Source organism: Drosophila melanogaster, chromosome 2L (assembly GCF_000001215.4).
Source record: "Drosophila melanogaster chromosome 2L".
Classification (NCBI taxonomy): domain Eukaryota; kingdom Metazoa; phylum Arthropoda; class Insecta; order Diptera; family Drosophilidae; genus Drosophila; species Drosophila melanogaster.
The window spans coordinates 11,574,275-11,639,926 of NT_033779.5; the positions used below are offsets into that span (position 1 = coordinate 11,574,275).

The 65,652-nt window shown below is 41.4% G+C and overlaps 4 protein-coding genes and 1 long non-coding RNA gene across 7 annotated transcripts, besides 1 other annotated feature; 2 read left to right on the forward strand and 3 right to left on the reverse strand.

Moving 5' to 3' along the window:
* Positions 1-7,662: 7,662 nt before the first annotated feature.
* Positions 7,663-52,609, forward strand: kek2 (kekkon 2). Its single transcript, NM_078827.3, has 4 exons — positions 7,663-8,828; positions 16,474-16,519; positions 32,240-32,270; positions 46,914-52,609. Exon 4 carries the CDS (start codon positions 47,545-47,547, stop codon positions 50,227-50,229), a length of 2,685 nt encoding a protein of 894 aa, NP_523551.1. The 5' UTR covers positions 7,663-8,828; positions 16,474-16,519; positions 32,240-32,270; positions 46,914-47,544; the 3' UTR covers positions 50,230-52,609.
* Positions 11,159-12,559, reverse strand: Mst33A. Of its 3 annotated transcripts, NM_001259062.1 has the most exons (3): positions 12,414-12,559; positions 12,078-12,354; positions 11,159-11,996 (listed from the first exon to the last, which is right to left on the reverse strand). In NM_001259062.1, the coding sequence occupies exons 2-3, from the start codon at positions 12,327-12,329 to the stop codon at positions 11,250-11,252; spliced, it is 999 nt and encodes a 332-aa protein (NP_001245991.1). In that variant the 5' UTR covers positions 12,330-12,354; positions 12,414-12,559; the 3' UTR covers positions 11,159-11,249. The 3 variants fall into 3 exon arrangements, with proteins under 3 accessions (NP_001245991.1, NP_602306.1, NP_477465.1); NM_134430.2 differs by having other exon boundaries at positions 11,159-12,340; NM_058117.3 differs by having other exon boundaries at positions 11,159-12,354.
* Positions 14,302-14,907, forward strand: lncRNA:CR44496 (long non-coding RNA:CR44496). The gene has a single exon (NR_124201.1). It is a non-coding gene; the product is annotated as a long non-coding RNA:CR44496 (long non-coding RNA).
* Acp33A (Accessory gland-specific peptide 33A) lies at positions 17,065-17,404 on the reverse strand. The gene has a single exon (NM_078826.4). The coding sequence runs from the start codon at positions 17,392-17,394 to the stop codon at positions 17,251-17,253; it is 144 nt and encodes a 47-aa protein (NP_523550.3). The 5' UTR covers positions 17,395-17,404; the 3' UTR covers positions 17,065-17,250.
* spag4 (sperm-associated antigen 4) lies at positions 36,236-37,498 on the reverse strand. Its single transcript, NM_135666.3, has 4 exons — positions 37,325-37,498; positions 36,697-37,266; positions 36,475-36,641; positions 36,236-36,415 (listed from the first exon to the last, which is right to left on the reverse strand). Exons 1-4 carry the CDS (start codon positions 37,388-37,390, stop codon positions 36,391-36,393), a joined length of 828 nt encoding a protein of 275 aa, NP_609510.2. The 5' UTR covers positions 37,391-37,498; the 3' UTR covers positions 36,236-36,390.
* Positions 39,834-41,270: a mobile genetic element.
* Positions 52,610-65,652: the final 13,043 nt, after the last annotated feature.

Below are 65,652 nucleotides of genomic sequence, written 5' to 3' on the forward strand. Positions count from 1 at the left end.
AACAGAAAATAAAAGAAAGGGAAAGGAAAGGAAAAGTCCGGGAATGAAAGGAAATTGTGGGCAGCCGATTTTATGGAATGTTTTCTAATTGAATTTCACTCGATCGTAATTTAATATAAATTGCGCAAGTTTTGACAGCCAACACAGTTGGCAAACAACGCGTTCTTCTTGTTTTCCAATATTAATTAGCCTGGCCGAAAGGAAAACTGATGTTGCTGATTCTCTGACATCTGAAGTGCCAGTAAAAATGAAATTTACTAATGGATATGAAAATGGGAATGGGAATGGAAATTGTAATGGAAATGGAATGGTATTGTGGTATTGCTAATGAACGACTTCTGGAGACCTGAGCCAAGGATCGTGCCATTAACCTCGAAATGACATGCAATTGTGACAATTTCTGAAAATTATAAACACGGCATGAGGTCGCTGCTAATTAAGTGAAATGGGGTTCTAAAGTATGAAAATTACAGGCGTGTAAGTCTTGTGAAAAGTTAAACAGGTGTCAGTCATATACAAATAATTTATAAATAAAGTTGTGTTAGTTCGTTAGATTTTTCCTTGCAGTCATATAGAGAATTATTAAGGAAGAGCATTGAATATTTTGTATATAACCCAATATATAGGTTTCTGTAGCATCATTTCCTGTATTGGTATGAATTTTCAATCAATCATTATTCTCAAGCTGTGGCCGTGCTCTGCTTCAAGGGAACTTAATGTCAAATTAAACCGATATGTGTGGACATTGGAAAAGTTGGGTTTCCATCCACTTCCACAGCGGAAAAATGCGAAATTATCGATTTCACTGGATTATTATACAAAGCTGGCTGGCCCAGCGAATTGCCAACTTAATGAAATTTCTGCTTATGCAAATTCGCTTGTTGTTGACACATAAACAAGGCGAAGACATCAATAATAAAGGCTATTTGGCCGCAAATAAAGGCCAGAGATGAAGTCATTGAACCGATGACGACGCAACTTCCTAGTCAAACAAAGGCGAAAGGAGCCCGCGCATGCGGATTAATAATAATAATAATAATAAATATTAAATGCCATTACAGCTGCTTGGGATTTATCTCAATGAAATTATCTAAACGACGTAATCTGGTATTCAATTGCGTGTCCGCAGACCGAATAAAGATGCTCCACCCGGACGAACTAATCCGAGTCCGAGAAAAGAATCCCGGAAAGTATTCTGGAGTTCACGTGGAGCGTTGAGCAGAGCACAAACTGTTTAGAAAAGCTTTATTTATGCGCAGACATAAATTTAATGCTAACAAGCAGCCAGAACAGACGCGCCACGCCCGCCAAAGGTGCAAGTGAAATTTATTTGGCTGATTTTCCCTCCGTCGCACTTGACGAAACAGCGCAAAATAGTTGCACTTGCTGCGAAAGCTGCTGATGCTGCTGCATCTGCAAGATGCGTCGGGGGTATAAAATTAAATTTCAACTTTTAACGAATATTTACGTGTTGCCAGATAAAAGTGGCATAAAAACTTTTCCGCAAAGTGCGAAATAGTTGCCCCAAAGAATGGCCCCGGCCCTTAACAACTCAACCCTCGACCCGGCGAAAAAAATGCAAGTGTTAAGTGTGAATTATGGTGCAGCATGTGGAATGCATGGAAGGTGCTTAAAGAACAATGCAATCCATTTCGATGGTGCACACGTAGCCCAACGAAACAATTCCGGGGATCCTTAAGAATCGATTAAGAGCCTCGAGATGCGGAGTAGTGCAAAAAGGCATAAAGTAGCTGCCCACTTAAGTACACCTATCAACTATATCACATTCGCTGTGGATGGCCATTTTCTGCAATAAATTGTGAATAGAAAACATTTAATTTCCGTGCTCTAAAAAATTTAATTCGCCTATAGTGTAAACTACCTAAAAAAATAAGTATCAAACAAAATAACTTGCACTCTAATAATATACATTTGACATTGCATTGTACATATTATTATTTTATGTATATTATTTATTATTATCATCAGTTATTTTACATACCCGAAATGCGAAATTGTCGGAGCATAAAGTATAATTTTTATGCATGCTTAGTTCAACTTAATAAACACACATTAGTTCAGCTTACTCAAAGCTGTAAAGTGCAGTTCGCAATAACACTACAAAATGTAATTTAAATTCTCTTTATATTTCCCCCAGATGCGAGCAGTAGTTTTGTTTTAATTGTTTGTAAGCGAAATATTTCGAATATTATATTTTCTGTCAAAGGGTTTTGAGTCGCACCCAGTCTCATAGACGATGCAAATAAATTTCGAATTAGTGACAAATTGTTTCCCAAGACAACTGAAATTACGCAACTAAAGGGGGGAATGTACAGGAGTGGGATTCCCCCAATCACATATGTATGCACTTACGTGAGTCCTTAGAAATGAGGTCCTTGTATGTATGTATTGGTTGGGAATGGCCAGGACTACAAAATATCACTGTTGAATTTTTCAATTTTCTTGGCAACCAGCAAAAATGCAATTCGTTTTGCATACACACACACAGACTGAAGTGCCGATGCAGATGCAAGATACAAAATACATGAAACCATTGTAGAGTGCAAGGCAATTAACCTTGCTGTCTTTTTGGCAGTTGTGGCACACTTGTGAACATCTTCAGATTATATCTCCGCACGAGTGTGTGTGTGTGTGTGTGTGCCTAATACTTGGATCCGCATCAGTGAGTCGTTGAGGTTGCTCGGCCACTTCAGGTGCTGTAAGTTTTTAACCAACTCAAAGTCTCAATGGGCCGCAATTAGCTCGAGCTCCCTGCATTTAACTTAGCTATTTAGCCCGACATTTATTCTTTTCGGCTGGAGGACTGCTAATTGCGCTCTTCAGCTTCCGTTTCGAGTTGCTGCACTAGCTCAAGTCTGGCTGGCTGAAGTCCCAAATGCATGCTCATCTCGAGTCTTCTTCTAAATGATTCACTTTATGACCTGCACGGTGCTCAAAAGTGGGCAAATTGCAATTGCCTTTGCAATGCGACTGCCTCTTTAATTGCCCGAATTTCCACATTAAATTGAGTTATAGCACCACCACCTTGCCCCCGCCATCAAAAACTTGGCCCAAAAACAGGGGGCTGCATTGACATTTCCATTACCATCCAGAACCCGTGCATTTGTTATGCAATCCGTGCCAAAACAGAACCGGCGGAGCGAACATTTTTCCCATTTGGCAGGCAGAGCAGCCAGACAAATCCCAGCCTGACAACGCAGCGCATTTTAAGTATTAATTTGAGCAAATCTTCGATAAGCCAAAGCGAACGACTAAGGAATGCTCTAAACGAAAAGGGATGCCATTGAAATTCATGTTAATGTTGTTGAAAAACCGATAAATTCAGATATATACCTATATTCGCAATATCAGATTAATAGACATTTTTTGAAAAACCATCAAATATTAATAGTTATTCTTTACCATCTAACAAATGTTCAAAATAAAAATCAAATTTGAAATACTTTAAAGAATGTATTGTTATTGTTTTACTTTTCCCATAAGACTGTCATATCTAGTTACCTTTTATAGAAATAAGTCATGGAGATTACTAAGGAATGAGGGATGCTTAGAGATATGGAAACCCTATGTTGCAATATCCCAAGTAACCCTTAACACCTGCCCATCGGAGGTGCTAACCCTTCAACTGGGAAATTGTTATGGCCACCGATTGATAGCATTTTTATATCCCTGTAGGGTACATACAAAGTTTCGGTAATAGAAATTGGCCCACTGGTGCCGGGGAATCGAAACAAAAGCTGAAAATACCGACTGGGAAAGGCACAAAACGAGCCAACTGCATCACTAGGCTTTGGGCCATGGCTCCATGCCAATAGCCATTCTCATAAATGTGTGTCTGTCTCAGTACTCAGCCTGTTTCAGCTGTATATGTGTTCGAGTACTGCCCCCTTTCGAAATGCAAAAAAAAAGTAGTGAGCAAAAATGTAGATTTCCAGGAAATTGTGGGGCGTAAAATATTTTGCACAAAAGTTGTACAACAATAGCATTAACAAGGCGAACAGAAGTGAAACAGAAAAGCTGGAGCGTGTTGGCAAATATTTGAACAAATATTTGGAGTGCATCGAACGCTCGAATGCGTCGAAAACAATCGCCAACTATTTCCCATATCCGTTTCCCTGTCTGTTTATTTTTTATTTTATAATTTTTTCAATTTACTCCGCTCTATTTTAGAGGTATGCCAACACTTTTCATTAGCTTTAAGGTCAACTATTTGGAGTCTTAACTAGAGGAGGTCATAATTACAGACCGCCGTCCAACTTGATGGCCCACAACGCCCACAAAGGTCGGCGGTACTTGGCTGAAACTCAAAGGAGCTGTCGGCTTTGTCAACTTCCTTGACAGTGCGGCCACGTGCGACACGCTCTAGGCGGAAATTAAAATTCTGGCTACGTTTCAAAGGCAACGGCAACAAAAGCAAAGACAAAGGCAGAGAGCAAAGGGCATCTAATAAACTTTCGCGCTCAGGCTATGAATTTTCGTAAGCCAAGTTGCCTTCTCGATTCCTCGAGTCCTCCATTTTCCACCAACATTGAGGCACGCGCTCATCGGTCTAGACACAAATCAAAGAACTACGTCTCGCACACCAATCAATGTTCGTCCTTCGCCGAGTGAGTACTGTAGAAAGCTCGTAGGACTGCCTCAAAATTGCATGGCCAAACTTTGAGGCTTGTATTAACGGGTTGTTATGTCATCTAATATAGTGTTATCATTTTTAGATTTAAGTCTATAATCATATATTCAATATGTCGCTAAAACTTTGAGTACCTGGATCTAGATTTGTGGGAATACAATAATACTACCGTCGCTAGTTGGACCCACTTCTGTGTAGTTTGGGAATCAGTCGCTTCTTCTTAATCTTCTAAAACTATACGAAACGTTTATCAATGGACTTGTTTAGCTGATGAAAAGTATCAGGTTACTGTAGTGCTTACAAAATAAGTAAAGCTAATCGGAAATGACTTCTCAAACGGCTATATCCATTTGTTGAAGTGCAAACTCTAGAAGGGATTGCTTTGCATGCAGCTGCTGCCACTTCTACAATTAAGCCAATGAAAGTTCGTTTATTGACCGAACCTGAGCTGGGGACAATTGTAACAGTTTATCCAAGTAAATAAACGGCTAAGAGCGGGTTAATGAACGGCCAACAGCGAGGGGTAAATGCAATTCAGTTCGCAGTTGGATTATTTATTTGCTCTTTGCCGGGTATTTAATGGAATAATATTGTTAAAAAGCTGCCGGCAAAAGAGCTTTGAAATATTTAATTAATTTTTAAAGCTGTACATTTAAGTTAGATGGTTTACGAAAAAAGAGAAAAAAAATAACTTTTTTGAACTTTTGATGATGATCTTTTTACTTATCAGGGAACAACTTGTTTTTAAATTTAATGATACTTAAAAACCCCGATAGCCCCGACTTTATAAATGAATTTAAAGAAATATCGTTCGATTTATTAAGGTGATTCACATAAGGATAACTTACTTCCACTTTCGGCGTTGACAGTGCAAGTAACGCATTTCACTACCCCTATCCTTTCGTCCTTCGTTCTATCTGTAAAACAAAGGAGCTTTTAACATGTCGGCCTGCCAAAGAGCAAATGTGTGGGTAAGTATGTGCGGGTGATTCGAAGTAACCTTTGGCCGATTAAACATAAATCCCTATAAAGCAACAAAGTAAAAATTGCCAACGAGCCAAGTAAAAACTTTGGCAAAGTGCTCAACATCTTGGAGCTTCGCTGCTTCCGCGCTTTCCACGCTCGATGGCAAGGACGTTCAGCTGGCTGTTGGGTGGCGATGATGGGTGACGATGGTGGGTGTCGGCAGGGCGGAGGCCTTTGAAGCCCTGTTAATGCAAAGACGGCGGGGCCAAAGGGGCGCCTGAGTAATTTATATGCCAGGCACAAGATCATCGCTGTTAGGGCATTAAAAACTTAAATAGTTTTAATGCGACACAAACTATGCGCGAGTGGAGCCGAGAACACGGCGAACAAGCCGCACCACTCCGCGCCCAAGGTGCGTATACTTAACGCAGCCTTAATTATTGTACTTCCCGACAAAGGAGAATTTTCGCGGAGGAGGACAAAGATTGTAAGCCAACATTCATAATGTGCAATGGCTCGTTTACTCGGCAAGACGACAATCTTGTCTCCTTGATGCCGGGCCAATGTAAATTTAAATAAAAATGCAGATGAAATCGGAGATACAAACTTAGCTACAAGCTGCCTACGGAATTGATTTGAATGACCAAGGAGGAGCACGCAAAGCAGAGAAAGCCCCGAAGAATAACAATAAACATTTCTATCTGCTTCATTGGTTATTTACTCATTTCGATAGAAGGAGAGGCATCAAACAAGAAAAACAGCGTAAAACGAAAAATTCCCATCTCTGGTTTTATTTCTATTTTTTTTCCAGTTTTGAAATCGCGAAAAGGACTTCGCTTGATGGCATCGAAACTAAAGCAGCCAAATAAGCAACCGCAGGGCAGGGTCTGCTGATTTTCTTCTGTTTTTTCCTTTTTCATACATATATATATATATTTTGTCGAAGACAGAAGCTGCTTATAAAGCAATATACAATTCGGGCAGCCAGGCAACAACAATCGAACCGAATCGATATTTTTCGCTGCTGGCTTTCGCCAACCGCCCACTTCTATATTTTACCCCAAGACTTCTTCTTGGCTTCGGTTCTGGCCAAAATGGATTTTCGGCACCTCCGCAGGGACCCGCTTCGCTCGGTGTCACGGGTATTTGGGCGGGGCTGTGTGTGGGCGGTGGGGAAATGCACTGGCAACTGAAGCCTCCGATTCCGGCCACATATCCCGCCGGCTGAGGACTTCAGCTTGGGAGTTTTCACGCCAGAGTCCGTGGTGAAGTTTTTCCACCCGCTCGGTCAGTCAGCTGCTAGTGTTGAGGTTGGCTTTTCAGGCTGTGCGCTTTGAATTTCCAGAGTGGCGCCGACTCCCTTAACGAGTGCTCTGTTATAACAACTGTGATACTAGGAGAGCATCCCATAGGGGGAAATTATCTGGGAACAGTTTGTATGATTGCTCTTATACTGAAAAGGGCCGGATATAAAATAGAACGGAATAGTGTTCACCAAGAAAGCGGGCAAGGAGATCACAAACAATAACAATAATAAAGATTTATAACTTAAAAATGTTGCCCAGGCATGTATATGTTTAAACAACATATTTTATTTAAATATATTTTATTATTGCATTTTCTTTAATCTCTTCATAACTACTGTATTCTGGTTGCTTCCGTTCAATACGAATATTTCCATTTTATATGTTATATCTATTTTATATGAATTTCTGAATTGTAGGTAAATTTTTATCAAGTTGTATTTAGTATTTATGTTACTTAAGTTGTCATATCAATTGTTAATAGTATGCAATTGACAAGTCCCGTTGATTTGGTTTTTAATAGGCATATAAATCACATTGAAAATATAAATAAGGTAGCTGAGAGACCGGTGAAAGTGGTGGGCGACTTTCCCTTGCGGCTCTTTCTCTTCTACACAATCTCTCGCTCTCTCGGGAGAGAGCGTGTATAACAGTTTGTTTGCCGAGTGAAAAACGAGGCACGAGGACGCTGCCGAGAGAGGAGGCCGAACTCCGCTTGGTTTCCACTTGGCGGAGGCGTCTGCCTGCCTGGAAATCCGTCGAGCGTTGCGGGCGCAGCAGTTGAAAAGCGTACGCCGTGAGCGACAGACACGCCGCAGTCGATCCGTTCGAGTCCGTTCCGCTCCGTTATTTTCGCTCCGAACCGGACGGATCCGTAAACCCGCCCGTGGAGCACTCCGCCGGAATTAGAGCTGCCAAGAGCCAAAGGTCCTGACCAGGTGGTCAACTAATCCGTAGTTAACTCAACTAAACCCGCAGTTAGCTCCTTGGTGCCTGGGTTTCCCTGTTTCTGTGCGTGTGTGTGTGTGTCTGTGTACAGTGGCAAGTGGAAAGAGGCAAGAGTTTGGGAGGGGGCAGCAGTACGTGTCGCCATAAGAATTTTCCGAGTGCGCCGGGTAACGCGAGACGGGAAATTCGGAAAACAACCTGAAATCCATTTGCCGCAATTTGAGAAGCCAGCGACAACAACATGTGTAAACGCTAACGAGCGCGAAAACGCGAACATTTTGATTGATTTTTGATTGACATGCCACTCAGCGCATGCCACCCACCTCGAAAAGTGACAAGAGAAAAATAACAGAGGGGGCAAAGATAAAATAAAACAAACAACAAACTTGAGGAGCACTCGCTGCAACATGTATTCACTACAAAATCAAACAAAATATTGAAACGTTGTAAGCGATTTCGGGTCTAAAAAATAATTGCCTCAAGGGCTGTCAGCGAAAGTGCCAGCGCAAACAGCAAAAAATACATATATATATTCCACAAACAAAATGCAATCAAATCAAGGCCCATAAAAACCGAACAAGGAAAAACCAAGTTGGGCAAAAAATCAAACAAAGTAATAATAAAAATCCACAGCATCAGGCGGCTAATCAACTGCCATATACATATAAAAAAAAAACGCTGAGTTTGGCAACTGTTTTTCTGGCTTCTCGGTTGGATTTCCTACTCCTTTGCTGTGTCAGTGTAGTGGTGTATTTTATTTGTATATGTATGTTTCATGTATATTTGTGCCTGGCTATGAAAAAAGGATAAAATATGCCGACATTGATTTTCTCCTGCGACAACAACAGCACCACCACCGTCAACATCATCGGCTAAACAACAAAAGCAACATCCTTAATAAGAATCGAGGCGAAAAAGTTGCAGGATTCGACGAGGGCAAAGTTTTTCGGACATTTTCGGTATGTTGTTTCTAATTTCTGCACTGTTTTAGTTATTCCGCTTGTTGTACATATAACTCAACAATATTGCTGTCAAAGTTCTGACAGTTTGAACTTTTTATATGCTCGAACTCCTCCTCATCTTAACCCGCATTACGATTTTGGGGTCGAAGGAGCCAAATTCGATATTTGTTATGCGCAAAGTTGCTTGTATAATTCAGTTAAATGCTTGTAAATAAACAAAAGTGTTCGATTTAAAAGAGTTGGCCACGAGAAGTTGGGCATTGTGAGGATTGGCTTCATTGGGGGATTGGCAATGAAGTTCACCAGGAGTTTGGACTTATAAAAGAGTTCCAACAACTTTGGACAGGAGCTCCAAATAATTGAATGGCCAGTATTTGTTTGCAGATACAACCCTTTTGGGAAGTAACCTTCGGCTCTTGTCATTAATTTGTTCAACATTCAATTAAGCTCGTGTAAATTACGGTTGTCAAATGGCTTGCGAACCAGATAAAGCCCCTTTGATAAGGTCATTTAATTACCAAACACACAAAGTACCCTGAAGAAAAACTTGCTGATATTTATTTGAAATGTTTGTGCTGTGGCTTTGGTAAATTTCAAAAAAAGGAAAGGTGCACGAACCACAACAAAGGAACTCGCCATGCCCCCATTTCTAACCTCCCCATCTGCTCGAAATTGGAACCTTTTTTGTGGCAATCGGGGGGTTAAACTGCAAGTATTTCGAAGCAAGTATTTTCGAAAGACGTGTGTTTGTCTCGAAATGAAATGGAATCGAGCAAATGCCGAAGGCAGTGCCTTTTCAACGCTGACGGCGTGCAAATGAGAAAATTCATTATTTAACATTAATTAGGGCTTATTATGCACATTATCAACACAGTGAAGCGAACACGCACACACGTATGCTAACCGCATTAAATGTCAGTCAAAGACTCGACTAAGTAAACACAAGCGTATGTAACTTTACTGTGTGTGTGATTCTGTGGACAACTATCAACCACACCAAGCCACACACACACACACAAATACAGGCTCACGGGCTCACAGCACAGGTGAAAGTTTTACTTTCCACTGAGCCCCCCACACCGAAACCCCCAAAAGGAAAGTCAGGTTCATAACTCAACGCCCATCAGTGGAAAGTGGAGGGGGATGCGCGGTGGGGGTGGCCAGCAAGGAGCAAACAGGAAGCGAAGCGGCAACGAAAAAATACAGGCAACTTATGGAAAATTTCCTGGCTTCAGCTAGACTAAATGCTACCCAGCTATTCCACTTTCCAGTAAAAGTAAAATTAAATTAAACTGTGCGTTTGAGGGAAAATGGTCTTATTTAAAATGTTTTTATTTTAATTGTTTTCATTTTAAATTTTTATATAAATCTGTTCAAATATTTTAAAAATTCTAAACCAATTTGTGCGCCCAAGTTTTTGTGCATCTATAAACTCCACTGCACGCTGACTTCCTGGCCCAATATGCCCAACACGATAGCTTTCACCATCCGCTGGGCGGAAGGTAGGGGGGGAGTGTAAATTATTCAGTAAATTGTTAAGTAAATAACACGAAGGGCGCACGTTAAAAAGCAACCGAAAGACAACAATAACAGCAGCCAGAACACAACAACGTGCACAGACATCAACACCGTCCAACTCCGACCCAACCTTGTCCTTGCGTCTAGGGCCGCCGTGGAAATTTACCTCTCATATATGGATATGGCGGTGGTGATAATGTTGGTGATTCCGGGTCTGATGATAATGATGATGATGATGTTCAGCAACTGAAGCCAAGGCGAATGATGACACGCCGAACAGTTCACGGCTCAGCGGAATTGCCGGCAGCAAATGTACAATAAAATAAACACCAAATGTGGAAAGCTAGCCCCGGGCTCTTCGAACGAAACGGAACGAAAACAAAGCCGGAAACGGAAGCAGCTATGAGAGTTCAGGGGGCTGGAACGACTCTGAACGCACTCTGAACCGAGTAAACAATGGCGAGAAATTTGTTAGCCCAGGAGCAGGAACCAATGCAGGAAAGTCGAGTGTAGACAAAGGCCCCATCGACTCATCTCGGTGTCCGTCCAGTCCACCCACAAATCGGCGATGATTGTGGCGGGTTGAGAGGAGATGGCAGTGGCAGAGCTACAAGTTGCACAAACAGATGAATAATTCCGTATAGGGAGAATTAAAACTTCAACCCGTTTCGACTGACTTAAGAAATACATTTAGGACAAATGCCACACCAAGCTTAGTGAAATTCGTGAAAAAAACTGAATCAAAATCAATTTAAGGGATTTCACGATTTGCGGTTTTGTAAACCGTAATAAAAATAACTTTCGAATTTCCTTCGCCTTTGACCTTGGTGTTTAATTGCGTGCTTACAATGCTTTTTATAGTTATGCAAATGTTTTGTACAATATTTGTAAAAGAAATAGTTATTTAAATATACTCTTGACTGTTCCAAGTGCTTTAGCAATGTATCCAAATTTGAACCAGGAGCCGTTTGCCTCCTCTAGGGAATTTGTACTTCCATTCCAAACTTCTAGCTGGCCATCTCGCTGAATATTGAAATTAGTTTCCGAAAAATCACTTTCTGAAATCTGGGTGAACTGTGAGGTTTTACGCTTCTTTTCGCGCTTGGGAGCGTCAACTCTGGATACTTTGGTGTTCTGGCGCCTTGGTCTGCTCACATTCCGATAGAGATCCCTTTCGGCAGGAGTCATTTTACGCCATAATGAGGCCTTTTCCACAATCATCAGACCGGGATTGGCTTGACCGGTTTTTCGCAGAAAGTTTTTGTAAGCCGAACCACTATAAATTATATTCTTTTTGCCAGCATTTTTGGCTGATTTTCTGGGAGTCACCAGAACTCGTGGTTTTGGTTTTAAACGCTTAATTGTCTTACGTATTTTTGGGGACGAGATCTTCTTCGCATACTTTTCAGATTTCATGGACGTACTGGCTTCATTAAATGCATTCTGTATTTTGGTTGTAATTGGATATACCGGATGCAGTGTAGCTGCATTTAAAATTTCGTCACGATTATGCACTTGATCACATAATTTTAGAACGTAGTTTTCAGGAGTATATTCTTGTTTTTGCTCAGCTGTCAGTTTATCCCACTCGACGATGGCCTGCTGAATACTTTCTCGGGGTACGGAACCATGAGCTATGGAGAAATCCTGGAGAAAGTTCACAAACGGTTTATTTCTCACCGACACTGATGCAATAGACATATCGCTGATTTCAGAATTAAGCTCTACCTTGCCATGTGCGTTGCTATTACTTGCCACAATATTTATTTCCGGTGTGGAATGGCCCTCGGCTAACGCACTGTAAAGCGATGAATTTGAATACCGCACCATTCGGGGTTTTTCAATAACATGAATATTTGTATTATTTCCCGAGTCCAACAACTGTTCAGTTCCTTGCATTATAATTTTCGAAAGTGTGCTCGTTACTTTTACATTTGTATTCGATTTTTTCGGTAAACGGCGTTTTGAAACGGGCGCCATTTTGAGGTTGCCTGAAGGAGGTTGCCTATAGAATGAAAAATGAAAAAAAAAAACAAATAGAAGTCGACAAATAAGGGTACATACTCTTGATTATCTATGCATTTAGTTTACTAGGTCCTATGTTAAATATGCTATCCAAGTGTTATATTTTCCTTGCAACAGCTGTGTTTAAAAAGTAAAAAATTTCGAAATACTTATTTACGTGAGCCTAGAAAGTGTGTGCTGTGTTCTATACTGATAGACTAATGGAGAAACGTAAACGCAGGGGCAACTGTGATCTCAGCCTGCTTCTTACAAATTTTAAACCGAATGAAAATACATCTTTTTGTGGTAAGTTTGCTGCTATAAATATTAAAGATTTATTTGCCGCACATCGAATAGAAGCACACAGAACCGTTTGGATCCATTCTGCACCCGCAGAGCTCCTCCAGATCTGGGCCAAAATCTGCGCCGCAGAGTGCTCAGACGCAAATGACATGCAAAATAAGCAGGACCAGAACCAGTGGAACCATTGAAACCATTGGAACCATGAGCAGGAGCAGGAGCAGGAGCAGCCGGGCCACTTACTGAGCCCCAGACATCCAGCAGATAGGGTTTATTAGGGCACCGAGACGGCATCCGTAATTTATGCGGGTTTCGAGTAAAAATGTTTGCATAAACTTTATGCAAAAATATGCTCTGGCCAACGCATGCTGGATTTCCATGGGTTGAGTGAGTGGTTCGCTTGGTGGCTGGGTAGTTGGCTATATGGGTGGCAAGGTCTCTGGGCAAAAAAACTCTTGGCCCAGGCACATTAACAGAAATTGATTTTCGATTTTTCCCCCACTCGCTCGTAGATTCTGCTCGGAAACAAAGTATGGAAAATGCTTTCTAGCTGAATTAGAAAATAAAGCAATTTGTTTTGCGCATTTTGTGTCGTTTCGGTTATCCTGCAAAAAGTTTGATTAGTTTGTTTTGCATTTGTTTTGGGCGTTGGGAGCGGATAATGTTATTAATGTTTCCTATAGAGTGCCCTGGAAGTTGATCGAACTCTGAGCACTGACCAAAAAAGGTTTGGCAACATAGTTGCCGAAAGTTTGGGTAAGGGTTTTAAAAAAAAAGTTTGCCATCATGTGTTTGCGGATTTTCCTCGAGAGTTGTTTTTTGTTTCACACTTTCAGGAACCGGTTTCAGTAAGCCTTTTCAGTCGAAACTTGTTTGTGGAAGCCAGGTTAGCTGGCCTCCACCTTATGACACTTTGCAGAAATGCACTTCGACCTCGCGTGGTTTGCTGAGGGTTCAAATGGAAGGGATTAAATGGTTAAATTGTACAAAAGGTTTCACAAAAAAAAACGTAATTATAAAATGTATTTTTTTATTAAAACAGCCGTTAACGGCCCTTAAATGCTTAAACTGATTGGTAACTGTACGAGAATTATCGCACCCTTGAGATAGGATTAATTATTAATTTATTCATTTTTAGTCTTACATGTACTTAAACATTTGTATGGGTCCATCTAACCCTTAAAAGTTCGGGCTAACTGAGAAATACATTGTAGAATAATTTAAGTTTAAGTAAAACATGTTTATACACTTCAAGTAAATAAAAATGGAAATATTATAGAAATATATGTTCCATTTCAAAATTTTTTTTTGTTATAAGAAAGGTTGAGCAATCAAAATTGATTGCCCCTCTCTGCAACAATGTGGGTCAAATCATTTTGGCAAGGTGCTAATTTGGTTTTTCACATCCCAAGATCAAAGAGAGCCTTCAAGTTTTGCCCACTTATTATAACAATCTCGATTTGCAGGCCCCCCACAGCCTTGACCACATTTCCCAGCCAAACTGACCGTGACCAGAAACAAATTGGCGTGCAAAGTGCTCGACAAATCAATTGCAATTACCCGGCAGTCTGCCATCGGGGAAATGGGGCCAACTTGTGCTGGCTGGGGGGGCGGCTGTTTGGGCCAAATGTAAAGCATTAAATAATTCCATTCGCTGCCTGTTATGCGCCGCAATGAGCCACGAGCTCAATCAGAAAGTTAGCCAAACAAATTGAAAACGAAAACACAAATGAGATACACTTTTGGCTGGGACTCGATGCTTTCGAACGACTTTGTTTCTGGCTTTGCATTTACTTTGCTTTTCCGCAGTCGAAAAGCGACAGGAACAACAGGATGGCGAAAAGTTGAAGGGAAAATCAGGCAACAATAATAACGGCAAGGGCTTACTTAATTTTCCCGCGGAGAGCGAAAGCAATTTCCGTTCGTTAAACCTACATTTCGAAATTAAATTTTTTACACTTGAGAAGCTCGCAGCTTCAAATATTTTCATTTTGCCTCAGACGCGGCGCAATTATGCGCCGTCAGTGGGGGTGAGTGGGTGTGCAAGGACCTGGCAACCCTGGCCAACTCGGAACAGGAACCAGGCAACCCCCGAACCCGGGCGTTAGACCCATTTCTGGAAACCTCCCTCGCTAGCCGGAAACAAGTGAGTTGTAATGCTCTCTAAGGTTGTGACGCCTTTAAAACTTTTGGCCCGAGTCAAGGGATGATGGAACTAAATTATCGACTACTTTATACCTATTGAGAATCATTTAAAATATATGATTTTGACAAAAAAATAATACGCATTGAAGTTCATTTTATTTAAAACGAAATAGCATTGGTTTAACAAAAGGCATAAGGCGCTTAATTATTACCTTATTACAGGGATTTGAATTTGAATGGGTACACAGTGAACTTTCATTTATTGTGACATATAAAGAAGGGTTGCCATTTTGAAACCCTTGAATGCGCATACCCGAAGAAAGCAACTCATTGGGTACTAAAAATAACCATCAGCAATGTTCAGAAAAGCTGAAAAATATACACGAAAATATTGCTCAAACAAATGCCGAGTCTGCCTACGCCCCCGCTACGTAGCGACCTTTGACCCCCAACATCCGCCCACTCATTACGTCTGTCGGCGCAAGGAGCGCGGAATAAAAAGTTTCGACTCTGTTTGCTGCGGTTACCCCTCGTGGTCTGCGGGAGAAGATTCGGCCGGGGGTTGGCATGGATGGGCAAACAAAAAATGTTGCCGAGTATTAAATATCTATTGAAAGTGTGGAGGAGTGCCTGAATTGGGGCTCGACCTAAAGGAAATGAAAATATTATGCTTGCTTTTCATTATGTTTTTCATCGCTGGCTCAACAACTTCGGTGGCAGCTTAATTGAGGCATTATTTGTGTCATCGATTTTGGCTGAGCCTAACCTTAAAAATATGCTTTCGTTATCTGATCACACAAGCTGCCCCGATCCCATCTAATTTATATTATCTGTTTAATTTATATGGCACACGAAATTGCAAAACAACAACCCTTCCATCGCTCTTGTTTGGGTCCGAAAAAAAAGGCAAAGTGCTGGGCGAAAATTGGTATAAAGAAAAGGGACCCAAGGACCGTCAATAAAATCTGTTTTATTTGCATGCCCCTGGCGAGGACATGGACGTGGCTTTCTTTTTGCTTACTCAAGAGGGGCCTCGGGCTAATAAACGGACAATCAGAATTCGAATAAACTGGAACTGCAATTTGAGCGGAGAGGAAACGGAATTAAAATGAAAGTTTACTGCTCTTTTTTATTGGATTGCAGTGCGAGTTTGTTTTTTGTTATTTGCAGCAAGGCAAAGGGTTAGCTGCAGGAAGTTCAAGTTGTAGTTATGAACTTGCCGATGAGGTCAAAGGTCCCGGGACAAGCCCCTGTTCCGTGCAGGAATGCACCAAGAAAAGTTGTGCGACGCGTCTGGCATACTACGGCGCCATTAAATAGAATATTTAATTTTATTGTCGCCCCCACAGCCTGATGGCATTGTCCTTTGTCACCAAAGATACATCGCACACACCCACAAAAGGGTCCAGTTGCTTTCGCAAAATGAAGCGGCTCGCATTTTTCGAGGCTTAGCTACAAATTTAAATTCCGAGCATGCTGCTCCGTAGGCTCCAAAGGCATCCAGCATCCAGCATCCAGTATCCAACACATATTTACATATTCTCCTTGCCCGTTTCACTTGCCAAATTTTTCACCCAAAGCCATTTTATATTAAAAAACGGTAGCAACAAAACAAAATGGAACGAAAAGTTTTATACATTTCTAATATGAAACCCTTTTGTGTTGTTTTTTTCAGGTTGCTTTGGCAGCACTAAGCCGCGGATGATTAAAACGATAAAAAGGTGGGTTCACAAAATTCCAGACAGCTTTAAAATATTATTTCTGGGATACTTTAATAGGTATTGCTGAATACCTGTTTGGCTTATAAATACTAAATTTACAATGCCCTAATTTTGATTCATTACATTAAATAGTATTTTGTACTGCATTTTTTATGTTAAATTAAATAAAATATGTAAATCAAAAGCGACGCTGTGGCTTTGAAGTAAGTTTTCAATTTGTTGTAATATTTATTTTTCTTTGTGCGTTTTTGCCACCGAGCTGTCATGTGCTGGCCCCATTATTTATTTATGATTATATTTATTTATTTATAAATGCTATGTGTACATATGGGCGATTCATCAAAAACGCATGCAATATTTCATTGGGTTTTAAAAACAATATTTATACGCTTGCGGGCCAAAAGTAAAACCGAGAGTTTTTGCTTGCTTGTTGAATTTGCTACTTTTTCTTTTCGAGGTTTGGCCTTTATTAACTGAACGGCATACAAATGGCCAGAAAAATCGCTAGTACTGGTCATGTAAAAGTAACACAAACAAACGGCACTCACAATAAAAACGAAAATGATTTATTGGAAGACTTGAAATGTTGCCATGTTAAGACCAGATATTTGTGGATATTTGTATTTATAAAAACAGAGTGCAGTTTTTGTTACAGCCTTGAGAAGTGCTGATATTTTGAACCACATTTCCACTTCCATATACAAGATCCTTCTTTGATTTCTATAGATGCTTTACATGCAACACGGATCCTTTGTGATCAAACATCTTGGATAAAGAACGCAGTCTGGAAGTACACTTTCAGTTGTGTGCTGACCCAGTCCAGCCAGAAACAGGATAATGGTGAAAAGAAATGGAACTCGCTTGGAAGGTAGCATCTTGTAGAATGAAAATCATGCAGAGAATAAACTTTTTACAAAGACTATATTTTATTTAATAGGAATAATTGCAATTTAAATGCAATAATTATGTTAAGCACTTACGTAACGTTTTATAATTTAGTTCGTTTCGCAGATTATAAACAGCTAGAAATTGTAACGAATAGGGTAACATTTTAAATAAAAATTTAACTAGACTGTTTTAGAATTGGTTGATCTTAAAAAGTTTCCTTAAGAGGCCTTGAAGTATTTGAATATGTACTCAACCAGTTTTCCTTGCTGTCCATTATTATACACCATACACTCAATTCTCGCCAGTTGTCTCCGAGTTATCTCATTAGATGTACTTGAGACTGTTGAGGTGGAAAATTCGGGGGGGAATGGCAACATTTTAATTTCTTTTTAATGCGGTACGAACTCATGGTCTTAGCTTCTCGCTTGGGGTAGGCCAAAAAAATTAATTATCGTTGGCAAACACGCTCAGCGCGGAAAAAAGGAGGATGGCAAAGTGGGCGGGAGCTGGGCGGAGAAATCATTGCAAGTGAATTGTAAGCCGCTGAGGCTTCGCGTTTTTCATTACATGAGCGTTGTTAAGCTAAAAATAAATTGCTTATTAAAAAGCCTTCTCGGCACATGTACAGCCAGGTGGGTAGTGTTTCGCGGATGGTGATGCGGTGGTGCAGAGAATGGAGCCACTCATTTACACTCGAGGGGACACCAAAGCGGCGAGATGTGGAGGAGCTGTTAGCAGTGACAATGCGAAATAGAGCGATGGAGGCAGACATCCAACTGGGTGTGAATGACAAAGCCGCCAGGAATCCAAGCCCACTCCCACACCGCCTGCTTTCTACATCTTTCTGCTCCCCTTTCTGCAAATTTCCCTGGCTTTCGACGCTAAGCGCGAGAAAGTCCTTGAAGCAATCGACTTAGTGCCTGGCTGTGGCGTTTGTACATATTTAGTTTGCATTTACATGGCACACAACAAGGACATTGGCATACAAACGCACTGGCAGAAAATGATGTTGCATAGCAGTTAATTTGATTTTCATGATATTTTTTCATGCAATACTGCGAGTAATGTGTACATAGTAAGGTGTTTCGTGATTAATCCTAGGTCGATCTTTCAGTGAACAATCTTGAATGTGTCATCCGTTTTTTCTTAGTGTCTGAGACTCCAGCTAGCACATTTAATTTTCTACACAGTGCACCATGTCCTGATAGATTAACTGGATATTGGAATGCCACTCCAGCCATGTACATATGTGCTTTGCTCGAAATGAGCGCTGTATAAATATGTCCTTGTCAGCGTCCGAGGTGGGGACCATTTGCCACTCCCACGTTATCTTTATCTGCACCATAACCCGGACAGCAGGCCTGATTGGATAGACCAGAGTTCGAAAGTCAAGGTATCCTTCCAGTCCGGTGCGGTTGTGTGCGTATCCTGTATCCTGCACGCTTCAATGAATTTTTGTCAACGTGATTCGCATTAGAATGTGTATTCAAATGAGCACATAATTTGTTTGTTTGCTTCCCAGCTACCCCAAGTCTGCGAGCATTAAGATATGTCTGCATGTGGGATTGGACTTCCTGAACACGAGGTGATCGACCTGGCCATGCCAACTAGTAGATAATTCGATAATAGCAATAGGATAATAGTTAGAAAATTCCAATTCCATGAAAGGAAATTCCAAGGGAACAACACTATTTACAAGTGCATGCAGATGAGCACAATTCCATTCACTTATTCGCTTACTTATATGTTTATAAAATTCGATTATTCCATAAGACCCGCTTTGCAATGGGTATCACTTTCCGGCATAAATATCGAAGCGTTCGGAGCCGGGTATTTGGCATTTTATGAGTGCAATTATGTGTGGCAGGGTGTGCGTGTGTGAAATAGAGACTCTCTGGGGCCAGGATATGGGTGTGGGAGCGGCGTTTATAAATTTCAAACAAATTACAAATAAATTGGAGTTGTCGTGGCAGCGCGCCATTGTCAACCCCAAAAGCAATCGTTGCCGAGCGGCCCCACTAGTAATTTAAAATATGCAAATTTCCCAGAGCTCTGTGCACCAAGCAACCCTCTGAGCCCAGACACACCCAGCACTTGGTGGAGTATTTATTGCGATTCGCATTGTCGTCGCCGAAATCCGTTTTAAAGACAATTTTCATTGAGGTTTCCCCAACTTTCTACACCCCAACAGCCCTTGACTCCACCTACCCGAAAAACCATAACATTTAATTTACTTAAGTTCACTAAGCCGCTTTGGGGCCAATCACTTTGACGAATATTGTGTCTGTTCCACATTTTAATTAAATGTATAAACCCATGTGCAGCTCGTATATGTGCATACATATACATACATACATATCTGTGTGGCGCGGCTTATCGTTTTGTCATTTCGTCCTGGTTTTGTTGGTGTCTTATGTTTGATTGATGGGCGTAGCTTTGTGCAACTTTTTGTGGCCAGCGAGTCAACGCGAATTGATTTAATGCGAAATGCATGGATGTACTCTCGTTTTGATGGACAATTGGCGGACACATTGGTTCCGTTGATTGCATATGGCCATAAATATAAATTCTTTAAACCGTGTATGATTGAGTTGCAGCTCAGCAGGCGAAATGTACATTCCTCCGGGCGAAGTAATTCATTGTGCTGATGAATGGCTGGCAATAAATAAGTTAAAATTGTTTATTGAAATACAGGATGTGAGTAAAATAAATATTTGAAATATCCCTACTCTTTAGCTTATTTGTATGGTTTTTTATTCTATTATTCTTGTACTTTTCTTGTTTTGAATTGAGTTCAGTGTACTGGGAATATTGGAAAAGTTGTAATGGTTCTGTTTTCCCTTTCAATTTCAAATTCAAAGCAAGCCGCAAAAAATGCATCAAATAAAAAAGCAACTAGATTCCAAATGAAAATCACAGAAACTAGGGCGAAATGGAAACTACAGAGAAATTCCACTTCGGCAACATATTTGTGGATGTTGAGCTATTTCGATATTGTTGCCTTTGAAATCGCGCAAACCAACTAATGTTTTGACTTTCAGTCAAAGAAGGGCAAACTATGCCATTGTTGAACAAAAAAAAAAAAAAAAAGTGGGTAATGTTTAGTTATTACTTCTATTCTTGAGCCAGCTCTATTTTCGCGCATTTGCTGCTTGTATAGAACAATAATAATAAATTGTGCGGCAATTCGGGAAACGGGCATTTGTCGCTTTGACTTTCCACTGTTGCCAAGCCACGCCCACTTGTCCCAAAGAGCCCCCAGTATCATGCCCTGTAAACTTTCACTATTTGTGTTTGTGTTTTTCGGGACCGGAAAGTTGTTCGCCTCTTTTGCATTGAATTTATTTGTTTGTTTTTGCGCCAAGGGGATTTGGGCAAATTATTTAAGCCTATTGAACCTGCCAGTTGCCTGGCTGTGGTAATTGCGTAACCAAATAATTGCTGGCTTCTTGATTTCCAGCCTAACTACTTAACCCTGGCTTTATTAAATTTACAATGGTACAACTTGTCGTATACTCGATGCCAAGGGTTCGGCTGAAGGGTGCAAGTGAAGTGAAGCCGTGTTATTAAACATTTTCTTGCGCAAATCGGCGCTTAAGTTCAGTTTGTGCTTGTCTTTTCGCCTTTCAGTCCGGATTCCTTGCCACCCTGCCTTTTTTGGCCTTCGGGCCCCTGCGTTGATAGACTTTTCTGACGATTGAGATTGAGGCGAACCAAGCGATGCAGAGAGCCCAACGGCAAAGGAAACTGGCGCCATTTTGTATTCCGCACACAGACACATACGCACAGAATACATACATACATATATACATATATCCCTATTTCAGTGGTGTGAGTGTGTGTGCCAAAGTGACGATAAAACATTTGCCTCGATTGCTTAAGTATGCCATATCAGGAAAGAGCTGCCAAAGCTCTGGAAATGAGGGAATTGGACTGAGGAGGTGGGGCTGAAGCTGGAGCGGCAGCTGGAGGAGAAGCTGATGAGCAGCTTGTTCCTGCACCCCAGCGAGTTGGGTATTATGATACCATTACGTAATTCTATGAGCGAACATGGAATCTTATATGCCATTAGAAAAATGGTGCAAACTCAATTATTGATGTGCCTCGTTGGCAAATCATATGCGTGCTAGCGTCTCGGTTTTCAAGTACCAAAAAGGGTTTTTTCTTTCTCAAATATCAATTTTCGATTTAGTTTAATGGATTTTCTGCCTGACATTTTCAATGTGTCTTCGTGAGCTGTCGCCAATAATATGCAATCAGGTACACTTTAATAAAAATAGGCTTTAGTGAACGATATATATACATATAAGACATATAATGAAATATCTGTAAACTAAGTCTACTTTTATTTAATATAAGTAAGCCGCTTGTGTACATAATCTAAAAAAGTTATAAGTATTAATACATAAGTAATTTTGGTATATTAATATTCCCAAATACAACCCTTGTAAGAAGTTTTCCGCTGGAACATTTACAGTTTTTCCAAGTGCTCTTCAAGTTAACGACTAAACGTTAGTTGGGTGTCGAAAAGCGAAGGAAGCTGCTCTGGGCTCTGTTAATTTAAGTAAAAAGCATTTTGCCTGATGTGTTTATTTGCCACGCCTACCGAAGGACCCCCCTCCGGCAACGCCCCCTTCGCACATACACACACACAGAGACATGCGGAACGTTATCCTGGTGCTCCAATATTACTGATAATTTAGTTGGTCTCTTGTCCTGGCAGCGTACATTTATTGTTTGCCATGTAGCAATGGCTTTATATAGAGGAGCTAAGCGAGTGTCCTTGTATGGGTTAGCCCAGCATCTGTGTGTGAGTCTGCGAATGTGTTAGTTCATTTTTGGCCTTTTGCCAGGCCCGACACATTGGCGTCCTTTTATGCGAAAATGAGTTGAGGCAATGTGTTGGGTTTGCTATTTTTCGCATGTCTTTTTTCGTTTTTCTCATATCATTATGAAACGCTTGAATGGGTTTTTATATGCAGTGGTGTGCGTGTGCCTGTCTATGTATTGTCTGAGAGTGTATATAATGGGGCTAATATATTTCGCTATTGATTTAGAGCGGCGATAACTTAAATATTTAATAGATTTTATCGGGAATTTAATGCTGCACTGGCGGATGTGGTGATCAGCATCGTTCCCCAATCGGAATATTCAAGTGCTTCCAATCGCTTATAAGGGATCCCTTAATATAATTAGGGAAATTTTTTCGAAAGAAAATGTTCTTTTTAAATTTTAATTTCCTTATTTCGACTTTTGTTTCTATTACCAACTAAGCTGTAGTAGAATGTATTTTAATTTAGTCCTGGCGCGTCCATGTAAAACAACGTTTTATCGACGTTTTTGGGTATTTTCCAATTTGGCTTAATTCCAAAAGTGCACAGACATAGCCCAATACACACACACGTATGTATATATGCTCGGGTTTGTTCAGCAATTATGTAAATGTCCCGGGCAGACATGCTAATACATTTTTCGGTAAATAATACATTTTCGCGGCAGCTTTTAATGCCGCCAAATAAAAACAGCAGCACAGCAAACACACGCCAAAACATAAAAAAATAAATAAATACGGGAAAAGTGCACCAACATTTTTCGGCCAACATAAATTATGCCAAAGCATGAGCCGGCAACAACAATCGGCAGACAACCGAAACCGGCAGCAACAGCAACTGAGGCAGAGCCGCAACATCATTGTTGTTGACCTACAAAACGGCAGCGGGCGAATTTCCATTTTCCCGACCAACTTTTACGGCGCAAGTCCGCGCAAATTGCGGCCAATTAATTAGCTGCAGTCGGTTCGCAATGTGCGCCCTGTAATTTAAGGTCTGCGCGACACTTTAAGTCTACAGAGGGTGCCTTCACACAGGTGTCGAGCAGCGCAGGACTGAAAGTCACCTGTCAACAAATTAAATAGCTACGCATAATACTAATAATTCAGCAAATCCACAATTGTTATTATACGGATTAAGGCATTAGTAGGTTGTGAAAATGGGGAAGGAGAATCAAGCGAATATTTATGGCAGTTTAAGTTTACTCAGAATTATCAAGAGTCTTCTCCCAATTCCCACTTAGCCAACTGTAATCCAACTAATCCGCAGATGCCAGCCCCACTCTTATGAACTTAACAAATATTGTTATTGCCACGAAAGACATTTAGTGCCCAGGCATCATTAGAATACTTGTGCCTTGTTAATAAGATTATGCTGACATATGCAGGCAATTCGAGGGGGAAAGCCAGGTGAAAATGGCTGAAAAGTGTGTTGGTAGCACAGCTGGCAAGCTGTGTTTGCACCACCGCAAAAGCCAGGGAGCCAAAAAACCCACCTACCCCCCAACCATCCAATTCCGACCCGGGGGTTACCTGACATTTAATCAAGGCACAGCGCAAAGGTAAACAAATGGAAATAAGCGAAACTTCCTGTTGCTGTCACCGGGTTTTGTTGCTGCCGCTGCCTGTTTGCTGCCTTTCTGCGCATACGAAACGGAAATACAATCAAAATTGTGTAATGATCAGCTGGCAGCAGGAAATGGTGAATGGTTTGGGGTTCCAGGGCGTTTTGGGGCTCTTCTTGGTGGATCCAGTGGAGTGGGGAGAGGGTGGGTTAAGGGGCTCGCAAAACACGTGCCAGATTGTGGTGAGGGTTTTTAGTTTGTTTTTTTTTTTTTCCTTTCTGCACCCCAAAGCCCCTCGAAATGGGTTGATTTTCAGACTTTGATGCCAGGCTTTGAGGTTTGGCTGAGTGCTGACAGATGTGATCGGTGGATATACATATTTGCGAAGCGCTAATGAATTTTGGCAGCCATCGAGTGATTAGCATTATGCCAATTAAATATTTAATGCTTCCATTTATTTGCCATGTTAATGCGCGCATTCGATATGCAAAGGGAGAACCGCGAACAAGAAACTCACATTTCGACTTATTGCCCCACTTGTAAATGCAAATGGGTTTTTCCTCGGAAAAGCCTCGCGGGCGACGTGGAAATGGCGGAGCTGCCAAGAAAGCGTGAAACGTTCGACGAGTGTCAGTTATAATTGATGTTTTGACAAGTCAATCGTCAGCTAATTGGAGCCGCATATGAGGCATGTACATATGAATTAGAGCTCGGAAATCAGGGAATCGAATCAAAGTTGTCAAGTGGTGACTGGCATTGATATGGAAAACTAATTAATAATTCAGAGCACAGGAAGGCAACGACGTTTCTTTAAAAAATCGAACAAAAACCCAAATAATTCCAAGAAAACTATAAAATATTAACAATGACTTCAAAAGCTTAATTAATTAAGGAATTTAAATAAGACTTTCTAATTCCACGAAACCCAAAAATGTCTTCAATATGTTTGGAAAGTCGTTGCCCTCGTCAAAAACTTAAAACTCAAGCTCAGTCGCCTTAATTTTACTTTGAGCCATGTGAATGAAAATTGTGTAAGTAGCATTACCTAAGTTTGTTTAAACTTTTTGGTAAAAAGGCAATTAATTAATAACAAAAAAGAATCAGAAAAGGTCTTTGACAATTTTAAATGGGGTTTCGATTCGTTTTATGTGTTAGATAGATACAAAATAAAGCACATTTGGTATATGTCAAGGTCCTATTAAATATCTGCAAAACGAAGCACGGATTATTTTAAACCATAGTCACAAAAAATCACTTGCTATTAGTGAACCCTCAGTCGAAACTATTCACACCTAATCTCCCAATTCCACTACTTTGATTCATGGAATATCCTGCCACACAGTTGACAAACAAACCCTTTCATAGCGATGGCAACGCCCACTTTATTTGCTACAAAACAATTTCCAAAGTCATATTTTATGCCATCAAAGGCATTTGTCATTTATGCACAAAATGTGTGGCAATTTGGGCAAACAGTTGCCAAAACAGAACTATGTAGTTTAGAGCGAGTATCTGACGAATGAACATGCTGTGGGGGCTGTTTGTCGTAAAAATGTAGGCAGAAAGGGTGAAAATATAATGGAGAATACGGATACAAGCTGAGGAATGGGGCCAATAAAATAAATACAAAAATATGTATGGAACGAGGATAGAAAGAAAATGGTTACGCAAAAAAGTTGACAGCACGAGCAATTTGAGTTCGGCTCTGGCCTGACTAACAAATTTTTTTCTCTTGCTTCTGGCTAATAGTAAAAAATATGCGCGATGGAGTTTCTGTGTGACAGCTCTCGAGATTGCCACGAATTTGTAAGCTTGGTCAGAAATATGTATATGTATCCATAGGGACATGTGCAGCCAGTCCAAAAAAAAAAAATAGAAATGAAGGGCAAACTAGCAAGCCAGCTATTTCATTGCAAAAGCCTTTCTGTTGCGATTCTCTCGCATACTCTTTAGGCCTAGAAAAGTTTTGTGGTTTTTAGATATTTCACAGATTTAACTTAATCAGACCTATCTTAATAGGAACCTTTTCATTACTTTTCTTAATATTTTACTGCTTCTTGAAAACTCAAACTAAGATTTTTATGAAGGGTATACAGATTTTGAGTTTTCTCTTTACTTACTTCCCTGGCTTTAAAGCCTCGTCAAAAAAGTTCACTTTCTAAATGTTGTTTTTCCACAATTTCATGTCGCTGGAGAAATGCCAGGCAACACACACAGACAAACACTCAGAGAAAGCCTCGCCCACGCACAGACATACAGCCGTGCACTTTGCGTTTATTGTAAGGCAATAAATTCGCTGGATAATAATTTCAGTCTGGCGTCATAGCAATGATAAACTGTAGATGATATATTATTGCGTTTTTAGTAGAATAAATAGCGACAAGTCCTCTGCCGACTTCGCAGCTCCCTCTCTTTTTGCGCTCTTGGCGGCAGAGTTGGTGGCAGGTTTTGGCGGCAGGATGCGCTGTTTACCACAAAATACAGGCCGGAACTCGGTCTAAGCCTTAGAGCATATAAATCTCATCGACCGACCATCCGCCGCCCACTCCAATGGCCCTGATCCAGCATAAAGCCCGTTCGAATGCAAAGTGTTGTCTCGTGTTTGCAGTCTTGTACCGCCCCCCATTTTAAAATGCCCCCGTTTTATGAGTTAGTGTGACGAGTGGCCATAAATTTGATGGCTAAGAACTGAGTGGCAGCGCATATATATGTGTGTATATTTATGCCGGCAATCCGGCTGAAATTTACAAGTATTTTGGGTGCTTATAAATTGGGTGGTTGAAAGGTTGCGGGAAACCCAAAGAGCGCAGAGCAAGGATTACGCAAGATATAAATCATGAAAGAAATCCGGCACAGAGGATATTTTCCAGGAAGCATTTAAAGCCGAGAACGAAAAGGATTGCCAATCGTGAAGTGAATTGGAGTGGATGAAAAAACTAAAACAAACAGTTGGATATATATATATATATAATAAAAGCACGCCAATACACAAGCTATCGAAAGACGCGCCAGGCTGACAACGAAATTTGCCGACTGTCAATGCCAGGCTTGCCAAGGAAAACCAAAATTAAATGAAATTTTTTTGCGTATATTGAATATGCACATAAAACGGAAGTAAAAGAGTTGATGGGCAAATGGGTGTATGGGGGTATACAAGGTGCTCGACATGCCGATCGATTTTCGCTGGGTATGCAGGCCAGACAAATATTTACCATCATCTGGAAGGGTTTCGAGTGCCTTTGTCGGCTGTTTGATGGCTGATGTCCCAGCATAATGTGATTGACTTTAAGAATCGCCAAAAACTTCGCCATTCTCTCTGTATGCCCGCAACGTAGAAAATTAAAACGAGCCAGGACGGCCCCAAAACCACGATAAATAAGCTTCGCTTTTGGGCCCGCTTTCCCGCTTTTCCATCGGCGGTCAATGGAGCGTTGTGCCGACTGTCGTAACGTGAAATGAAAGCACGTAGCATTTTCATTTCGGTCAGTGTGCGGAATGCCAATTACAGGAGGTGGCGGCCACTTGGCGAAAAAGAAAGGACTAACCTGAGAGAAATTGTGGGCATTCCTTTTTTGATCAAAAGGCCACAAAAACTCTTCATAAACGTTTTATAGCGAAATGTTGTTCTCTTTATCAAGTAATATATGTATATCTATATATAAAATGTTATACTAAAGAACGAATAGATAAATCTTTTTGCTTTGCAACGTTATTTATAATTTTTATACTTACAATTTGCAGTGTACCTTACTTAAGTACAATGACAGCTCTCCTAAGCCAAAACATATATTTAAATTATATTAAATTTAAATTTAAAATTTATTATATTCATACGTGTGTCTGTGCTTGTTTTCGGTCTTCTTGTGCTTCGCACTTTGCTTGTTTGCTAATGGCCTGTGCCCGAAAAGTATGCCACATGGATTTGTCCCACGGCAGACGTGGCGGCTACTTGATATGCACACCTGGCAACGACGCCCCAAAACGCTCGCTGGCAACTTTAAAAACCAACCATGCCCCCAACGCAGGTAACTAGCCAAAATGGAAAAGGAAACAACGCTAGTCTCAAAACAAGCATACCGAAAGTAAAATACTTGTTCTTATAAAAACGCATAGAGATATTTTCCTGATAATGGTGCCTCAGCATACGTAAAAGTAATTGAAAAGATGCTCGAATAAGAATGCCAGTTAAGCTTAAATTAGGTAATGATTTCATCAAAGAGATCTTGTACGCAGGATGCAGTTATGCCTTCTCTCCACTTGAGAGTAGCGAAACCAACTATATATCACAATGTCAGCGCACTTAACATAGTTTATCCTCGTGTCGCTGCCGTTGTTCGTGCCTCTATCTCTCTCTCCACCGCTATATCACCCTCTATCTCTTTCTTCTTCTTTATATCTGTCTCTATCGCTGTGTCCCGGCTTATCATCCTCCCTCGCTGCCATTATGCACACGTCGTGCATAACCATAACGATTATGTTAATGCTCTACAGAGTGGTGCAAGGATGCGTGAGTGGGTGGATATGTGGGCGGCCAGTTGGGTGGGTGGTTAATACACCTTGCTTCGGGCTTGTTCTTATGCTGGTTGCCAGTTCGTCACTCGCCTTGGCTTATTTCTGCTTTATTTACATGCTCTAAGTAGTTGTAATGGGTTCTCCACAGACGCGACAAAGTGTTGGCAATAAAGCCAGATCTTGTCCTTGGTTTTAAGCCATAGAGTGGCCATAGAATCCATGAATGACTCCGGCTAGTTTTTCCATTTTCTCGTGATGGGATTTCACTAACGAGTGTGTGTATGTGGTTAATGAGAGGCGCAAAAGACATTCAATGGGCAAAAGGATTTTCTGGGGGTCGAGCCCGAAAATTGTGAATTTTGGCGTGCCATTGCCATGCGATGAAACGTCATGAAGGGGCATTTAGACGCAGGGACCCGAAAAACTCAATTGTGCATGCAACGGCCGTTGGGAAAGCGTAAAACTTTCAATTTGCGTTAATGGCATTAAATAAAGTCACTTGCACGCACCCATACGAACATAATCTCGGCAAGGGAACAGGAAACGGAAACCAACACCGAAACCGTGCTCATACCACATTCACTGGCCAGCCACTTAAAAAAGGTTGCCAAAGCCGCCCAAATGGGCTCGTGTCCTGGGTGTAAGTGCAGGTCTGATGCTTTCTTTTGCTTCGGAAATCGCATTAAAAATCATTGGCGAGCCATTTGCAAGGTGGCCAAAACACGACATGATCCCGACCAAGTAAAAATAAATAAAAAGTCGACAAATAAAAAAATAGCATGCGTGGCAGCAACAAGGGTTTCGTTTTCGGCTTAAAGCAGGTAAAAGCAGGTGAAATCTGGCCAAAAACAACCAACCCGTCGAAGGGAGCTCACCAATCAGGCAGCAAAACAACACGAAATGCCTGAGCGCAGGTTGGAGAATGTTGTACTTTAGATAAAGTTACCACTGCTTTGTGTTTGTGCTTGATGTTTTTTAGACTTTGTTACACACATTCGACATGCAATGCACGTAATGCCACAGAAACACATGCACACTTTTTGGCGCACACACACACTAACTAACAAACACCTGGCAAAAGTTTTCCTTGAGAGACTTTTATCCCACTTTGCTTGTTGTGATATTTTCTTTCCCCAGTTTGTACTCTTGCTGCGAGTGTGATAAGTTTTTCTAAAAACTTTGCCACTCCCGAAAGCAGAAATACGTATCCAAAGTATATACACGGATATAAATTTTTCCTTTAATCATCATTAAACTTTTTAAATGCGTGTCAGTTCGCAAAAGTTAAAGATAGCTGAGAACTTTTTGTGTGCAACAAAATTTAATTTAAATATTCCTAAAATTTGGGTGAAGCAGTATTCTTTGATGCATCTTTCTAAAGTTTTTATAGCCCAAGACTAACAATAAATGGGAAATATCTCATGGATAAAGCTTAGATAGGGTATTTAAAGTTTGCATTGGCCTGCCCCATTTACTTTTTCACTCAGCCTGATTTCTTGGTCTCTATTGTTGGGTTTATAAAAGAGAAAAATTGACGGAGAGAGTGGAACAACTCAACCATTTGCCAGGACAAACCTCAGTTATTCCCCCGTCACGCATCCGCCCCGTGGGCCGGTGTCAAAAGAGTGTGGCTCACTTTTCGGGGCAAGGCCGAGCGTTGAACATGATTTGTATTTTACTTACATACCGTTGAGTAAATCACATGCACAAACACAAACACAGACACTTCAGAAGCCCAGAAACTTGGGCATTTACCAAAAAAACAAACAACAAACAAACAGCTAACAGCTAACGGCAAACAACAAGCGCTGGCGAAACAAATTCGAATCTCTCTCCAAAGGAACTTCACTTCACTTCGATATCTGCCCTCGACTCACTGCAGTAATAATAATAAAGGGAATTGTTATTGTTTTCTATTAATTTACTTTTGTTGCTGCCTGTTATTGTTCTTTCCCACTGTTCTGTAGTTGCCACCGCCGCACGTGTGGGTGTATTTCTCGGTTTTTGTGTGTAACATTTTTGTACTGTTGTCTGCATTTGATTTGATTTGTTTGGACTTGATTTTATCTGTTGAAAAATTGCTCAACCACGAGATCTGAGCCCTGGGTCTCTGCTGGAAATTGTCTGTCAGGTCGGCAGTGAAGTGAGTAAATTGATATAAATAGATTTGAATTTGTATGTGGAATGTTGTTTGCAACTGAAAGGCGGTGCAAGTGTTTGGAGATATCAATAAAGCTGTGTTTTTCAACTTCCGAATGGCCTAAAAGAAGCTTTACAGAATTTGGTGTTTAAAGATGTAGAGCCCTTTGATAGATACATACAAGTTCATAACGTTAAAAGCATGTCTTGCATCACTAGACTAGTAATCCGAATAAGCTTCATAAATTCCAAAAATCTCCTAAATGAAAAATGTAATGTTCAGGCTATGGGGCAAGCACAAATATCATTGCTAAAGTGCATTTGTAACAAAGAAAAATACTTGGCATAAATTCGTTTTTCCACAGTGCGGGCCTATTGCAATAATAATAAAAGCAAAATACTCGAGTACGGCCATGCAAAGCAATTTCGAAATATTTCTCATAAAATGCCGCGCTTACATAAATATTTAAACTAAAGCACAGCCACGAAAGGCATTTCCCTATCTGCACTTAGGACTCGTCTAGAAATGGGAAATAAAAGCCCTATGCCAGCTGGCGGCGTTGTATTTTCCTGGCCAGAGGAATTGGAACTCGACGAAGGAGCAACGTCTTCGAATTCCCTCCTCCCGGCCGGCATCCACCAGCTTCCTACGGCATCGATCCTTGAGCGCCACGCTGACTAAGTGAGTGAGTGATGAATAAGTCCTGTGTGTGCGTGGCTATGAATGCGAGTACTGGGATCTGGGCCAAGCCAACTGTCCTTGGGCCAGAAAAGCGATTTTCAATAGAAGACGCAAACTGGCAACATGTTACAGATTGCTCAAGAAAACTGCATTGCGTGAAATGTTGAACTGGGCTGAAAATTTGATGAACAAGAACTGAAAAACTTTATATTTCCGTCAATAAACTCTTATATTTTAATTAAAAGTTATAGTTGAGAATAAATATGAAAAGAAAATAATAATTTATATTTAATATACAGTTAATTAAAATAACACTTTTATAGAAATTATCAATGGTTTATACTTCTTGTATCTGTTTACATATTGTACTGTTGACTCCGTCATAATAGTGTTTTATAGATATAGATAGATATCTATCAATTGAATCATGCATTTTTTGTCTTCTTTTGCTGAAATGAATTTTTCACAGCTGTTTTAAAAATCAACGATTTTCTGCTCTACCGAATTTCCATTCACAGCATTGCAGAGCTGTCTGTCAATTGGAATTTGTTGTTCACCGAGTTGGCTTCAATTTGTTGCACGCACTTTCGACGCCTTTCGGTTGCAAGTTGCCTTTGTTTTCGCAGCCATGTGGCAGAAGGGGAATGGAGCATCCTTCGCAGGACAGGACACAAAACTGATATAAGCCGAGTGTCTATCTCGCATCTTGTTGCTGTCATTCCAGGCTAATGTCTTCGCTCCATTTTCCCTTTTTGTGTTCAATGTCTATCGTCATTCCCATTTGGTTTTCCGCTCGTCCTTGTCCTTTTTCCCTTTATTTTTCCCAAGCAGACATTGTACTGGGCTGCTGTGTTGGTGTTGTTTCTCCTTTCTGCTGACACAGTTGGTAGTTTTTTTCTCTTCGTCCTTGATACACATCATTCAAGCCTGCTTAACGTGTCCCATCATATTAACTTGGCCAAGATGCCAGCGAATGTTGTTTTTCCGCAGGGGCTGGCATTTATGCTAAAAGGAAAAAACTGCTTGTCAGTGCGAGTGGATTGAAGAAGACGTTTTACTGAATTAATTATTATATTAAAAGAAACTTTTTTGTTTTCTACTTTCAGACTGGACATCTGTTAGGAACCCTCTTGAAAGGTATGTAAATGAATTGACTTTAATATTGATATGCACTCTATTTAAATACGCTGAAATACTCAAACTTAAGGCGCAATCCCTTGCCAATCGAATTATGAGATCCGTATAACATATGAGCTACTGTGAGTGTCGGACAAAATTTTCGGCTTAGCAGAGGGAGCAGCGAATTTTTTAGGAAATGGCCAAATGCCTCGCAGCGGACTTGACTCCATTAAAAAGAGCTCCATGGATGGTGGCTTGGCAACCGGCAAAGTTAAGCAGCTTATGACCCAAACTGATCAATAATAAACGAATTTGGTCGGGTGCTACGGCTCATTATGGATGCGCCGAGGGCTGGGGGATTTTCACTTGGAAATTTATAATCCACCGGGCTAACTGCAATTAAAGCGACTTAATTGTTTATTAATGCGCACTTCCCAGCAGGAGCGTGAAAAAATAAATTAATTAGTTGCTATTTTAAATATGGCGCAGACAATTTAAAACGCCACGCCAGTAAAAATACCACTTCCATTTGCCACGAAGGGCCGACTCCTTTGATTTATGATGCCTGCACTTGTTCGAAGGGGCTGCATCTGAATCTGATTCTGATTCAGATTCTGGTTCTGAATCTCTGTATCTGGGAGTGGAAATGGAAATTAAAATGGGGGAGCCAATTTAATTGCTCGCTGGATTTTCACACTAAGTCCGTGCTTCCTGCAAAACAGCACAAAAATAGCCCCTTGAGTTGGGGAACATCACGAACGAGAACACAAGAAATGGGGCTTACTCGGTGGCGAGGGCGGGGGGCGTGGAGCGTGGAGCGTGGAGCGTTGGGGCATGTCGTGTGATGATTAATGAGACAATTTTTATGACATCGCACAGTGGGCGTGCGCATGTAATAGTCTGCCCACATAAATATCCGAAATGTCGAAACATTAAGTGGAAATGGGAAAAGATATTAAACTGATTACTTAACTTAAGGAAAGCCCTTTAAAACTTAAAGATATTTCCTCAAGCTTTCGTTAAGTAACTATATTTGTAGGAATGAACAGAATTCGAGTTTTTATTAAAATTTTGTTCGTATAGAATTTTTTAAATGTTCATCAATTTTTTATTGCCCATAAAACAGCTTTGACATATTTTCCGCCTATTGATCCACAATATTTATGTTTACTCAAAAAGTAAATAAAAAGTACAAAAATGAAAATAATCGGGTTTCAAAAGTCAAAATTAAAAAGCTATTTCCTAGAATATTTTATAATCATAAGATGTATAAAGTATAAATACAATTTGATCCCGTTGTCCAGCCAACGGAATACGGGTTAAGCCGCCTAGTCAGAAAAGTAATCAATTCTTCTGTCACGCAAATGCCAATCCCTTACCACTGTGCATTTACTAGAAAGTCTGATCCAAAGGGCATGAAGACTTGTCCCTGGCACATGAATAACATGAATTGCGTTATGAAAAATGTACAACAGCAGTTCGAGGAGATGGATTGATAGCTGGGAATGGGTTGGGTATGAAAATGGGGAGACTTTGGGGATTCTTCGGGGTCTGCTGCCATCATTACAGAGCTGAGCGATAAGCGACGTTGCATGCGGCGACACAACCGACGATTGCAATATGATGGATATGAGTGTATTCAAACATGTGCGTGTGCCACCGACAGACAAGAATGCGAATTGATGTGTCACGTGGGTGCAGTGCTGCTGACTTTGAGGGATTTATATGGAGAGCGTTGACAGCTGGCAAAAATTAGCTGCCAGTCCGTATTCAGAACTGCGAACTCCGAACTCCAAGCTCCATGCTCCAAGCATTGCAAATGCCCAACTCCTGGCGGCATAATTAGCACAAACTCAAAACTTTTCGACTCCGACAGCCAGTGCTTACAATTATTATTGCTCTGGTTGTTAGCCAACCCAGGATGCATACATAAGCGACTGGCAACTCAAATTTTGAGCCCGAAATCCCAAAATGTCAGTGGCCAACAGGAGCAGACAGTGGAAGGCTGTCAGGGGACAGGACGTCAGACAGGAGCAGCTGCTGCCTGCCAACTGCCAGGACACCAGTTTGCCGGCTTTCCTGCTCGTAACAATGCAACAGAGCACTCAGCCAATCTGCAGAAGCTCTCAACGCTCTCATTATTCAAATGTATTTTTCGATTTGGCCAAAAAGTCCTATCCAGCATAGTTCGGTTAACAGAAAGAGTCACTTGAAAAGAGAAAAACAACTATACTCATTGCAGTGAAGAAAAAAAGAAAATTAATATACAGCTGCTTACATATAACACGGAATAAGAGGATTTCATTAGAGGCTTCGGATTAGTATTAGTTTTGTCCCAATTCATAAATATTTTAACGGCAAGCTTCAAAATCGAATGATTAGATTTCCATCATCAACTATCTAACCAATAAAAGATTAGAGAACTCTATTATTGAAAAATGAACCAATTTTAACGTACTAAACTTTAACTTTCTACTTATGATCTTTTTCTGTAATATAAAGCTCTTAAACTGAGCAAGCTATCGCTTTCCAGTAGTATCCAGCAAAGCTTACAAATCAAGGCATATCCTCCAAGTAAAGCTCTTCCCAAAATATTCAGACATATATTTAAGGATATTTTCCGGCTGCACCGCCACGAGCCCGTGGGTTTTCTTCTCACTTGTCATGCATTTTCTAGCCAGCTTTCGTAAAATCCCCATCTTCCGCTCCTCTGGCCACCCAGCTACCTGTTCTATTGCCGTAACAAATCCATTTTACCTGTCAGCTTTAACGCGTAAGCAAATGGCAAAACGGCAGCAGATGGCTAAGAAAGAGCGCAAAAAGCGCAAAACGCAAAGTGAAGAGCTATTCTACATACATGTATATATGTATGTATGTGTGGGTGGATGCTTGCAGATGAGTGTCAGGTGGGCGTGGCACGGTGGTAGGGGCTCTGATATATTGCAGAGCGCAATTAGAGCGCAGACCGCAGAATGAAACGAAACACTGGCTGCCGTGTAAACAAGCCACAATTGCGCCACCGAAGAAGAAGAAAATGACGAAAACTAAGCTTGGGTAAACGAACACTTAATACACTAGCTTAACTAAAAAAGGGATATATGTAAATATATGATAAAGTAGTTTTGTGGTTTTAAGTTATTATACGTAATTTCAAAATGATTGCGATTTTTAATGGCTTTATTTTTTTCGTGCAGAAGAATTATATTTTTGAACCGAACTTATATTTTTTATCCGAATGATTAGAAATTCCACATCACTCTTAAGATAGAGAAACAACGGATATAAATTTTTGCGCAAACAAAATCAGGCACATCTAACACACATCCACCGACATTCACATTTAGACAATCAGACTTTTGTGCTCATGTCCTTCGTGACTGTGTGTGTGCACAGAACACACAAAATTGCAAATTACGAAAACGAATTCCGAGAAAGTCACAAATGGAATCGCATTAAATCAAATCAAACGAAACGTACGAAATCAAACGAAACAATTCTGGGCAGATGGTTCCCTGGCTGGAATGGCTACCAAAATCCCTATCGAACGCCGTGTAAATCTCAGATGACATCTGAGCATATTGTCGCCTAATTACATAAACGCATGTGCAAAGGGGCGCTGGGGGCGTGGTCCTCACGCATGGTACCTCCAACAATCGCTAATTAGTCTCGGGGCACTGACAATGTGACACGGCGCAGATCAAACGGCTGGCCGCTCAGATCCCATGTTACTGTGCATTCTCTTTTTTATTTGGGATACTCAACTCGTCCCTGGGCGGCTTTTTTTTTTTGTGCCATGCTTACCCCTCAGCATTCAGGCCGAGCGAAATTAAATGAAAACACAGCATTCGCGGAAGATCAAAGCGGATGCGACAAGTCATTGGGGATCTGAGAAATTTCCAAAACTCCGTGCTGGGAAATTTAAATTAGTTGCACCGTTTAGCAGGGAATCATTTTGCAAACTGAACGCTAAAAATAGCAAAGTTAACTTTTCCGTGTACTTTATTATGGACTAGTTTATGGTATAACTTTCAATGTTTACGTAATCGTATATCCAAATTTGTGCCATACTTATGTATTTGCTTGTGGCACAATGATTCGCTCTAAAACGAATAATAAATATATAAAAAAATTAAGCAATTCACAGTCTTCCATATACTTCAACGCTGAAAAAATAAGAGCTGTTTAAAACCATCCAAAGTAACGAGTTTAGAAAAACACTTACCGATAAATACAAGTGGAATTCGCACCGTGATTCGAATTGAACGAAAAGTCCAGATTTCGAAAAAAGGTGTCGCTGCGCACACTGTAGCTCTGAGTACGCTTGTTGGCCGCGTTATCGTAACTCCACTGTCCCAACAGCTCCCTCTTGGAATTTTCGCTTCGCAATCCCTGGAAAAAGAAGAGCCATTGAAGACTTCGCGATCCATTAAAACTCAGTGCATACATATACATCGAAGTTTTTGGGCGCACTCTTCACGCACAAATCGGGCGTCATTTCGCGGGCCACGTGGGTCAGGGTTATGGCCTCCACGATGATGGTCCTGGCCAGATGAAGAGTCACAGTGGCCCGGCTTCCATTAAATCCGAAGCATGAACCCGGAGAAAGCCCAGTTCGAATCATATTCACCGGCGGATTAGTGCTGAAGTCCAGACCCAGAAGACTTCTGATAATATTGGTACCATCAATAGAGTGTGCCTTCACATTAATGATCCTGGCACCCAGCTCCTCCGAAGCATAGTTAATGCGAGGCTTGGCCAGCGCCACGGATTCGGGTTTCGGAGTCGATTGGGCACTTTTGGAGGAGCAATCGGCACTCATCACTTGCTTCTTCAGATTGTAAACGTCGTCCATCAAATGTCCAATCTTGCGCTTGAACAGAGTATCCACATAGGCACTTACATCCCGGTTATTGCACATTCCAGATCCTACTCCCTTCGGTTCCCCTCCAAGGCAATTGAACTTGCACGAGCCCTGAGCCACTTTGCTGTCTATCTGCTGCTGACGCAGGATGTGCTGGGGGAAAGCTATTGGGCTGGGGTGTCTGCTAGAAGGGATTAGACAACAGCCTTACCGATATATCATCGACATCCTCACGAAGTCGCATTATACCCAAATTATTCCTGCTGTTGTGGGCCATGAGGTAGTAAAAAAAGGTTGAGAGCAGCACAAATGAGATCACATATGTTACATAGACTCGCTTTCTAGCTCGTCGACAACCATCCATTTTGGATGCTGAGTTGTTAATGTTAACTCTAACAGATTTCTGCGAAAAGTCAAGAAAAGTCTACTAGATGTTTGTAAATGTCACAATTTCTGAGAACGAATATCTTATATAATTACTGTTTTATTTTAAACCTATTCACAACGACACTCGACCACAAAAAGAAGTGTTCGATAATTGGGTCGTAGGAATGCGATGAATCAAATATAATTCCCCGAGAAAATCGCTGGAAAATGAACAATTGTTGAGAATAATGAGGCGAAATCGCATTAGGTGCGGCAGCATCTGCGAAAGTCTCTAATTGTCAATGGCTAAATAATTGAGAGCCGAGAGCAAAGGAAGCGAAAGGAACAGCGAAGGGGAAAAGCGGACAAAACGTAATAGCATTAAGGAAAAATCCAAATGAAAATCACTTTAAATGCTAAACAGCTGGTTGCCGACCGAGGCGAAATAAAAACACATAAAGCGCCTTCGGGCCTTTAAGCATCCATTAAAAATTTAATAACTTTGGTCCGGACCCAATGCAATTTTGTAAAATTCTCTAGCAAAATTAATTAGTCAAACAATCCATCAGGACGCAAACCGGACCTCCTTAACGTGGCCAGTGCTGGCAAATTATGCTGGCCCAAAGACCCTGAGTCCAGAGTCCACAAAAAGGTACGCAATCCCGCTGAGAAGGACATGGCGGCATTGTGAACGTGATCATCCCCACATTTTGGTCAGGGGATTTTCCATCCAAGAGTCCTTTTTGGTCCGGCTCACGTGCGTTGCCTAAGCTGGCAAAATATTGACCCAAACCGGACGAGAAAATTTAGGTTACAGACGTCCGTTGGCGAATCCCAACACTTCAAAGGCCGCAATGAATGTAATTTTAATCAAAAATTGTTCAGCCCCAAGAAATCCCAATGCAGGAAATACCGACAAGGTCCGCTAATCCTTCTTAAAGGCAAACAGTGAACTTAAGTGGAATATTTTTACGCATTTCATTTCCATATATTTATGTACAATACTTATACCATGTTCGAGCACAAACAGAATCGCAAACATCTAATGGCTTTCACAAATGTTTCAATAACTTCCCGGGAGTCGTGTCCACTTAGTGCTCAACAATTTTCTCGCATAATCGACATTTGTGCTGCGCAATCACGACCCGAAACATTGACATCTACATTGAACACTGTACAGTGCACACACAGACAGAAGACAGGCGACAATTAATTTTTAATGCAAGTCGCTCGACAGATCAGCAACAGAGCCGGACACAAACAAAAACGGCATCGTCGAGAGCAAGTGGCTCTGCTAATTGCACTCATTCACACGGCAAGCGACAACAAAGGCGGTCTGAAGAGGCATCCTGTAGAAGACTGCAACAACATCGGAGGCAAGTTGCGGGTGGTGATGGAGCGGGGGATGGCGGCAGTCGTCTCCTTGACGCACGGAAACGGAAGCGTTAGTTGCAAGGATATGTTGCAGTGCCGTACAATAGTTAGGGTTACAGTGGGACGTCTTCGCAACTTAAAACTGGCACAACAATTTGGACATATATCCGTAACTAATAACAACACAGAGATAAAAGGGATTATCAGTTTATCCAGAAACACATTATGTTCTCGGAACCTATAGTGTATGAAGCAGAAATTTTAGATTCACGGTACAAAAAAAAGGGGTTTACTATGTCATACCTATTAATTAAAACGTTTCTTTGGTTTCTAGCCGGTTAATCAGTATTTCTAGTCCTAATTTAACGCTTTCGACCCACTGTGCCTGCTGCGACTATGTGCACTGCAATTACGTGCCATTGAGGCAGACCATTGTTAGTGCTCTGCAGATAGCAAATAGCCGCATTCCGAGAAGGGAGTCCCTTCAGAGTCCGGTATTTCCAGGCCACCCCGTAACGGTAGAAACTCCACTGTCATTGCCTATTTCCGGCGTAATTGTTATGCCAATTTTTAAGGGCCAGCCGGTGGGTGTGCGAAATTAAATGAGAATCAAATAAAGCCGACGGAACTGAAAAGAATACATAAATGTGGTTAAATTTGCAGCGTTAAATGTTAACAGTCGATTTTCCAATGCACACAGCAGACACATAAAAATATCAACGCGTATTTGCGTGCTCCTTTCATGTCTTCAGCTATAACCCAAAAAAAAAAAAAAAAAACCCAGAACCCTTCCCTCGGATAAACCACATTCTGCCTTTTAGCCCATCAGCCGCTGACATTCCTCGTCATCATCATTCCGGCTTAGACTTTAGGGGGAGTGCAAATTGACAATTTCTGTGAAATTGCACAAATACGAGCCTGTGCTCCAATTTTTTATGGCAAATTACCCAGCCGCATGTGTGGATGGCTGGGGGGCATTGCACTATGGGGCATTTGGCCTGTTTTTTTTACAATAATGTGTTTTTCACAAGTATGCAAATTTGAAGTATTTTAGTATTAATACATTGGAAATACGTTAAACTGTTATGATATAGCCCGCATAAGTTAATTTAACAATGCACTGTTATAATAACAGCTGTTAAAGTCGGCTGTTGCGAGCATATACCACGTGGCTGCTTTGCGCGCAAAATTTAGCTTAACTTTCAAAGTGTTAAAATTTAAAAAGAAGAAGAAGGAGAGTATAATTTGAAATGGATAATCAATCTTTAGGTTCTTATTATGTGTTGTTATTAATATATTGTTTATTGTGTGCGCCTATTTCTAACAATTTGTACATTTAGCAAGTGGTGTCAACATGTAGTTGTTTGAAAAAATTTTCAACTTTGAATAGAGCTACAACAATTTGTTCAAATTTGTTCAGTAAGTGTTTATATCCATGTTGTAGTGTGTTCAATTCCTAACTCATATCAGGTAGTCTCTATGTGCGTTTTTTGCGGTTTTTTGAGAAATTTCATTTTTTAGGGAGCAATATCTCGATTTCCAATGCTGCCCTGCTGGAAGTGTGGCGCACGCAAAAGGGTGTTCGTCAAAAGGAAAATTCTATTTGCACTTTTATCAGTGGGCATTTTTCTGATAGCAAGCTAGACTTTAATAAACGATTAACTAATAATAATAATAACGAATGATTTCAGTCAATCTTTTACGAAATTGGAGAAAATGCAATCGAAAAATATATGAATTTTTAAAATTTTTTTCAAATTGGTTAGAAGAACACCTAGTCCTGAAGGTAAAGGAGAAAAATAAATAGGAAAGGAAATTAGTTGGACTCCCGAAAACGTCATATTATTTAAAAAATTTGAGTGGCCCAAGACAGCAAGCAGATGAACTCGTAAGGGCGCAGAAACACAACGAACGTCTTTTGGTTCAAGCTGCACGGAAGTGCTGCCTGCGGGATCTTGCAGCCATACTTAAAATTCTTTTGTTGAAGCCAGCCACGGCAAAAACTATTAGTAGCTTCGCAGATGTCTTTTACAGAGCAATGGATACTTCGGATCCCATAATATCATCAATAAATTTAAAGAGGCGAAAACATAAGCGACTATCTCTTCCACCAGAAGTCATTGAAATGTTAGCTTGCGAATTTGAACCTGATAAAAATTCTTCAGACTCTACTGATTGTGAAGAGGAAGACGGTTATGAATTATACATTATTGAAATTAAAAATAAACTTTAAAAATATATTATTAAAAAAAAAAAAAAAAAAAAAAAAAAAAATGGGGCGGAGTTGGGGCACGCCCACTTTTCCAAAATATTCCTGGAGGCATGTGTAACGCATAAAAAAAAATTCATCCAAATATCTCCAATAGTTTAGGAGGTATTAATTTTTGTAAAAAAAACAGGCCAAATGCCCCATAGTGCATTGGGGCGTGGCTTTGGTCGGGTTTCGCTGGCAGGAAAATGTCATAAAACCGTTTCGTACGGCTGGGTTTTTTATGATTGGTTTTTAGGCGGCATTCCCTCTCGAAAATGAGGAGCAAAGGGGAAAAAGAAAAGGGAAAAATAAATAAAATATAAACTGCGTTATGTTTATGCGCCAAAAAAAAAAATGCAGGAAATGCGGAAAAGCAGAAAAAGCTATCAGGACGTCATCAGCCAGAGTATAATTAAACATTACGCACGGGCAATAAAAGATGAGACAAAAAGAATAGCATTTTGCGGCATTTGAATGTGCTGAAAGGTCGAATAAAAATATATAGCATATGTATTTACGATAAGATTAGCGGTGGTTCAAAATCGCCCCTTTAAAATACATTTTAAGTCGTAAGACTTTCACCAATTTTCCTCATTCTTCGTATTGATTATTTTTGTCAATTGTATACAAACATTATAAAATCAAGCAAATTTATTCCTTGGTGTGCTGCAAAAATTTCCCTTACCAGCTGTTGTTTTCGAGTAAAGTTTTTCGTATATTAAAAAGAAATTAAGCTGCATATATGCAACGGTACGTAAAAGTTAATAAACTGCTAACGAAAGGTAGAGCAACTGCAAAAATTGCCATGAAACGATCTTTGTTCATAATATTTTTGGTAATATTTCATTCAAAAATGTCCCCACTGGTGTTTGTTTTCGATAGCCAAAATGCTTTGCTATATTTGCGAAACTTTAAAAGCATTTAAAAAGTTTCGTGCAGTGCTTTGATTTCAGCTTGCCACTCACCTTAGGGCCGAGATGAACTTTTCCGGGCAACAGCTGGCGTTGGCCAAGAAAGCGGCAACATTAGGCCCCATATATACCCATAGTATAAACATAATGATAAACATAATATGCCGCTGAGTGCCTGGAAGTATGCTTAATTCTGTGCAACTTTAGTGCCTTTAAGTTGCAGGCGGGACGCAAGAATATGGGAAATTCCCCTAAAGTGAGCGCTGGACGCTGGGAAAGTCGGAAAACTTTCCTTCTAGCTCTCCCATCCCCAGCCCCTAACAATTGTGCTGCCATCCCTAAGTGCACATGCCACAAACAACCTAAGCTGCTAGGCAAATGCACATCGAAATGCGAAGTGGCAGCAGGACGAAAGGACGAAAGTGCTCAAAGGAATGCCGGCGCAGGCGTTTATTTGCGTTTATAATGTGTGAGCTATTAAAATTTTAGAGGCTGTTAGTGGCGCTGTGTTCGTGCGTCTGGCGCACTTGAATTAAAATTGTTTCTGCTGCAGCATAAAATGAAAATTAGTTGATTTTTTTATACCCGCCGTGCGGAAGGCGCGAGGCTCTTAAAGCTTTTAGGGCAGCACCAGCTGCTGTTCAGTCCTCAAAAAAAAAAAAAAAGTAAGGGGGAAATAAAAATGAAAAAATATTTTAAGTAAAAATTTTCACAACGCTTGTTTGGATTACATTCATATTCATATTTTTATTTGTGTTTGCGTCGGCAAGCGTAAAGTGGAAATTAACATAAAACAGCGGCAACACAGGGCGCATACTTAATGCCATGCCGAATCCGGGATGCCCTCGCAAAAATACAAGAATTAATTGCACACAAGCGGAGAGATTGTTTCTAAGATCGCTATGACATATATAAATTATTAAATTTATGCTGCGGAATTACCAACTCTGTCCATGGACTCTTTATCTCGCCGCAACACACCCATATTGCAGCCCGCAGAGCTTAACGAACCCAAAAGTCCTGGCTCTTCTATTTACTTTTATATAAATATGTTGTGCCGTAAGCTACGGCATTTTTTGCACCTCACGGATTCAGCTGCAGCTTATTTTTGATGCATATTTTATTTTGCCATTGCATGCGTAATTTTATTTGCCGCCACGCCCCCGGCGACCACTTCACCCACTGCGGTGTTGTTGCTGCGGCTAGTTGCGGGCTCGTAATTCGCAGCAAAGGTATAAGTTTTATGACCATTGCTGCGATTTTTGTAGCTGATGTCGCGAGAGTGCTGGCAACTTCGCTTTTTTATAGCTAAATGTAGATAAGATTGCAATGTATAAGAATATTGAGTTAAAGGTAACATTTAATACAAGCAATTCCTGAAATATTAAATTAGTTATTTAACTTTTAACTATAGTTATGAATTCTTTTTAATAACTATTTAAACACTTCAATGAATGCTCCTATGGTAATTAACTTTTCAAGCAAATCCTCCGTATATGAAAAGAATGCAATATATTTGTACATATATTAGAAGGTTTTCCATCGCCATATATGGCATCACACTTCTTTGCCTCCGTTTTGTCTCCTTTGGCAGGTTGTAAAAAATGTATGTATTGTACAACAAAATGCCGTTGTCGCCACTGTGGCTGCACCTGGGCGGATTGTTGACGTCGTCTCGGTGCCAGAATATGCCCGGCAATGTGCCAAATTAAGTGCTCTGCCTGCCAAAAAGGAGCGGCGAAAAAACACGGGAAAAAACGGATCTCGACGGGACGAGGTCCTGTGCCAGGACGTCGCTTAAGTTGTGATGTAAATTTTAATTTCCACATGTTATGACATGTTCGCAGCGCTCCTTTGAAGTTTCCCCACGGCTGCTTGTCTAATTCAAGGTGCTGCTTTAAGTGGCCTGTGGAATTCTACATCAAGGAGACTATGTTAAAGTAGTGTTCTCAAAAACTGAAATGCAATTTCGTGGTATCCAGAAAAGTCACCCGAAGTCGTTTGGTGGTGTCTGGCTTGAGGTTGCCAGTGGCAACAAACAAATGCTTGGAAAATTGCCATTTTGCGGCAGCTGTTGATAAGTTTTTAATTAGGTTTAGGCTGATTAGGTGGGCTGGCCCATCTTCAGTGCTAAATATTTAAGCCGGGATGAATGAATGTAATTTAGGTACAAATTAGATTTTTCCTTATAAAATCAACTAGATGATATACAATTTGGATAGTGAATTTAAATTTCAGTAGTTGTTATTTAAAATTAATGTATCAGTATGTCTGCTCAAACATTTACTCTATAATTAACACTGTTACTAACTAATAAATGTGATAACATTTTAAACTTTTTAGCTTATACGTTTAATTTAAACGCATACGCCCTGTTGTACAAGCCCAAACAAAAGTATCTTGTAAGATCCGGCAAAGCCCACACAAATTATTGGCACCGATAACGAGTATTATCAGAATTATCAACATTTCAAAGAGATTCCACACCAACTTGATTGCGCAATCAATTTCTTATGAAATTTTCATTTGCTCCTGAGTGAAAGGTCAATTTGTTGTAAAGGCCTATTGATTTCCTGCGAACGAGCTAACGGAATGAAATTGAAATTATTCCCAGTGACAGCAGTTTAACTGGCGTGTCAATGTCTGGGTCTGCGTAAACATGGGACATGTGAAAAATAAAATAAATATTTATCTAGCCCGAATTATTCCGGCAGTAGCCGCAGCAGAGGCAGGAGTTGAACAAATCCCTCAAATTTTACAAGTCTGCTACGTTCTTGTCATCTTATTAAATCACACAAGATAGAAAAAGTTTCGGGTCAGGACAGTTGGAAGTGCTTCACAAAGGTTCAACTGCCTCTTGGTCTCGACTGTCAAATCATTTTGTGATAAGGATATAACAAATGTGCACACTCCACACACACACACTCACTCATACACATGCGAGGCAGGATTTTCTATATCTTGTCTGTGTCTGCTTCATAACTGACAAATGAAAATGTCAAAAAATGTTTTGCTGACAAGAAAACCAAATGCGAAAGAACATTTTCCATTTATCTCTGTGCGCAAGTTGGCGAGAGGGACATTTCCGAAAATTTAATTAAAATTTCGATTCGGCTTAAACAAACTAAAAACAGCAGGAAAACACTATTCAATTGGTCAATTAGGCAAATACCAATACAAATATTTACAGTCGACTCGGCTGAAATCCAAATAATAAATTTTTCAAATTTTTTCCCCCAGTGTTCTGTGTGCGGCCAGAAAAATGCCTTTGTTTATTATCGGTCAGAATACAGTTTTCCAATTAACAGACCGCCATTGGGTGAAAGTCAGGTCCTTAAGCAACCTCACCTTTCAGGTGTATCATTACAATCTCGGTTTCAGTTTCGGACTAAGTACCGCACATTTGAGTGAGAGGCTAAAGCAGCTGGGCGAACATTAGGCCATAGAAAGTCGCCGGCCATGATTAATGTTTGGTTATTAATAATGTCCTGTCGTCCTGTCGGTCGAAGAACAGACTTCAGGTGCCTGCCAAATCAAGTCAATTTGCTGGAACCCGAGTATCCATTACGCATTTGCATTGGCGCCAGACGGTTCGTTCTCAGTCAACTGAAATTCGAGTCTATCTGTAGTTGGGTACTTGGAATGGGTCGGTGGGGCGGCTAATGAAACTGGAATCTTTTCGGGATTTGCCTTTGTGACCGAACTGGCTCATCATGGGTTTCCCAGAAAGATGGGCAAAATCTGGGGCTTTGTTTTTGTGTTATTTTCCACGTAAACGCAATTTCTCGGTGCGCACAATAAACCTGCATTTAAGTTAATTTTCCTGTAATTTATCTGTTATTTAACTAAGGCAGCAGCCATCGTGCAATATGTTGCATGATTTATGCCCGACATTTTCAATTGTTTATGGCTCTCGTTTTCTGCTCCACTTTTGTCTGCTCTTTGTTTTTCACTTAGATTAATTTTGACAAATATTAATGTCAGCCCCAGGGTGAATTTAATGAACTGCCCTCATAAAAATATGAATAATAAGTAAATAAGTGCGGGAACAAGGTGGAAACACAATGATGCGTCTTAATGGGGGCAGCAAATTATTGGGATTATATCAACAAAACGACCAATCCATTTCCATCCAATTAAAGTCGAACAATGTGCACTCAATTCGTACTTTCACTGTGTTAATGCTGCGAGTGCGTGTGGGATTTGCATTTCGTTTTATCCGACTGGGATATATATTTACATAACTGCCATATCAATTCGGGCCATAATAAGCTTGTTGAGCCACTCGATTCACTTCCGAGCCAATCGGATCCGATTCATTATGCAAGAAAACAAACACTTGAATAATTGAGAAGCCTCGTTGAAACGCGACCGACCTGCTGTGAAAACTATTAAAAATAAATCAGCCAGCGCAGTCACAAAAATGGACAGTGAGCTTATCATCGGGAATAATTTACCTCGGCTGCGCTTTATTTATGGCTCTATGTCACGCAGATAATGAGCCAAATTATTTTCAATTTATTTTGTGCATTAATCGCACGAGGGAAAAATTAGTTTGTCTGTAATCACAGAATACCGAAAGGATTAGAGTAAAATGTTTGCAAGCTACTTTTTTTTGTAGTTTAATCGCATTTTGCAATTTGAAAATCGACAAATCGCAGCATTTTAATTATTTTTACTTTGAAATAAACGTAATTAATGGGCAATCGAAAAAGGGAAATTGCTTCTTGCAAAATGAGCTCTGGAATATATTTTTCCTTTTAAAAATAACGCAGCCATGTATTTATATTATTAAATATAATTTAGGCAAAATATGATTGCCTTAATTATAATATTAGCTTTTCTAAGACCCATTGACTAATCCTTCTTTTTGATTTTTTTGTTCAATTTTCTTGCAGCAAGCGGCGTTAAACGAGACACAAAACAAGTTCGACAAGGAGACGCGGCAAATGCATTACGTTATAATTTCATTAAGGACAACAGCCTTTCTCTGCCGCCAGTGAAACAACGTAGCCGGGAGATAAAAGAGAGGTTGGAGAAGAAAGAAGAGAGCTGGGGAAAGGCGTGCGGAGAAAGTCAGAAAGCCGCAAAAGGCGACAATAGCCCCCGAGCCCATTGCCTACTTCTGAGCGCTGTCAAGCGCGAATCAAGAGCCTGGCATTTTTATGAAATTAATACAAAGGACGTTGAAGGAGTAGAGGCTGAGCCGAGTGGAAGCGGAAGTAGCAGCCATGACAAAAGCACCAGCGACAGGACAATGATGGGCCGCACTCCGATAGCGATTAAAGTGGAAGGAGAAGCGCTGCTTTTATGGCCCGACACTGCTCGAGTAGACGTGACAGCGTCCGATCGGCTAATAATATTTACCCGCGGAAAAAGCCCGACTGCATAATTTGACATGCCAACGTGAGCCAGCTGGCGAAAATTGTTTATCCAAGTGCTGCACAGGCAGAGCCAAGAAAACGCAAGTACGAAACATAGAAGGATCTTTGAACAAAGGACTTAGCCCAGCAGGAGGCACTTGAGACAATGAGTGGTCTGCCAATCTGGATACCGCTCCTTGCACTTCTGGCCATAACTGCCGCCTGTCCGCCGGAGGTGTGTGTATGCAAATGGAAGGGGGGCAAGCAGACGGTGGAGTGCGGCGGCCAGCAGCTCTCCAATCTACCGGAGGGCATGGATCCGGGCACCCAGGTCCTCAACTTTAGCGGCAATGCGCTGCAGGTACTGCAATCGGAGCGGTTTCTACGTATGGATCTGCTAAACCTGCAGAAGATTTATCTGTCACGGAATCAGTTGATCCGGATACACGAGAAGGCCTTCAGGGGGCTGACGAATCTGGTCGAGCTGGATCTCAGCGAGAATGCGCTGCAGAATGTGCCAAGCGAAACGTTTCAGGACTACAGCTCTCTAATGCGCCTTTCGTTAAGTGGAAATCCTATCAGGGAGTTAAAGACATCCGCCTTTCGGCACTTGTCTTTTCTCACGACACTAGAGCTGTCCAACTGCCAGGTGGAGCGGATCGAGAATGAGGCCTTCGTGGGCATGGACAACCTGGAGTGGCTGCGACTGGACGGCAATCGGATTGGGTTCATCCAGGGCACCCACATCCTGCCCAAGTCGCTGCACGGCATCAGCCTGCACAGCAATCGGTGGAACTGCGACTGCCGCCTTCTAGACATCCACTTCTGGCTGGTCAACTATAACACGCCTCTGGCGGAGGAACCCAAATGTATGGAACCGGCGAGGCTGAAAGGTCAGGTGATCAAGAGCCTGCAGCGGGAGCAGCTGGCCTGTCTGCCGGAGGTTAGTCCCCAGTCGAGTTATACGGAGGTGAGTGAGGGCAGGAACATGTCCATCACCTGCCTGGTCAGGGCCATCCCGGAGCCGAAGGTCCTTTGGCTGTTCAATGGCCAGGTGATGAGCAACGACAGCCTGATGGACAACCTGCACATGTACTACTATATCGACGAGACGATCGGAGTAAGCGGCGCCGAGGAGAAGCGCAGCGAGATCTTCATCTACAACGTTGGTGCCGAGGATAATGGCACCTTCTCCTGTGTGGGCCAGAACATAGCTGGCACCACCTTCAGTAACTACACCCTGAGAGTCATAATCAAGGAGCCGCCGGTGGTGAATGAGGTCTCCTTCCCCAGGGATTACATGAACTACATTGTGGCCAGCAGTGCCGGAGGCGGCATTATCTTCGTGGTACTCCTCTGCACCATAGTGGTCAAGTGCAAGAAGACCTCAGAGCCGGCCAAGCAGCGCAAGAAGTGCGATCAGGTGACGAGTATTGCCGGTGGCACTGACTCCTCGACGGGGAGCACCCAGGACACGGGCATGGGCATGATGAAGTGCGCCTCGATACTGAATGATGGCGGTGATAGTATGAACGGAAACCCAGGACTTCTACTGGGCGATACCTTGACACCCACCAAGGCGGCGAATGGAGCAGCTGGCGGTGGCATTATTTTGGGCAATCAGATGAAGCAGAACCTACTCCTCTACGCCACTCCGAACTCCGCCCAGCAGCAGCTGCAGCTGAATGTCAACCTGATGGGCACTGGACCGGGATCACCGCCGTTGCTCCTGAGCAATGGCCACGGCTTGGCGGCAGCCTACTGCTCTCCTCCAGCTTCGCTGCGGAACTACCAAGAGAAAAATCCGGACTTGGTCAACGATGCGGAGAGTGTCAAGCACAAGCTTAAGACGGCGGTAAGTCTGGACGGAGCCGGGGAGTACGAGACGCAGAGCGACTGTGGTCAGTACGAGGGCTGCTATCAGCTGGCGGCCGCTCCACATCCGCATCAGGGACACCAGCACCCTCATCCGGGACATCCGCTGATGGGACGTTTTGCCCAGGCGATGACCACTTTGCCGCGCGGCATGCAACTGAAGCCGGCTCCCCATCAAGTTGATGTCCACCTGAATCCGGTGTGCTTCCTGGGCCAAGATGGATCCTTCGCATACGATTACAGCAGTGCCCATATGGTGCAGCAGCCACCTCAGCAACAGCAGCAGCAGCAACAGGTGCAGCCTGCCAATAACTTCTATCGCACGTTGCCACACAATAGGTTGCACAAACAGCAGCAATTTCAGGCGGCTGCGGCGGCAGGCGGAAATGTCGGTGTGGGTGGCAATCCCACACTGCGCTACAGCCTCGAGGCCGAGTTCATCCAGAGGGGTCCGACGGTGAGCTACGAGAAGTACCAGCTGCCCAATGTGCGCTTCACAGCGGAGGGTTATCCTCAGCAGCAGCAGCAGCAACAGCAGCAACTTCAGCAGCAGCAACAGTTGCAGCTCCAGCAGCAGCATCAGTTCCCCTCACCGCCAGAGGGCTACAAAAGCGATTTGGCGGTGATGCCGGCGCCGTTTCAGCAATGGCCCAGCTGTTTGCCCGGCTACCGATTCGCCCAGTCACCCACCAGCCTGCCAGCGGTTGCAACTCCACCACCAGCCGCAGTGGTGGCAACACCACCACCGCCCACATCAGCAGTAAGCACACAATCCACGGCCACATCCACCATTCCGGAGCTGGATGAAAGCGAGGCGAGTTCGCCGCGCCTCGAGGAAGCCGCCGGGTCTGCAGCGCCACCTGCCGGTGAGGAGGAGAGTTCGGACACCGCAAAACTCAAACAGCTTAATGGCCCCTTGGCCGACAGTCCCGACGAGGGATACGTGGGCGATGGCCAGGAAACCAGCGACATTTGACCCAGCCAGCAGCCAACTGCCAGGGATGAAGCGGCCTTAGACGATTCAGTGGCTCTGTAAATGGCCAGGCTGATCACCAAAACCACTCATAGCCTAAGTTCACCCTTCACTTGTTTCCGTCCCGCTGATTTTTTACTTCACTTACATTTTCCCTTTTCTGTTTGCTGACTTGCCCCAAGAAAAAAGGAAGCAAAACAAAAAAAGGCAGACCCAAGTTTAACCTAATAATTGGCTGAAAGAGAGAGCTCCGAATGCGAGTCCGAAAAGTAGAAGGGCCAGAAAACCAAATAAAGGGAGAGCAGGAACCGGACCTCTTCAGCAAGCCGATGTTCAAATGCCCAGTGTAAAAGGATCCAGTTTCAGTTAGTTAATGGGAATGAAGGAAAAGTTCACGTCAGGTGTAGGAAGTTTTACCTCAACAATATATTTTTTGTAAATTGCTTCTGATCGAAAGTTGAGTTTCAAACAAGAAGTGTTATAGATCAAATAAATCAATATAAGAGGTCAAATTTTGATATTCAAACCATTTCAATTTGTGACTTTAGTTACAGTTGCATGAAGTGAGAACCCACAAAATATCATGACTTTTCCTCTGGACTCTTTGCGTTTAGAGTATTTGGCAGAACAATAGGCGGACCTAACCTAATAAAGCCGAAAAACAAAGACGCCGCTAAACAAAAGCCTCTTGTCGTTGTTTGTTTCTGTTTGCTGCGTGCTTCGAGTGGCAAGCTGGCAGCATTTTATTTCCGCTGATGTAATTGAAAAACTTTTTCATTTAATATAAAGTTTTCAGCAGCTTCCCCGCAGCACAATGGCAAGAAAGCGAGGAAAGAAAAAGCAAGGGGACGCAAAGAAATCCCAGGCCTAGAAGACTACTAGACATGTGGGGGGGTTCCTATGTGGGCTATGTGTGCTGATTGAGTTGTTGTATTCTCGAAGGCGTTGTTAGTTGACAATCGACGAGGAAGTCCCATCCACCCCTTTCTGTGCATCCACTTCACGAGGTTCCGAGTCGGTGGCTCACTTCAGAGCCAAGTGGCATGTGTTTTCGCCATGGCGACACCTGCTCTCCGTGGCACAAAGGACTCCAACTCGAGGACCCGGCTGTTGAACTGTTGAGCCTTTCAAGGGAAAGGACCAAGCCGAGAATTCCGGCCGAAAATCGCGTAGTGTGCTCTAGTTTATGAAATTTTAATTCGGGCCACATCCGCTCCAGAGTTGCATTTAAATAATTTATCGCGTTTATTTTCCATAGAACTTTCTTCGAGTCTGAAACAAACCTTTGTCCTTCACCCTACACCCCACACTCACTTTAGAATTTGATTGTCCCGCCTTAAGTTTGTTGTATTGGATCAAACAGACATCAACACGAGTGTTTCCGGGTATCGTTAAAGTAGATATCGTAAATTAGATCGGCTAACATTGTAAGAACTAACTAAATTTAGGATAACCCCGTTTGAGACTTGTATGTAAATGTAGCCATAGAAATCGTTTAAGCAGACCCCTAGCTTTCCCTTTTAACGTAAAATTTATGTAAAGTGTTCAAGACTTTTCCACTGTAACATAAATCGAAGAAAAATGGAGAAAAGCGGAAATGCTTGGAAAAGTATTTTGAAGAAACAAAAAAGAAAAACAATTAGCAATAGCTAAATGCATATGAGGGAGTGAGGGCGGAAGCAATCATTTAAGCACAATATGGAATATTGTAAATTGCATAAATAAATCATTAGACTTAAGAACAAGGCAAACACACTCGTACTCGAAATGATTTGTGTATGTAGCGAATGACTAAATTTTATTTTCACCAAGTGAGTTAGTTGGCAAATGCACCAAAAGGAATATAGAAGCAGAAACTAAATTTAAAAAACCGAAAATACAACAGAAACACATTTTAGCCTAGCAAACTGTTTAAATCTCAACCCAAACACAGACACACTCAAGGTACATATATTAAACAAAAGAATTGCCTGCTGGCAGAATAATTTTAAAATATTATATGGCATACACTACAATATAAAGAGAATGTTTAGCATAAGTTAATGGTTAGGCAAAGCAGAACATACACGCATAAACCGAATAAAAGGCCCATAAACGGTAACACAGACAAAAATTCAGAAGGTCTATGGGAAGACACACAATCTAGTTATAAATTAATTCTCTAAGGTAAATTAAAATCGAAATGCATAAAGATAATAAGAGAAGCAAAGTGTATAAAAGGATAAGAGAGAAATTAAACCGAATAAAACGCATTAAACTGAAGAATTTAATAAAAACTAAATTATGTCGCTTTTTATTTAAGCCAAATGGACGAGTGCCGCACTGCCAACAAAGGGGACGCAAACAATTTCAGCGATTGAATATTAAATAGATGGAGATGGATCCTTTTCCCCTTTTTTCCACCAGGATAATGCCGGACTAACGAAGAATGGCGAGGGAAATGCAAATGCGCCGCTAAGTAGGCAACGCAAAAACGTCCATTTGAAAATGGAGGGAATGCTTAGCTAGATGTGTTGAAGTATAGCAAAGAAATTAAATCAGAAATGAACGAGGTGGCGGATGAAAAATGCACACAAATAGCCTTTTGTTGATTAAATGCTATTTTAAGCTTTTAAATGCAAAATTGAAATAATTTGGCAAGATTATGTAATTGGAAAAAAATCTATTGAATTATTGACAAGGTCGAAAATGGAAGCATATTAAATATTAATATTTCAAAGAGGAAGATGGATTTTCTCATGGGTTGCGACACAAAGTGCTTACATATTCGAAGCCATAGTAACAGAGAATGAATTATGTCCTAATTAAAAATGTTGAGGGCATAAATAAAGTTAAACAAAGTTAAATATTCATAGATTATTAAATTCGGTGAGGGAAAATGTTATTATCGTAAATCGCAACATCCCAAAAACTTGCAATCGCTTTTGGCATATGTAAAGACGGCCGCATGATGCCGGAAAATTTCCACAGCAACATAACCTATTGCAGCACAAGGTTATGTGCAGGCCTCAAGAAGCGCACATCACGCATACGCAGTGTCTGCCCAAAAATAAGCACGTCAAGGCGCGTGCAAGGTCATAGCGCAACTCAAAGCAAAGCCAGCAAACAGGGAACGGACTGAAAGCCCGGACGGAGGATAAAACCCGGACCCGGGCACTGACGCATTATACGTTTCAGTGCGCAATAATGTCATTAAAAGGCGCAAACGGAGAACGCAGGCTGCGAGCGCCAAAAGGGAAGCACAACTGGGTCACTTAATGCAGCCAGCCAGTTGTTACCTCGACCTGACATTTATGAGCAGCTGTAGATGGCTGTAGATGGCTGCCCCTGAGCGAAAGACAATTTTCAGTGTGGAGCAATTAAGAGCAGGGTTTAAACCAGCTCCACACCAACGGCAGCCGCTCCACACGAGTGTCGAAATTTATTGGCAAAAGCCCTAAGCTAGCACACCCGAAAGGCGTCTAAAGCCAGCAAAAATATGGCCACAGAAGTGGTCGGGGTTGCGAAGAACTTGGGGCTTCCTCCCAAGCATCAGCCACATAGTTGACAGCGCCAGTGAGCCCGGAAAAACCAAAGCCAAGCTGGAATTGCGGCAATGGCAACGGCAACGGCATCAAAATCAAAATCAAAGAAGACGAGCATCCGACTCCGACCAAAAAACCAAAGTCAGAGGCGCGCATAATTAATGTAGGCATAAAAACAAGTGACTTGTAAATATTACCAAGGCGATGCACAACAGTATCCGTACGCAGCAGAACCCACATCCTCCCGGATGCCGAGTATCTTTGGGATGCGAATGTGGGTGGGCATGTGCCTTCGGTGCGGCTACTTACAATGTGGCAAGTACGAGAAAGGACCGCGTTGTTGAGGTCTCATGTACGGTGGGCCACAGTAAGTTGTGAAATTGCTAATTGGGTAATAATTTTGTTTAAATATGTAAGTGAATGAAATCATTATTTATTTGCCCTTTTATTAAAAGGCCCATTATTATTTCTTTTTCATCACGTTATTTTTGGACCATTTGCATATAATTGATTTAAATGTTGAAAAATATCACGTATGAAACTAAGAAATTATTGTTACTACTTTTCATTACAATGATGTTTTCCAGCCCACGGTGCACCATCTAAGTTTCACTTTTGTGGAATGGCGGCCGAATGGGCAAGACACAGAGCCACTTAAAAGCGCACACAAAGCCAGCCCTCAGCACACAAGTGTGTGTGTGCGTGTGGGTATCCTGGTTGTTTATGTGTGCGAGAGATGGCCGTTCCGCACCCATCCGCCCATTTTCCCATCGTCCTTTCGACGACTTGCCTGCGTTTATATGGTCTAGTGATTGTGACATTGTAGCTACAATTACAAGCGGAAGTGACGCACATCAACGCACGAATATGGAGGCGTCTATCTTTGCTTTATGTATGGCTAATGCCCCACTAAAGCTGCGCACAAATTGGGCTTATCGTATGGTTATTCCAATTCTATTTTATGCCCCCAACTCGACCCCTCGGCCCCACAAACATTGTGTGAAAAATGTTGACTCAAAGTTTGTGGCATTAGGGCGGAACATCCGGCTGTGAGCGGTAGTTTGATATCTAAACAAGTTGACTAGTTTGTCTTATAAAGTTATTAACCAAAATTAATGTTTGTTATAAAATTTGCGATGTGGTTCGGAAGTGCTTGTGCATAAAATAAACGATTTGGGCAGTCGATCTATGTATCCTTGAGAGTGTGGTTTCCAGCCACAAGAGAGGCAATCAGAGTCTTGCATAAGTAATCCATTTCAAAATGGCAGGTGATTCATGTAGAACTTTGTTGGTCATTACGTTGAAAGAGATTAGGTGTGGAGCTGGCTTAATATGCCAATTAAATATTAATGTCTGCCTCATATAATATTAAGACTCTGAATTAAGACAAGCAGTTCCCAAAACTTTTGCCATAAGTTTTCCAGTATTTTAAGGCACGTTTCCTTAGATTCAGAAAACTTAACCAATTTCAATCCCAGGCATAAAATGACCCTCTGCAAACTTGCTTCATTTATCTGGCTCGTTTCGGGCTGTACCTTAAATATGACCATTTCCATTCTTTTGTCATATGTAGGTTCCTCGCAGAATCGGAATTAAATATTCACATTCACGCATGCATGCACATTAATTTGCATCACTAATATTGTCGTGCCAACGGAAAATATTGAAAAACTTTGAGTGTCCCCGGGCAAGTGGTCTCTCAAAATATGTCAAACTGAAAAACTCGACTGACTAACAATGGACAGGACCGAAACGTGCTGGAATAGAAATCGAGCAGCTGCGAATACGTCTCCAAATTAATTCAAACTCATAAAATATTGACTACAAACTGACTTTGGCCTGCCAGCTGGCCCAAAAGATGATGTGGGATGGCCATTCATCTTGGGAAACCTTCCACGTATTTCCATGGCCGGCTTCTTTTGGTATTTGTCTAGTTGTCAATTTTTAATGTGGCTGCTTGACAAATCAATTTTGCGAGACTGCAACAGATGAAACGAACAAAGGACTTCTTGCGAAACTTTCTATTTGCCAGATCCGGCACACAAAGAGCAATGTCAACGTCTTTAGGATAATTTGATTCGGATCTCTCGGCCCATCGGCCATCTCACTATTTTGCCAAATTGATGGAATTTTAAATTTGTTTTGCCAGGCAACGTCCATTGACTGGCAATTAGAATAATTTGGCCAGCTGTTGCTACAACTCAGCTCCTCCTCCACCTCAGATGCTGCTCCTTGGTCATTCTGCTGGTGATTACACCAGGATATTTGCCAAAATATTTAATGGTCACAATTTGGACTGTGAACTCGAGAAGTTAATAGGATGGGATGGCTAAGAGGATTGATTAAATGGATACGAATATTAAGTACCTTAAGTAAAATCACGAAATTCAAACTATAGTTCAGATTGCAAAATATGCATATTTTATACGTAAGCTCTTAGGTAGTAAGTGAATAGTAAAGTATCAACGATTCCACTTTGTTTTGGGCTCCATATTAGTTCAATAAACAGAATTACCTCAGTGCATATTTTAAAGTGAATGTAAAGTTTAACACTTCCTTTCGTCCGAATCAAGCAATCTCTCATGCTTATCATTGCCAAAATAACTACCCAATATTTTCTCTTCGCACACACAAATCCAGCCCAACGCCCTCAAACCCCTTGGCAAAGATATTCTGAACATTCTCTAAACACAAATCACCAAATAACCAAACAGGTTTCCTGGTCAAAGCCTTTCGCACACACACGCTCACCATTTCTTCATGCGTATTAAGTGTAATTAACTTGGCCAGAACTTTGGCTGGATCTAAGATGGCCCTAAGGCCTGGCCTAAGCTTTGTTTGTTTATATCCATCCTTTGTTGTATAATTTAAATGGATTTTGTGGCTATTTTAAAGATAACTATTGCAGCAGTATCTCGGCCATAATAAGTCCAAGCTAGCCATGTGGTTGCCTGGCTTCCGTTCTTTTTTCGGACTCGGGAGGGGATTGTGGATTGTAATTTATACAACTTCCGGCTGACCCGGTTCTTAAGGCAAAGCGCTAAAACGATTTACGGACTTAAATGGTTTTCGGACGGCCGAATGAATTTAAGCCATGATACCAACAATTACTTTCTGCCTGCAATTGAATCTTAATCGCTCTCAGTGGCAAACAAAAATATTGAATTTTTAGGTAAGAGCATGCGTTTCAAATTCTCTTCTAGATGATCTTACAACTGTTCCATCTATTGGCCCACATTGACAATTCGAAAAAGCTCAACACTTTGGCGCTGCGAAAAATCAATTTATATGTTAATTTGTAAGCAAAATCCACAACGACAGGGAAAAGTGTGTTAAAGCTTTTGGCCCATCCCCCTACTCCCAGAACCAACTTTCCCCTTACATTGGCAAACAAAAATATTCACTCACGCAACTCCAAAAAGAGGAGGAAAAAACAAAAAAAAAAAAAAATCGAAAAGTTCCACAAAGTGTTGTAGGTGCCAAAACTGACATTTGCCAAGCCAATATGTGTGTGTGTGTATGTTGGTGCTGCTGTGTGGGTGTATTGGGCCGAAAAAGTGGGCGGACAGCACGAGACACAAGTTTTAGCAGGCAGCTGTAACCCATCAGTTGGTGGAACAACATGACAGCCCTGAAAGGCATCACTTTCGGCCAGGATGCACACACCAAGGACAATACCAAACAAGGGAATGACGCATATAAAAGATCTAAATTTTTAAACATTTTTGAAACATTCAATGAAAGCGTTTAATTTCGTATGTCAAACAATTTTATGAATGACAAAGATAGAAAAAAATTTTAAATTTGTTTCAAAAACTTTGATTATCTATAAACCATTCTTTATATTCATATATTGTATATTCATATATGTATCTATAACACATACAATTTTGACTCCAACAATTTTTTCTGTACCATCTGTTTATCTTTTTTAGCTTGTCTGTTTTACCGCCCTTTGCCACAGCAACTGCAACCAATATAAAATATGGCGCAAGATCAACAGAAAACGTTGGACAAGTGAAACTGAAAAAAGATTGCCAAAAATATGTTCAACTTTAAAGCATTTTATTTAGCGTTTCCCTTCAGGAGAGCGAAAAAAGGTCGCTCATAAATCTCGACAGGGGAAATACCTACGATTTTTGTATTGTCTTCTAACTTTTGGCTTTTGAATCGGACGGCATCCGTTTAAGCCATGTCGAGTTATCCTTAGTCCGGGTAAACAACTCGGGCCATTCTCATCAGCCACGCCCATCCCTTTCCGCCCCTCCGCCCTCATTCTAACCCAGCGCATTCGCACAAAGTTCAAGATTTAGATGCGTTAAGCGTTATTTATGGCCGCAAATAAATAAAGCTTAAACCATACGCAATGCCTCATTGTGGCGTTGAAAGTTTTCGACGTTCATTCCAATTTGGGTGTGTGTGTGTGTGTGGGTGTTGGCGTGCATGTGAGTGTGTGGAAAGGATACGTAGGGCTGTGGGAACCCTGTCTAATTAGGAAATGTTCGTAGGCGACATCACATCCGGAATAATAAATTCGCATTCAAATGGTCAGATAAGTATGGAAATGCCTAGGCTTGACTCTTCTTGAATATCAAATCAATTTAATGAGCAACATTTATAATGCTTACAAAAATGCAAATTCGAGGGTCTTTTACATGTGTAAGCAGTTATGATCTCATCAATATATTTATAATAAATGTATGTCATTAATAATCAATTATAACCCATTATAATAAGCGAATTAAATCACTATATCCATTTTATTGACAGACTCACTCACGCTATTGACAAGACATCAGCAAAGTAAATAAAAATATTAATTGGCTAGCTGAATTAACCTGTTCAAAAATTGCCATCGCCAGCTTCATTGCATTGTATGGTAACTAGCATAGAAAAAACGAGCAAAATCTTTTCAACAGGCGCATTATGAAAGCACAAAAACCGCAGTGTTGTTTGAACTAATTAATTTTGAAAATTTAAATGCGCGCCAAGCTAATTACACAAAATCTACTCAATGCAAAAACAAACAAAGCGATCGCCTGGCTGGTACTACGTACATGACAAAAAAAGTAGTCATCACAATCACGAGGACGAGGATGAGCAGTCAATGAAGGCGGCACAAAATTGTTAATTAAATTTTCCCAATATAAACTGCGCCCCGCGTTGGGCGCCAAATCAAATCAACTGCCACTGGACCGTATTAAATAAAGAGCCGAATTCCAAATCGGTTCGCATAGGGGTCCCCAAAAATCTGACCAGGCCACAGAGGCAATCTGTTAAATTTACCTTCCAACAAATCCCGTGTTTGCCGCGTTTGTCCACCGTTATTGTGTATGTGTGCTTTATTCTGTGAGCGCTGAAATAGCGCAGTTTGACGAAATTACCATGAATAAATTTTAGTCATTCCCACGCGAACCCAGCCATTTCTGATGTCCCACCGTCATTGGCAAATTTGCCAAAAATACGTGTGTGTGCGAGGCAAATATTATTGAGTTTTTGCCGAAGTCGCATGAGGTCGGTCCATACATTTTGCAACATTTCGCGACTGCGCGGAAATTGCAATTAGAGCCCGCTCTGCGCATAAATAACTCGCAAATTGTTATGTGTGGGTATCGAGGCTGAAAAATACCTAGACAACCATCACGAATGGGGCAATACCGATTAAAATCGAAAAAGATATATTTGTGTCTAGGAAAACCTGAAACCTTACTACATTACATCTTGGGCAATCGAATACTACTAATTAAAATACATATAGTTAATAAAATTAGATATAAAATATATAAATTCACTTTTTAAATTTTATGAACAAGCTAAAAATGTGTATACGAATAAGTTACAAACTAAATATAGGCCAGGGAGAAATTTGGTACCCAAAAATACCCAATACACAGTGATTAATAGCATATTGATAACAACTAATCCCAACTCCTCTGATCTTCTCTCCCTCTTCCCTCAATGATTTTTTTATTAACCATATACTTTTCGTTGGCTTTTGTATCTAGCACTGCCCAGTTCCCATCCATTCGGCCATTTCCGATAGAGGGAGTGCGGATTTGGCCAGTTGGCCTGGTCGTCGGTGAGGCACATAAATTATACAAACAAACTGAACGCAAAAGGCAAACAAAATTGTTACGGGCCATGGGAACGGCATAAGAATCGAAATAGGGTTTTCAGGGATATTGCAGAAGCCAGGGAAAAAGTGCCATGGAAATGGGTTCGAGAATGGCATCAGAAGTGGAAGCGGCAGCGCCATCAGCAGCGTAAAATGAAAATCCAAGCGGCCCCTTGTCAGCATGATTAATGATGACGTCCATAAAGGCTGCCCCGCTGGCCAGCGGCCAAGAGAATAGGGATACGGAATGCCTGAATCGGGAATCGCTTCCTTTCCGGGCTCGAGGCTCCTGCAAAGTGTCCGTGCTAATCCACATCATGACTGCAAATAATAGAACTTAATCTATTTTCAATATGGCAGCAGCAGCGGCAGCGCAACACAAATTAAGAACTCATCAATTTTTAATGCCCGTCTCCGAGGGAGATGGAGATTGGAGATGGGCAAAAGTTTCGCCCACGACGGGCTCCACTTGAAAAATACCCCCCAGGGAATTGCTCGGAAGTCTTCGTCCGTCCAACTTCGTTTGCTCCTTCCAGTGAATCGAAGAGCGGAATAACGAGAAAGTGGGTGTGTGCAGCCTGTCTTGACCAACAAGGGGGCTTAAGGTTATATTTTAACAAACAACATAAAAGTTTCACACTTTCCCTTGTTCCTTCCAATGTCCTTGCGGGTGTTGACGTTGTTAGACTTTAAAAACTTGAATTAAATCTGCTAAAGTGTTTGTCAGGCATCAAGGAATTTTAAGCAAACACACACAGCTCAGTTGAAACAGAAATTGCTACAATATGCCAGCAAGTCTTTCGTTGCACACTTTTGAATAAAAGTCTCAATAACCATATTTGTTTTACTAAATCGAATGCGTAAACGTATTGCATGCCATAACCAGGCATAGTTATTTATATTTACTTATTTCCAGCGGTCCTGAATCTTCTAAGTTCCGTTGACTATTAAAGACCAATATTTAGGATGGTTCTATCGCATCCCTGTACTCCAGCTTATTTCTCGATGGGAGGTCTAATTAGCATTCGTCGACTCAACACTTCAAACAAATCCGATCCGCTGCAGGCTAAGCGATGTTAAAGTCGCAAACTGCAAACAGTTGTCGTCACAATTTGTCGGACGGTAATTGAAGAGCCTGGACACAGGAACAGGAGCAGGAAACTGAAATTGAAACGCGCAAACAGAGGGTCCGAAATTCAGCGAGTTGCTGATCAACCGCCAACAGCAAACAGTCGCAAACGCAGCAAGGACTCCAATCCCAGTGGTCCGAAATGACAGGCCCAGACTCAAACTGCTCCCGCGGATGCTCGCAACATGCTAGATACAGTTACGGATGGAGGCACAGATACAGATACAGATACAGCCGCCGACACAGGACCAACATACTGCTAAACTAATTAACTAAGCGCAGCTGTGGCCACGTCACCTTCAGAGCCGCTGTCGTCGACCACATCGCGTCTGTTGCCCGGGGTCAGGATTTTTTCCGCCTCCCTGCTGCACAAGTGCGTGCTGCAGCCCTGCGAGGGCAGGTACTTCGGTAGTGTCTCCTGTCCACATAGTACTCCTAACTAGGAGTTGATTTAAGCCTGTAAGAACATAGACTTGGGACTTAATTTTTTTTAATGGTCGGAAATTGTGATGTAATTACGATGAATTCTTTTTATTATCAAATTCAAGAAAACCTCGATAACGTTTACCAGTTCCCAGCCATCCCTGTGGCCCACCTCGCATCGACTTCCGCTGGTGTTTTTGTGAGGCGGACATTAGGCCCGATCCTGTTGTGGCAGTTGGTTTTGGGCGACGGCAGTTTTCAGTTGGCAACTCTGCACTCACTTGTTTGGCAATTAATTTGCCGGCGTCTGTTATTTCTTTTCGCCGGCATGAGTGTTTGCAATCTAAACACGGTTATTCGCTAATTAGCAAAAAACAAGCACACAGATACAATTCCGTGGAGTGAGCAGAATCGCAGCATTTCCCTGCGGTTCTGTGTTTGTTTTCGGAGGTGCTTGGCCTCGTTGCCATTTATTGGCGCATCCCCAACCGCCGGACTCCTTTTTTTTCGCACTCTCGCATAAAATTAGGTCGCTGTGTAATTAGCTGCTGTTGCTTTAATTTTAGCACTTCACGGTGTGTTTTGCTGGGCTTTTTTTTATGTTTGTTTTAAATGGCGTCGCGAAATGCGCTGCAAATGCAGGGAAGGCGGCAGGCGGCAGGCGGCTTCAAGGGGCGGTCGTATAAAATTCCAAATTAAGTATGAAAAGGCTAGCTAATACGATGACTTAATTAGTGTTAGTGTACGCTTCACCGACCATTTCTCTGACATTTTTATAAAATGCTTGTAAAGTCAAAAACAGTTTTAATTAACGATTCTTCTTTGGTTTTTATTAAATTACGCATACGCCGCATGATACGAGCGCTTACAAATAAATATTTAAAGCACTTGAAACTGCTTCGGCAGGCACTGAACAAAACCTATTAGAATAGTTGCCAGTGGCTTCTAGTCGTTTATTAAAATGCCAGAAATAATTTCTATTCGAAATTTCCCTAGACTTTTCGGTAGTGGTCGTTTCAGTTTTCAGCCAAGGTGTGGCCTTAGATCGAAAGAGAATTTTCCTCCGCACACACGTATAATAAATATTTGCTTTGGTATTTTGATATGAAGTTTCATGCAGTCGGGGATTCGAGGGTTTTGCAAAGTCAGCACACAAACATTGAAGGAGTTTGAGGCAAGATATCTGAACAAAGCACATAGTTCATGAGTTAAAGCCCGGCTATGCCAGGAAAGCTGGATGTTTTTCGCTTTGCCGGGGAAAATGCCAGAAATGCTTGAACTCATGCCGAGTAAAAAGAACTATATCAATTTGGCATGTATAATTTATGCATATACAATTTATGCTGCCATTTTTAGCAACATTTCAAACTCGTTGCTTGCTTTTCAATTTGCTCAAATTGACTTTATCACACATGGCCATAAATCGCTGGGAGCAAAACGAACGTGGAAATCAATTTAATTATGTGCTGCTTGCCGAGGAGAGACCCTAAACTTAATGTATTCTTTATGGCGGTGAAATCTATTGAACTGCACTTTGAATATCTCGAGTGGCGGGTAAAACTTTCCATCCGTCGAGAGTCAATATCATGAATAACGATGTAATAAAATACGTGATATGAATTCAAAATTCAGTCGGCACACATGATGATGAACTGCTTTGGTCTGTTGCTCTGTTTCCTGCCGAGGATAAGCCTGAGCCAGAACATAATTCTTGAGTATTTTCTGTGAATTAGCTGGCATACTCCAGCCATAAACAGGCTCGCATCCTGCTCATCCTCTCGCCAACTCAATGGTTATTTGCCAGGTCCTGTTCCTGCGTCCCCACGAGCAGGAGCGGCAGGAAATTCCAGCAATTTTGCAAGCACTAACGCAGCGCAGAAATATGATGAGATAATGCCAGAAAATAATAGCTGTGACTACTCCAACGTCCAGAAGCAGCCACAGCTCGGCATGCGTCCCATAGGCCCAACCTCAAACGGTTTCGACTGAAAAACACCCAGGACAAAGTTCCGAAAGTCATTGGGCTCCGCTGTGCCCGACAAGCACTGAAAAAAATATTGTGAAATGATATAAATTATTTTCCATTTGAAAGATTATTGAATTTAGAAAATCCAATAAAAAATTGCATAGAATGGTATTACATTATTCAAAGTACCTATATTTGTACATTTTCTTTTGAAAATTCTTTGAAGATTTATTTTAATATGCATTAGCATATTTCGGTGTAGGAATTATCGAGTCCCATATACCCCGCAAAGACCACTGAAAAGTCCGAAGCTGGTTGCAAATTTTGTGACAGGCAGCAGTTGAGAACGGACTTGGTCCTGGTATCCGAATCCCCATTCCCCGGGGGTCACTCAAGTCCAAAGCGTCTGTGTTTCTGCATATGCAAAATGCAAAAATTTCGCATTGCTTGTATTTTTTGCCCCGGTTTTAGACTTGCAGATTTACTTGCCATAAGGGTATTTGGCAAGATTCAGTGGGAAAGCAAACTTAATGGTTATTCTTGTTATAATAACTTTGCAATTGTCATTTAAAGTTATGAAATGAGAAAGGAATATAAGAACAAGAATGGACATGCTATTTCTGGCTATAGGAGGTTGTGTATCCCATTTTCAAAGTTATTTATATAGTTATATAATATAGGTAAGAATCCTATTCTTTTGTAACACAATATAAATACAAGTAGTTTTATTCAATTCCATATAATTTATTTTAAAATATATATGTCTCACAAGTTAATATATTGTACCACATAATTTCCCAACTAGTTTTAGAGCATAAAATATTCGCTTGATCCTGTTGGTGTAACGCTTATTTTGTTTTCTGTTTACGTGGCTGTTTTCGTTTTCATGCAACGTCGCATTAGGCAAAATGCAAACCACTTTTCCCCAGTTCCTTCGCTGGCAAAAAGGGCATAAAATGAGGGAAATAAATGCGAATAAGAAAAACCATCAGAAGTGAGGAGGTTGGGGAAAATGCAGCATAAATTCGTTGCAGGGCCTGCACGTTAAATGCGAACGCTGTCAACCTGGCTAATTTGTTTCGTTTGAGCGGCGGAAACTCTTCGAACAAAAGTTTCCTTTAAAAGGCATTAAATTGACCTGGTTCTGACAGCTTGACATAATGCCTCGATTATGCTGACACAAACACAATCAGATACCTATGTGCGAATCAATAAAGTGTAAATTGTAACATTAAATAGTCATTAGTGTCTGGGGCCATTTGACCGGAAATTAATCAAGCAATAACCGCACGGTCCAAACGCTTTATATTTGACCAGTCAGTCAGCTGGCACTTGTTTTCCACACGCTCCCGCTCACGCCCAACCGCATCGAAAAGGGTTAATGTTTGGCCAGTCCTTGTACATATCATTAAGCACACAAACATATATGCGGCGCAATCAGATTGCGCCTTGTAGATATGTCAAACAAGTGACGGAAACTGTTTATTATTGCCCCATTGCAATGGCCGCAAACGGAAAAGGATAAAGGATGTGTCAGCCAGTCGGGCGAACAGAGGGACGAGTGCTGCTGGTTGTGCCCCAATAAATTTGTGTCCTGTGTCCAACGATTTAAGTTGCTACCTCTACGGCCAGATCAAGTGACCGCCCCTGGATGCGCAGATTAAAATAGAAAATTGTCAACAATTTTCAGACTCTGTCTGGGCAAAATAAAATAAATACCATAATGGCTTTTACTGCCTCAAAGCCGGAACTGCTAACAACACCAAAAATTCAGGCGCAAGGACAAGTCGGCAGGACGTTTGTCTTTCGCATTGTGAATTTTCTCTGCACACCCACGTTCTTACTCAAAGCGACAGGATCCATTGTGCTCAAGCACCGCCCACACACACACACACACATGTATATACATTCACATCCGGTGGCCAACTTCCGTGTGTCAAGGAGCGCTCAAGCATTCATTTATGAATTTTTATTATTTTTTATCTTTGCCACCATTCGCTCTCGACCATCCGAACACCTCCTTCCCTGTGGCATCCGACCCCGATTGCCATGTAGTTTATATTGTTTTTTTGGGCATCTGACATCTATTGCTTGAAGTGTCTCTTTGGTCCTGGGGCACTGTAGATCAAAGACTCAGGTTGAGCGGCTTGCACACAATGTAAACACAGTTTGCAGCCACACGCAATTAAATTTCCGGAAATCGTCTATGCTGAATCCGATTTTAATTAAAATCGTTTTGTGCAGGAAGGAAGCCCGATTTTCGAGTCGG

What these genes read in the sequence shown, in the direction of transcription:
- Mst33A (NM_134430.2), bottom strand. Translation starts at nt 12,329, where the DNA reads ATGGCGCCCGTTTCAAAACGCCGTTTACCGAAAAAATCGAATACAAAT.
- spag4 (NM_135666.3), bottom strand. Translation starts at nt 37,390, where the DNA reads ATGGCCCACAACAGCAGGAATAATTTGGGTATAATGCGACTTCGTGAG. An exon ending in AGGATGTCGATGATATATCG is followed by an intron (nt 37,267 to 37,324) that starts GTAAGGCTGTTG and finishes GCTTTCCCCCAG; the next exon opens with CACATCCTGCGTCAGCAGCA. An exon ending in AATTCCACTTGTATTTATCG is followed by an intron (nt 36,416 to 36,474) that starts GTAAGTGTTTTT and finishes TTATTTTTTCAG; the next exon opens with CGTTGAAGTATATGGAAGAC.
- Acp33A (NM_078826.4), bottom strand. Translation starts at nt 17,394, where the DNA reads ATGCTACCTTCCAAGCGAGTTCCATTTCTTTTCACCATTATCCTGTTT.
- kek2 (NM_078827.3), top strand. Translation starts at nt 47,545, where the DNA reads ATGAGTGGTCTGCCAATCTGGATACCGCTCCTTGCACTTCTGGCCATA.